Source organism: Triturus cristatus, chromosome 5_1 (assembly GCF_964204655.1).
Source record: "Triturus cristatus chromosome 5_1, aTriCri1.1, whole genome shotgun sequence".
In the NCBI taxonomy this organism is placed as follows: domain Eukaryota; kingdom Metazoa; phylum Chordata; class Amphibia; order Caudata; family Salamandridae; genus Triturus; species Triturus cristatus.
This window is the reverse complement of record NC_140587.1, coordinates 936,623,815-936,695,903: the sequence shown is the minus strand read 5'-3', so window position 1 is coordinate 936,695,903 and position 72,089 is coordinate 936,623,815. Positions and strand designations below refer to the sequence as shown.

Here is a 72,089-nt window from a genome sequence, read left to right as displayed (position 1 = left end):
GTGTCCTCTGCAGCTATACCTCTGTAATCCAGAAATGACATCCTGCTATCACAGCGTGTCCTTTGCAGCTATATTTCTGTAATCCAGGAATAACATCCTGATATCACAGCGTGATCTCTGCTGCTATACCTCTGTAATCCAGAAATTACATCTTGCTATCACAGCGTGTCCTCTGAAGCTCTACTTCTGTAATCCAAGACTGACATCCTGATATCACAGCGTGTCCTCTGCTGCTATACATCTGTAATCCAACAATGACATCCTGATATCACAGCGTGTCTTTGCAGCTATATTTCTGTAATCCAGGAATAACATCCTGATATCACAGCGTGTTCCCTGCTGCTATACCTCTGTAATCCAGAAATGACATCTTGCTATCACAGCGTGTCCTCTGAAGCTATACTTCTGTAATCCAACAATGACATCCTGATATCACAGCGTGTCCTCTGCAGCTATACTTCTGTAATCCAACAATGACATCCTGATATCACAGCGTGTCCTCTGCTGTTATACCTCTGTAATCTAGGAGTGACATCCTGATATCACAGCGTGTCCTCTGCAGCTATACCTCTGTAATCCAGGAATGACATCCTGATTTCACAGCTTGTCCTCTGAATCTATACTTCTGTAATCCAACAATGACATCCTGATATCACAGCGTGTCCTCAACAGCTATACTTCTGTAATCCAACAATGACATCCTGATATCACAGCGTGTCCTCTGCTGTTATACCTCTGTAATCCAGGAGTGAGATCCTAAAATCACAGCGTGTACTCTGCTATTATACCTCTGTAATCTAGGAGTGACATCCTGATATCACAGCGTGTCCTCTGCAGCTATACCTCTGTAATCCAGGAATGACATCCTGATTTCACAGCTTGTCGTCTGAATCTATACTTCTGTAATCCAAGAATGACATCCTGATATAACAGCGGGCCCTCTGCTGTTATACCTCTGTAATCCAGGAATTACATCCTGATATCACAGCGTGTCCCCTGATGCTATACCTCTCTGATACTCAAATCACGTCTAGAGATCAAAGCATGTCTTCTGCAGTTATACCTCTGTATTCCAGAAATGACATCCAGATATCTCGGCGTGTCCTCTGATGCTATACCTCTCTGATACACAAATCACATCTAGAAATTACAGTGTGTCCTCTGCAGCTATACCTCTGTAATCCAGGAATGACATCCTGATTTTACAGCGCATCCTCTGGAGCTATACCTCTGTAATCCAGAAATTACATCCTGCTATCACAGCGTGTCCTATGCAGCAATACTTCTGTAATCCAGGAAGAAGATCCTGATACCACAGCGTGTTCTCTGCTGCTATACCTCTGTAATCCAGAAATGACATCTTGATATCACAGCGTGTCCTCTGAAGCTATACTTTTGTAATCCAAGAATAACATCCTGATAGCAAAGCGTGTCCTCTGCTGCTATACCTCTGTAATCCAGAAATGACATCCTGATATCGCAGCGTGTCCTCTGCAGCTATACTTCTGTAATCCAGAAATGACATCCTGATGTCACAGTGTGTCCTCTGATGTTATACCTCTGTAATGCAGGACTGACATCCTGACATCACAGCTTGTCCTCTGCTGTTATACCTCTGTAATCCAGGAGTGACATCCAAAAATCACAGCGTGTCCTCTGCTGTTATACCTCTGTAATCCAGGAATGACCTCCTGATATCACAGCATGTCCTCCGATGCTATACCTCTCTGATACACGAATCACGTCTAGAAATTACAGCATGTCCTCTGCAGCTATACCTCTGTAATTCAGAAATGACATCCAGCTATCACAGCGTGTCCTCTGCTGCTATACCTCTGTAATCCAGGAATGACATCATGCTATCACAGCATGTCCTTTGCAGCTATACCTCTGTAATCCAGGAACAACATCTTGATTTCACAGTGTGTCCTCCTGTGCTATCCCTCTCTGATACACAAATCACGTCTAGATATCACAGCGTGTCCTCTGATGCTGTACCTCTGTATTCCAGAGTAGACATCCAGATATCTCATCTTGTCCTCCGATGCTATACCTCTCTGATACACAAATCACATCACGATATCACAGCGTGTCCTCTGCTGCTATTCCTCTATATTCCTGAAATGATATCTAGATATCTCAGCGTGTCTTCCGATTCTGTCCCTCTCTGATACACAAATCACGTCCAGATATCACAACATGTTCTCTGCTGCTATAACTCTGTAATCCAGGACGGACATCCAGATCTCAAAGTGTGTCCTCTACTACTATACCTCTGTAATCAAGGAATGACATCTAGATCTCACAGTGTGTCCTCCGATGCTGTCCCTCTCTGATACAAAAATCTTGTCTAGATATCTCAGCGTGTCCTCCGATGCTGTCCCTCTCTGATAGACACATCACGTCTGGATATCACAGAATGTCCTCTGATGCTGGACCTCTGTATTACAGAAATGACATCCAGATATCTCAGCGTGTCCTCTGATGCTATACCTCTCTGATACACAAATGAAGTCTTGATATCACAGCGTGTCCTCTGCTGCTATACCTCTATATTCCTGAAATGATATCCAGATATCTCAGCGTGTCCGCTGATTCTGTTCCTCTCTTATACACAAATCACGTCCAGATATCACAACATGTTCTCTGCTGCTATAACTCTCTAATCCAGGAATGACATCCAGATCTCACAGTGTGTCCTCCGATGCTGTCCCTCTCTGATACACAAATCTTGTCTAAATATTTCAGCGTGTCCCCCGATGCTGTCCCTCTCTGATAGACAAATCACGTCTGGATATCACAGAATGTCCTCTGATGCTGTACCTCTGTATTACAGAAATGACATCCAGATATCTCAGTGTGTCCTCTGATGCTATACCTCTCTGATACACAAATGAAGTCTAGATATCACAGCGTGTCCTCTGCAGCTATACCTCTGTAATCCAGGAATAACATCCTGATATTACAGCTTGTCCTCTGCAGCTATACCTCTGTAATCCAGAAATGACATCCTTCTATCACAGCGTGTCCTTTGCAGCTATACTTCTGTAATCCAAGAATGACATCCTGATATCACAGCGTGTCCTCTGCTGCTATACCTCTGTAATCCAGAAATGACATACTGATATAGCAGCGTGTCCTCTGCAGCTATACTTCTGTAATCCAACAATGCCATCCTGATATCACAGCGTGTCCTGTGCTGTTATACCTCTGTAATACAGGACTGATATCCTGATATCACAGTGTGTCCTCTACTGTTATACCTCTGTAATCCAGGAGTGACATCCTAAAATCACAGCGTGTCCTCTGCTGTTATACCTCTGTAATCTAGGAGTGACATCCTGATATCACAGCGTGTCCTCTGCAGCTATACTTCTGTAATCCAAGAATGACATCCTGATATCACAGCGTGCCCTCTGCTGGTATACCTCTGTAATCCAGGAGTGACATCCTAAAATCACAGCGTGTCCTCTGCTGTTATACCTCTGTAATCCAGGAATGACATCCTGATATCACAGCTTGTCCTCTACATCTACACTACTGTAATCCAAGAATGACATCCTTATATCACAGTGTGTCCTCCGATGCTATACATCTCTGGTACACAAATCACGTCTAGACATCACAGCATGTCCTCTGCAGTTATACCGCTGTAATTTAGGAATGACATCCTGATATTACAGCATGTCTTCTGCAGCTATACCTCTGTAATCCAGGAATGACATCCTGCTATCACAGCGTGTCCTGCTGCTATACCTCTGTAATCCGGGAATGACATGTTGCTATCACAGCATGTCCTTTGCAGCTATACATCTGTAATCCAGGAATGACATCTATAATTCACAGTGTGTCCTCCTATGCTATCCCTCTCTGATACACAAACCACGTCTAGATATCGCAGCGTGTCCTCTGATGCTATATCTCTGTATTCCAGAAATGACATCCAGATATCTCAGCTTGTCCTCCAATGCTATACCTCTATGATACACAAATCATGGTTAGATATCACAGCGTGTCCTCTGATGCTTTACCTCTGTAATCCAGAAATGACATCCGGATATCTCAGTGAGTCTTCTGATGCTATACCTCTCTGATACACAAATCACATCTAGATATCACAGCGTGTCCTCTGCTGCTATACCTCTGTATTCCTGAAATGATATCCAGATATTTCGGCATGTCCTCCGATGCTGTCCCTCTCTGATACACAAATCAGGTCCAGATATCACAACATGGGCTCTGCTGCTATACCTCTGTAATCCAGGAATGACATCCAGATATGACAGTGTGTCCTCTGCTGCTGTACCTTTCTTATACAGGATGATATCCAGATATCTCAGCGTGTCCGCTGATGTTAAACCTCTCTGATACACAAATCACATCTAGATATCACAGCGCGTCCTCTGCTGCTCTACCTCTGTAATCCAGAAATGACATCCTGATATCACAGTGTGTCCTCTGCTCCTATACCTCTGTAATCCAGGAATGACATCCAGATCTCACAGTGTGTCCTCCGTTGCTGTCCCTCTCTGATACACAAATCTTGTCTAAATATCACAGCGTGTCCTCTGATGCTATACCTCTGTATTCCAGAAATGACATCCAGATATCTCAGCGTGTCCTGCTATGTTGTCCCTCTCTGATACACAAATTATGTCTAGATATCACAGAGTGTCCTCCGATGCTATACCTCTGTATTCTAGAAATGACATACAGATATCTCAGCGTGTCCTCCGATGCTATACCTCTCTGATACACAAATCACATCTAGACATCACAGTATGTCCTCTGCAGCTATACCTCTGTGATTCAGGAATGACATCCTGATATTACAGCTTGTCCTCTGCAGCTATACCTCAGTAATCCAGGAATGACATCCTGCTATCACAGCATGTCCTCGGCAGCTATACCTCTGTAATCCAAGAATGACATCTAGATCTCACAGTGTCCTCCTATGCTATCCCTCTCTGAAACACAACTCATGTCTAGATATCACAGAATGTCCACTGATGCTATACCTCTGTATTCCAGAAATGACATCCAGATATCTCAGCTTCTGCTCCGATGCTATACCTCTCTGATACACAAATCGCGTCTAGATATCACATCGTGTCCTCTGATGCTATACCTTTGTAATTCAGAAATTACATTCTGATATTTCAGTGTTTCCTCCGATGCTATACATCTCTGATACACAAATAACGTCTAGACATTACGGCATGTCCTCTGCTGCAATACCTCTGTATTCCTGAAATGATATCCAGATATCTCAGCGTGTCCTCCGATGCTGTCCCTCTCTGATACACAAATCATGTCCAGATATCACAACATGTTCCCTGCTGCTATACCTCTGTAATCCTGGAATGACATCCAGATCTCTCAGTGTGTCCTCTGCTGCTCTACCTTTCTTATACAGGATGACATCCAGATATCTCAGCGTGTCCTCAGATGCTATACCTCCCTGATATTCAAATCACATCTAGATATCATAGCGCGTCCTCTGCTGCTCTACCTCTATAATCCAGAAATGACATCCTGATATCACAGCGTGTCCTCTGCTGCTATACCTCTGTAATCCAGGAATGACATCCAGATCTCACAGTGTGTCCTCCCATGCTATCCCTCTCTGATACACAAATCACGTCTAGATATCACAGTGTGTCCTCTGCAGCTCTACCTCTGTAATCCAGGAATGACATCCTGCTATCACAGCGTGTCCTTTGCAGGCATCCCTCTGTAATCCAGGAATTACATCCTGATATCACAGTATGTTCTCTGCTGTTATACCTCTGTAATCCAGAAATGACATCCTGATATTGCAGCGTGTCCTCTGTAGCTATACTTCTGTAATCCAACAATTACATCCTGATATCACTGCGTGTCTACTGCTGTTATACCTCTGTAATGCAGGAGTGACATCCTGATATCACAGCATGTCCTCTGATGTTATACCTCTGTAATCCAGGAGTGACATCCTAAAATCACAGCGTGTCCTCTGCTGTTATACCTCTGTAATCCAGGAGTGACATCCTGATATCACAGCTTGTCCTCTGCATCTATACTTCTGTAATCCAAGAATGACATCCTGATATCACAGCGTGCCCACTGCTGTTATACTTCTGTAATCCAGGAATGACATCCTGATATCACAGCGTGTCCTCTGATGCTATACATCTCTGATACACAAATCATGCCTAGTTATCACAGCGTGTCCTCTGATGCTATACCTCTGTAATTCAGAGATGACATTCTGATATCTCAGTGCTTCCTCCGATGCTATATATCTCTGATACGCAAATGACGTCTAGATATCACGGCCTAACATCCGAGTTGGCAGTGCCAAGTGAAGAAGTATCCCTGAGCTTGATATAGAGAACAATCTTGGCCCACAGGGAGAAAACACGCTCTGAAAGTCTGAAGACACAAAATGTTTGCCGCAAATTGCAAAACTCAGTGCGGCGGATTGGTAAAACATGTTCAGAGTTTACTGTCAGAATTACTGAGGCAGAATCGCGTATATCGCAGCTGGAGGATGAATTAGCCTTACAGAAGACAGTGAATGAATCTTTACGAGCTGGAAAAGATTATGTTTCATGGAAACCAAACTAGTCGATTTGGAGAATAGGACTCGCCGGAATAATCTGAGAGTTCTTCAAATCCTGGAGGGGAATGAAGGCCAGGATCCTCAGAAATTCATTATTGATTTGTTTACTGATGCATTTCCAGAATTAACTCAATGGGACTGGCAGAGAGAGGTGCAGAGAGCTCATTGATTTCCCTTTTCTGTCCGGGCTCGGCCAGGCCAGGTTGCAGAGGCGGTTAAACCTAGAGCTAACCTGATCTCGTTTAACAACTTTTTGGCACGGGAAGCCGTCTCGGATCTGGCCCGCCCCGACAGGAAAAAACGTGGGCAAAGGGGTTACATTTTTTGTTAGACCCGACTATTGCCATCAAATGGCAGAGAAACGCTGGCAATTGTGCCAGCTCTTTCCATCATTTCAGTCTAAGGGAGCTCAGGCATTTCTATTACAACCAGCTAAATTTAAAATCATCTACAAAGGGAACACTAGGTTTTTTACCTCCGAAATTCTGACGAATGATTATTTGCAAACCCTCAAGGGAGGTTAAAAAGATGTTATACATTGTTTTGTTAGACCTATCAATATTCTTGTCTGTAGCTGCAGTGCTCTGATCATTTAAGGTGATCATTTAATGTGAAGGACCCTCGGTTTACTTTGTTATAGGTATGGGAAGGGTGATTATTGGTATGTTTTTCTGTTTATTTTATAGGCAATAGATTCCCATTACAGACTTTGTTTTGGTAGGTGCATGTACTGGGGGGGTCTCACGGGTATGGGGGCGCTACGGGTGTAGGGAGCATGCCATCGCAAGGATCTTTTGTCCTAAAGCCTCAAGGTAGGGGGGGCACTGGGGGTTGTTGGTGGAGGAGTAAGGGGAGGGGGGAAGAGGCTTGGGGATGGGTGGGGGTGTTTGGGGTCAAAATATAAGAAAAAGGAAGTTTCTCAGCAGCAAAGAAATGGATAAAAAACAAAATTGTGTTTAGGTTTTTTGGCCAGTTAATGGTGATAATATGGCAAATGTAGGCCTTCGATTATGCACTCTGAATGTGTGCGGCTTAAATAATGATAATAAAAGGCAGAGGGTGGCTAGAGAGTTACAGCTGGTTCAACCCGATCTGGTGTGTTTGCAGGAGACACATATCTCATGGGCAAAACGGAAGGTTTTAGAAGAACTGGGGTATACGGTATTAGCAGCCTCACGGCAGTTAAGTATGATAGGAGGAGTGGCGATATTGGCAAGAAATTATATTCAACCTACTGGGCGCACTTTGGCTGACAATTTGGGACGTTGGGTTATCGTGGAATGCAGGTTAGGTGGGGTGATATTCACTCTTTGCACAGTTTATGGTTCTAATTTGGATGAAGCTCTAATATTGGAATATTTGAATGGGGAGCTTGCCACCTGGCCCACCCCTTTATTATTGTGTGGCGACCTTAATATAAATTTAACCAGGGAGGATTTTCAAAATGGAGGGCGGAATTATAAGGGTAGGAAACCCCGGGTTAACAAGGCTCTTTTTCAATTGTTAATTGATCATGGGTTATTGGATGTGTGGCACAGCCTGCATATACAAAACCCTGGCTTTACATTTTACTCATATCCTCATAGTCGGCATGTCAGGCTTGATTATTGTTTTGCGCCGTCAACACTGTTTACGGGATTGAACATTTCTATATTTCCAAGGATGACTTCGGATCATGCACCCTTGCTAGTTGAAATCCCGATGATTGTTAGATGTGCAGTCCCTCGAATTTTCACATTTGATAGGAAGCACCTGTTGGATGAAAAGTTCATCGAGCATATGAGGGTGTGGGGAAAGGAATTTTTTCAAATTAATAGACATTCAGCCCCTTGGGGGGTTGTATGGGATACATTTAAGGCTGGATTTAGAGGGGAAACACAGAGTTTTGGGGTTTTTAAAATAGAAAATGTCAAAACAGGTACTACTGGTACTACTGGCTCTTTATGAAGATCTTAAAAAGGCTGAGGAAGAATTAGTTACTGCCCTAGCTGCAGGAGGTAACACTACTGTGCTTTTGAATAATTTAGCGAGATGTAAGGCTAAAATTAATTTTGAATGGAGCAAGGAGATTGCCATAAAATATCAAACATTCAAAAATGAATGTTACCTCTGTAATCCGGGAATTACATCCTGATATTACAGCGTGTCCTCTGCAGCTATACCTATGTAATCCAGAAATTACATCCTGCTATCACAGTGTGTCCTTTGTAGCTATACTTCAGTAATCCAGGAATAACATCCTGATATCACAGTATGTTCTCTGTTGTTATACCTCTGTAATCCAGAAATGACATCTTGATATCACAGCCTGTCCTCTGCAGCTATACTTCTGTAATCCAAGAATGACATCCTGATAACACAGCGTGCCCTCTGTTGCTATACCTCTGTAATCCAGAAATGACATCCTGATATCACAGCAGGTCCTCTGCAGCTATACCTCTGTATTCCAAGAATGACATCCTGATATCACAGGTTGTCCTTTGCATCTATACTTCTGTAATTCAAGAATGACATCCTGATATCACAGCGTGCCCTCTGCTGTTATACCTCTGCAATCCAGGAATGACATCCTGCTATCACAGCGTGTCCTCCGGTGCTATACCTCTCTGATACACAAATCACGTCCAGACATCACAGCGTGTAATCTGCAGCTATACCTCTGTAATTTAGGAATGACATCCTGGTATCACAGTGAGTCCTCTGCAGCTATACCTCTGTAATACAGGAATGACATACTGCTATCACAGCGTCTCCTCTGCTGTTATACCTCTGTAATCCAGGAATGACATCCTGATATCACAGCGTGTCCTCCGATGCTATACCTCTCTGATACACAAATCACGTCTAGACATCACAGCATGTCCTCTGCAGCTATACCTCTGTAATTCAGGAATTACATCCTGATATTACAGGGTGTCCTCTGCAGCTATACCTCTGTAATCTAGGAATGATATCCTGATATCACAGCGTGTCCTCTGCTGCTTTACCTCTGTAATCCAGGAATGGCATCCTGCTATCACAGTGTGTCCTCTGCTGCCATCCCTCTGTAATCAAGGCATTACGTCCTGCTATCACAGCGTGTCCTCTGCTGCTATACTCCTCTCATCCAGGAACCAGCTCGAAGAAATTGACTTTCTTCTGTAAGTTTTAATTCCACCATAGTACTGAGTGCTCATATCTGCTATTGATCTAAGAAAGGTAAATGTTTGAGTGAGTGAACTTCATACCCTTATTCAAAAAATACATAGTGACCACTGTCCCGCATTAATAACTATAATATCTTGCTCTTTATTATTTTTCCCACTAGCAGGAAAGATAGCAAACTAAAAAAGTGGTTTCTACTGAGCGGAGTTTTGAAAGGCATAATCTTTAGAAAGCAGAAATACATTCAAGAAAATAGTGCAACATTTTAGGATTCCTTTAGAAATAAATGAAAAACAACCAAAAACATGATCCTCAATCCAAAATACACATTGTGAATTGTCGAACTGAAACAGAAGAAAACAGTTCAAAGAAACTCTTGGAGCAAGCAACCAAACCCCCTCACCTCGGAACCATTAGCACCAAATTTGTTTACAAACTGACAGCTGCCAGAAGATGAGCTTTTAAGAAACAAACTGTTATGTGAACCTGATGTCTCTGGTTTATGTACTTTAAGTTGTTAATGGGTACATTACATTAATACAGTATTTTCTCTATAGAGTCTTTAATGTAAAGACCTCGTTTCTTTGAAGTGATTTATTTTTTTCTATCTTTTTGAATGACTATTTTTGATGGCTTTATCGTAATTTACTTTCAATATCAAATCAATAATCTTTTGATCCATTGTCGAGGGCCCCTAAAACGAGTGGGGTTTATAGGCCGGTGACTACTTTGCCTATTTGGTAACTTGGAACTGGCTGCTTTTTTCACTAAAACCTCACCCTGTTCTGCAAACCCACTGCCTCCAACCTTTGCTAAGGATCTGCGCCAAGCCCTTTTACTTCATTTTTGAAGATGACAAACTTGCCTCTAAAACATTGCAGTGTTTGGTTTGGGAATATCTAAAAGACGGTTATGTAAAGTTCCATCTAAAAAAATACAGATTTATACCCCAGAGCCCTTAAAAGGTATCCTAGGCTCTAGAAAATTCAACCACATCACCCCATGTTAAAATACTTATACTGCTTCCTGTTCTGGCCTGCATACTCTTAAAGACGAGTTGCATCACTTATAAAGCTTTCAACCACATAACCCCAGCTTACCGGGCAAACAAACTCATCATGATGGGGGCAACGCCAGACAGTAGCCAGGTATCACCAGCCTGGTGACAGAATATTGAAATATCATATTACCAGAATCTGGAACAGCATTCCTATCAATACAAGATCAGCACCAACTCTTATACAATCCAGAAAATAGCTGAAGACACACTTCTTAAAGGAGCACTTCTCCTCACACAACAGTCTACCCTTGACCATCCCACACTACTTCCATCATTTTGGGGGGCATGCCCCCTGTTCAAGTATCTGTTGTCCTCGAGCTAGGTTTGAATTCGACATACACCAACTCATACGCATATACATTCATATATAAACTCAACCACAGCTGAAAAATACTGTACAGTCACTAGCCTGATGTTTTTGGGGTATTAATAGTGAGGGTTACACAGAAAACCAGTCAAAAGGTCAGATACTGAACAATGAAGGTCACCTTGGCAAGGAGATTATGTCACCCTATTAGTGATTGGGGAGATTCTACTCAGCTTAGGCAAAGATCACCCTTCTCCCAGCCTCCTAGGTTTGATTACAGCTTTCAGCACCGTGGGTTATGAAATCCTACTTTACACCTACAACACCAGCACCAGAATAGATGCTACGGCCTCGAACTGATTTAGACCGTCCCTCCTTGAACGCAGATAACAAGTAAAGATTGGCGAAGGACTTTCAAACCCTATGTAAATGCACTTTTGTGTCCCGCAAAGTTCCTTTCTGGTCCCATTTTTTGTTGTTGTGTCGAATCACTTGGGGATCTACTCACAGATTTTAGAGTGTCATCCCACAAATATGTGGACGATACCCAAGTGTATGTGAAAAAGGATCCCCACGAATCTGGTAATGCTCTAACAAAAATTATAAAAAGCATCCAAGAGCTCATGGCTCAAAGATGCCAGAAATCAAAATGCATTAAGAAGGCGAGTATTATCAGCCATATCGCTAAAATTACCAATACACATGGTATCAGTAACATTAGTTGGAGGTTGGGGTGGGGTACAAGTCCGAATTTATGTCAACTTGTATTGCCCCATTTAGTAGGCTATTTGCAGTACTTTTCATTAGCACTGTGCACTGTGTCGTGAGGCACTGCTGGTAATCCTCGGCCCGGCTGCAGACTGAAAGATGGCTGCTCGCTTAAAGCCGCACGAGTTCAGGATTTAGGTTGACAAACGACGCCATCTCGCATTCCAACATGATTCAAGTGAGGCCCTCGCACGGTAGGCTGGCGCTCTCGGCCGCACCCTTTTCTTCACGCGCCCTTTTCAGCTTCTAGAGGCGGGGATCAAAAGAAACAGGCTTTCAGGAATGGCGCTGAGCCGCAATTACTGTCGTCAAAGCTTGACGAGCATTACCTAGAAGCACTACCGAGCGGTGCCTCGGGGGCCCAACTCTTCTTACGTCCATAAATGTTACTCCCTGTCGTTAATGTGTGTTTTTTTACGGGGTTTCCCTCATTTTGGCAAAGCCAGTTTGTCTCTAAAGGCCGTTGGTATGCAGCTGGTTCTTTTTCATTCTGTGCGTAGACCATTGCTTGAAATGGACATATAGAAGTGCAGGTACTCACTATTTAGAGTACCTTTTTGCTCCTGAAATGTGCTGGCTCTCTCCCATTAAATGTATTGCAGCAGTGCAGGTCAAATTGAAGAAGTGCAGGCAGTCAGTACTGGACAGTACCTGCCCATTTAAAGCACTGTAGACTAGGGTGACCAACTGGCATTGGTGCAAATTCAGGACGGTGAGTGTAAAAATTCAGGACAACGGGTCAAAATTCAGGACACAAATTCAGGACAGGAGGTCAAAATTCAGGACAAACCTTCAGGACAATAGGTACGTTTTACAGACACATCAGAGGAGGTCGCGCAATAGTATATAAGTAAGCCGAGCCATATCCAAACATATTCAACCATTTGCAATCCTATTCATCATGTATTCTTCCATCTATCATTTCACTCATCCATCCCTTCATCCATCCTTTCACTCATCCATCCATTATCCATCCATCCATCCACCCTTTCACCATATCCATCTGTACACTCATCCATCCACTCTTCTACCCATCCATCCATTCACTCATCCATCCAGCCATTTACCCTTTCACCCATCCTTTCACTTACTCATCCATCCACCCAGTCACTCATCCTTCCACCCATCCACCCTTTCAGTCATCCATCCATCCTCCCTTTCTCTCTCCATCGACCCTTTCACTTAGCCATCCTTCCTTCCTTCCATCCACCCACCCATCCATCTACTCATCCACTCATGAATCCATCCATTGACCCTATCACTCATCCATCCTTTCTCTCATCCATTTATCCTTTCACTCCTTCACTCATCTATTCATCCATCCACCCTTTTACCCATCCAGCTACCCTTCGACCCATACATCCAGCTATTTACCTTTTCTCTCATCCAGCCTTCCACTCACTCATCAATCCATCCATCCTCTCTCATTATCCATCTTTTCAATCTTTCAGTCATCCATTCACCCTTTCACTAATTCATCCAACCATCCACCCATCTCTTCACTTACTCACTCGCTCACCTTTTCATATTAATTTTGAGCTGAGCCTTTTTGAGAAGAGGCCCATCAAAAACGTCACCCTCGCAGCAGAAGCCATTCCAGGACTGGGATGGAAGCCACCCAGGGCGGAGACAGGATCCACCACAGGGGGGACAGGAGCCATCACAAGCAGGGGGACAGGAGCCATCACAGGGAGGGGACAGGAGCCACCACAGGGGGGGGAAGGAGCCACCACATGGGGGGACAGGAGTCATCATGGGGGGGGGGGCAGGAGCCATCACAGGAGGGGGTACAGGATCCACCAGGGTGGGCACAGGGGTTGGCATGCAGTATTCTAGTATCATCTTGGTCTCTTCCAGGGTGGGGTAGGTCTCCTCACCCCCTCCTGGACAAGACAACGAGATGACAGGCTCTCCTTCTAAAATGTTAGGGCCCGATTCACAGAACAAACTTAAGACAAAATCCTAAACTTACTACCATTTTCGTATTCACAGAAGGCACTTACTCATTTCGTTATTCACAGAAGTTAGGAGTCCTAACTTTAGGACTCCTAAATGCGTTCTGTGAATACCGAAAGTCTTAAAATTAGGATTTTCCTCAGTTTAGTAGTAGTATAGTTAGGACTCCTAACTTTAGGACTCCTAAATGCCTTCTGTGAATACCGAAAGCCTTAAAATTAGGATTTTTCTCAGTTTAGTAGTAGTAAAGTTGGGAGTCCCGACTTTAGGACTCCTAAACTGAGAAAAATCCTAACTTTAAGACTTTCGGTATTCACAGAAGGCATTTAGGAGTCCTAAAGTTAGGACTCCTAACTTCTGTGAATACCGAAGTGAGTAAGTGTCTTCTGTGAATACCAAAATGAGTAAGTGCCTTCTGTGAATACGAAAATGGTAGTAAGTTTAGGATTTTGTCTTAAGTTTGTTCTGTGAATCAGGCCCTTTGTTTTGCCATCCCCCACTGTGATGTACAGTACTTAAAGGAGATACTCCAAGGGAACCGATTTAACTGATTGTCCTCCATACTTTGTTAATCAGTGTGGGTGTGATTGTGCCATTTCTTTATTTTATTACATTATAGACTGCATGTTTGAAGAACCATGGTTTGCTTACAATTTAGTGACAGTAGAGAACCATGTCCTGCCTCAGTGTAATCAGGGTTGGTTCTAGGATGTTTGGGGCCCTGGGCAGAAAGGGAATGTGTGAGGCCCCTCTAAATTGCAGATACATGACTCATTCAGGGCTGTTTGCATCTGAATAGATGCCCCTGCTCCTGAAGCTGCAGCCCCTCCCTCTCAGTCACCTTCAATCACCTCTTAACAGCTCATCAAGGGCGGAAGGTGTGAGGGTTGCCATCCCGCTGTGCCTCTCCAATGCTGCTGGGGATCTGAGCTTTGGTACTGCATCAGAGTCTGTTACACCTGACCTCAACAGCATCATCGGAGTCAAGAAGGGAGGTGTGTGGAAGCTGTGCCGGCTTTAGGGTGGTGCGACCGGTGCCCGGTTAAAATTACGGACAAATGGCGTCCGTTAAAGAATCCTTCACGGACAACGGACAGACGTCCGAAAATACGGACTGTCCGTGAAATTTACGGACGGTTGGTCACCCTACTGTAGACATATTTTTGTATTTGCAGCACATGAAGTGCATCATTTTTTCAATAAGTGCAGTGACCCAAAGTTTGTGGGATGATCGAGATACTGGATACCTTGATTCCATTTCATGCCTCTTTTTTCCTACACCCTGCACTTGATGTCTCTTTGTAAGCAACTCTCAGCACCTTTTTTTATCCCTACTTTCTTCCTTTGTCGCTGATTTCCTATGTTCCTTCTTCTGTCTTCTTATTCTGCCTTTCTCTTTCTTGTTCTGCTTCAAAGTAGGATGATGAAAAGTAAGTCTTGGTCTCCAAAAAGAACTGTGGGAACTGACAGGCTGCAACCACCAGTACAAATTAATCACAAAGGGCCCGATTCACAGAACTAACTTAAGACAAAATCCTAAACTTACTACCATTTTGGTATTCACAGAAGGCACTTACTCATTTTGGTATTCACAGAAGGCACTTACTCATTTCGGTATTCACAGAAGTTAGGAGTCCTAACTTTAGGACTCCTAAATGCCTTCTGTGAATATCGAAAGTCTTAAAATTAGGATTTTTCTCAGTTTAGTAGTAGTATAGTTAGGACTCCTAACTTTAGGACTCCTAAATGCCTTCTGTGAATACCGAAAGTCTTAAAATTAGGATTTTTCTCAATTTAGTAGTACTAAGTTTAGGACTCCTAACTTTAGGACTCCTAAATGCCTTCTGTGAATACCGAAAGTCTTAAAATTAGGATTTTTCTCAGTTTAGTAGTAGTATAGTTAGGACTCCTAACTTTAGGACTCCTAAATGCCTTCTGTGAATACTGAAAGTCTTAAAATTAGGATTTTTCTCAATTTAGTAGTCCTAAATTTAGGACTCCTAAATGCCTTCTGTGAATACCGAACGCCTTAAAATTAGGATTTTTCTCAGTTTAGTAGTTGTAAAGTTAGGAGTCCTAACCTTAGGACTCCTAAACTGAGAAAAATCCTAATTTTAAGGCTTTCGGTATTCACAGAAGGCATTTAGGAGTCCTAAAGTTAGGAGTCCTAAACTTAGGACTACTAAATTGAGAAAAATCCTAATTTTAAGACTTTCGGTATTCACAGAAGGCATTTAGGAGTCCTAAAGTTAGGAGTCCTAACTATACTACTACTAAACTGAGAAAAATCCTAATTTTAAGACTTTCGGTATTCACAGAAGGCATTTAGGAGTCCTAAAGTTAGGAGTCCTAACTATACTACTACTAAACTGAGAAAAATCCTAATTTTAAGACTTTCGGTATTCACAGAAGGCATTTAGGAGTCCTAAAGTTAGGACTCCTAACTTCTGTGAATACCGAAATGAGTAAGTGCCTTCTGTGAATACCAAAATGAGTAAGTGCCTTCTGTGAATACCAAAATGGTAGTAAGTTTAGGATTTTGTCTTAAGTTAGTTCTGTGAATCGGGCCCTGAGTATTCGTATGAGGATTGAAGGGACCTAGCGACGATCCATAGCAACAGACCAAATTAGGGTGCTGTCTAAAATATATATTTTTTAAAAACTCACCAGCATAAGTGGTAATAAAATAAAACGATAATAAATAACTAAAAGAATAACTCTTTAGCCTCATCACTTTCAAAAGTTAGTTTCTACCTTCCAAAATGATAGAGCTATACATTTATTTTTCAAAGCTACTGTTGACATGTTATTTTACTCTAATATGGCTGTGTGACCAATCTTGCATGTGTGATTATTACATTGTACTCAGTTATCAACCCCAGTGGCTGTGTGTTGGAGATTTGTGTTGGTTTGGTAGCTGTCGCCAGGATGCAAGAATGCACCTTGCCTTTGGGTGGAGGTGAGCAGTGGCAGGCTTGAGGCAGGTTGACAGAGATGAATACAGCTGGTTGGAGTGGTAGTTTCTTCTACGGATATGTGTGTTGTGAGTGCAGGAAGATCTTGGATGAGGGTGGAGAACCAGCTGTTTAGCAGTTTGGTGGTTTTGTTACAGGTCTTGCACCAGTTGGTTATCATGGGGCTATGGGCCCTAAAGCAAGCATGAACAATGAGCCACCGCCTCCTAGTTAGACAGTAAAAACAGTCATGACTGGGGTGTCGTGGGACCTCCAGGTCGGCTGCTATAAAGTGGGGCCCATTTTAGATCTATGCATATAGCTGAGACACTTTACAATGGCAGACATGAACTATGGAATTACCAATAAAAATATAAAAACATTCAAACAAATTGCACACTGTGAGCACCTGAATTGTGGAACAAAGAATAATGTGAATACTGTTGGCGAGACTTTAGGAGAAGCTGCAGGCTCCAAGTTCTCTACATCAGTCAGACGGGGCCCTTTTTGACTGAAAGGGATGAAAGCCATGGCACTGCTTCTGTACCACTGCAGCCACCACACTAGGGATTGTCAGCTCTATCTCTGTTTACTGAATGCAAAGTAGCACTTTGACTAGTCTCTGAAAGCAACTGTGGTGTAATATTATATTGCTTATTCTAATATTTTGTCAGTGCCTTATCTTAATGCAGAAATAATTTGGCAGCGCTGATTTATGACACTTGGTAAGCCTCTCCTGAGACAGCACATGCGGTGTTGCTTGCAAGACATTTTGTATACCTACAAGCGGCTTAGAGTTTGCCCAGTGTTTACTATTGGTTGGCTTCATTGTCAGTCTTATTTACCAGCTCCTGTTTGGTCAATGCGTGCTGGCTTCACTTTCTGTTTGTGTGTTTTTCCCATCAGCACTCGTCAGCAGCTGACTCGACTTCTCTAATGCAGTCTACACCAGCGTCACCCAGAAACTCCTCAGGAAACAACAGAATGTTCAAAATGCCACAGCCAGACTGGTCCTCGACATTCCTCGCCGCAGCCATATCACCAAAACACATGCAAGAACTCCACTGGCTTCCAGTCAATAAAAGAATCACTTTGAAGCACCTCACCTATGCCTACAAAGCCCTCCACGACACAGGACCAGCATATCTGAACCATCGCCTCTCATTCCACGTACCTACCAGACACCTCCGCTCCGCCCAGCTGGTCCTGGCCATCGTCCCTCGGATCCACAAGACTAGAACCGGAGGAAGATCCTTCTCCTACCTCACCACCAAGACCTGGAAAACCCTACCTCTTCAGCTCAGACATATCCCATCGCTGACCCAATACAGGAGGAATCTCAAGACCTGGCTCTTCGATTGAACCAAATGCTCAGATGAATCAGCAGTCCCCGCCCCCCCCCCCTCCCTCAGCGCTTTGAGACCCTACGGGTGAGTATTCACACTTTACAAACACTGATTGATTGGTGATCCCTGGAGCATGGACCAACTTCTGCTTCTTGTTTTTGAGGCGTTTCGATTTCTGTCTAGGCCCATTATTCATATCAACTTGCAGTGCTTCATAAGAGTGTATGGCTTTGTACTATCGTTATTAAGTGAAGATTTGTTTAGTTTGAAACAAACATACATTTTTGGCATGTTTCATGATTTCTAGGATTTTTAGGATATGACTAAAATGTTTTAGGCAAAAAATGTGGTGTGTTTTAAATTGGTTTATGTTTGCACAAATATGGGTTCGAAAGATCATTCTAGCTAAAAATGCCATTATATTGTAAAACTCGTTTTTGCTTGATTGGCAGCTCCTATTGTGCTTCCTCCAGTATCCTAATGTGTACATTGTAACAAAGATTTAAAACTTTGTTGCATCTCCATAATTTGAAAAAATGTGCACATTATGCTAACATGCAGATTTATTATGGACGAGAAATGTAGATTAGCACAATAACAAGATTTTCACAATCTGTTATTAGATCGTCTTCCTCCTGGTTTTGCTCATTGTTGCTTTCACTCACTCTTTCCCGTGTTCATGTTTGTTGCCTTGACATTCCATCCTCTCCCCTTACACCCCTTGGTGCAGCATAATAACACTAGCTGCCCACAGATTGTTATTGTCGCTTCTAATAATGATTTAAAAATACATTAACGGCTTTGTGCTATCGCTATTAAGTAATCATGAGCTTTGTTTGTAACAAAGTCCGTTTTGGGTAAATCTTTCATGATATATAGGATGTCATGAGCATCATTAAAAGGTTTTATGCAAAAACTGGGTGCGTTTTAAATTGGTTTATGTTTTCAGGATTACAGGTTTTATATTGTTTGGCCGCTATTACTACACTTCCTCCCATAGCTTAATGCGTACATTGTATAGAAAGATTACCATACCATTCTATACAATAACAGGCCATGCCATACTATACAGTGACACACCATTCTATAAAATGACAGGCCTTGCCTTACCATACTATACAATGGCAGGCTATACCGTACTATACAATGACAGGCCACACCATACTAACCGTACCATACCATAGTTTACCATACCATACAATAGAATGACAGCCCATGCTGTACCATACCATGGCATACCATACTATACAATGATATGCCACATCATTCCCCACAATGACAGGCCACACCATACTAACCATACAATACCGTACAACGACAGGCCATACCATGCCATCAATGACATACCATACCATGCCATACACAATGACAGGCCACACCATACCATACTAAACAGTGACAGGCCATGTCACACCATACTATACAATGACTGGCCATACCTATAATCATAACAAACCATATTAATAGAATGACGGGCCATGCTATACCATCCCATGCGATATCATACTATAAAATGACAGACCATACTACACGACAGGCCATACCATACCATACCATGACAGGCCACACCATGCCATACTATACCATAAAATACCACACCATATTATACCATACCATATATACCATACTCTACCATGACATGCCATATCACAGCATACCATGCCATCCTATGGAATTACTGGCCATATCATACTAAAGAATGGCAGCCCATGCTAGAACATACCATGCCATACCATATTATACAATGGCATATCATACCATATACAATGACAGGCCATAACATACTATACAATGACAGACCACCCCATACTGATCATACCATGACAGGCCATACCATGCCATCAATGACATACCATACCATGCCATACACAATGACAGGCCTCACCATACCGTACTATACAGTGACAGGCTATGCCACACCGTACTATACAATGACTGGCCATACCTATAATCATGCCAAACCATATTATAGAATGACAGGCCATGCTATACCATCCCATGCGACACCATTCTATACAATCACAGACCATACTATACAATGACAGGCCATACCATACCATACCATACAACGACAGGCCATACCACGCCATGCCATACAATGACAGGTCATGCCGTACACACAATGACTAGCCATACCTTACTATGACATATCACACCATACAGTAGCATACTATACGATAAAATACCACACCATTTTATACCATACCATGCTATGCATACCATACTATACCATGACATACCATATCATACCCTACAATGGCAGACCATACCTTACCTTACCATACTATGCAATGGCAGGCCATACCATACATTACATTGTCTGGTCACACAATACTAACCGTACCATACAATACCGTACTATACAATGACAGGCCATTGCATACCATACCATATAATAGAATGACAGCCCATGCTATACGATACCATGGTATACCATACTATACAATGGCGGCCATACCATGCCATACTATACAATGACTGGCCATAATGTATTATGCAATGACAGGCCATGTCATACAAACCATACCATACTATACAATGACAGGTCATACTATAAAATGACACGACATAACATATTATCCGATGACAGGCTATGTCATACAAACCATACCATACCATATAATGACAGGCCATACCATGCCGTCAATGACATATCATACCATAACCTTGGCCACTGGAAATATGTGGCAGGAGAGGGCCAAATTATGCAGCAGGGTTGAGTAAATTATGCATCAAGAAAAGTAAAATGATGCGGCACAACGCAGCACATTTTTAAATTGTATTTATTCATTGTTCTGTACTTTTCACACTTGTTATCACTATCTGGGCATTGGGAGCACCTTATTAGTACCAGTTTAGTACCCAAATATAGCGATAAGCAACAGAAAGGTGACCGGTCAACCTTTGCAAAAGGGCTTCCACTGAGCGCTAACATGTGCCGCTGCGTTTTTACTAACTTTTGAACCGTTTGAGCTAGATACAATTTTTTTGTAAAAATCTGCAGATTATGCAGCAGATGATGGATTATGTACCAACTGTGGCAAACTCATGATTTTGCAAAAATCGCTGAGACCACACAATCGCACGTTCCAGAGACCCCGGCCATACCATACCATACACAATGACAAGCCACACTATATCATACTATACAGTGACTGGCCATACCACACCATACTGTACAATGACTGGCCATACCTATAATCATACCAAACCATACAATACCATACAATGACAAGCCATACCATACAATACCATGGTAGGTCACACCATACCATACAACAGAGGTCTTCATACGTTTTTGCTATGAGCCCCCCTAAGTAAAATGTTTTGAAGTCCGGCTCCCCTCAAAAACTTTATGGCAAGGACTGGGGGAGTGGGAGGTACTTGACTCAGTGCAGGATGCGGGTTTATGAGATCATTTCAGGAGTACTTTTTCTATAGCGCAAAAACCACACTACACACGAGACTTATAAAACAGCAAATGCATCAAACAAAAACAAGTATTGACCCAAAACTACTGCTTTCCATAATTGGGGGATTGTGAGTCCCTCACACTTCTGGACCACAATGCAACTACACCTGCTGCACTAATGATAACTGTAGTCGTGAGCAGCAGGCTATCTACTCTGCCACTTTCAACTCTTCCCCACCATCCCTGACCATCACTCCAATCTTGAAACAGGCCTTCTGTACCTTTCAGAAAAAAAGAGCTCCCACGTGTTGTCTCCCTCTTTTCTTCAAAGGTGCCCTCCGTCCTAATGCTAGAAAGGAAAATAAGCTCACATGCCCCTTTTTAAAAGTGAGACAGTCATAATAGTGAAGCAGTGGGCCCCTCAGACCCCTGGGCCCCAGTGATACTTCATTTACATGCACTTGCAGAGGCATTTGCTCCACCCTGGGAACCCATCCACAGCCCCCAAGGGGGGCGCACCCCATAGTTTGAAGACCTCTGCCATACAATGGCAAGTCATGACAGGTCACACCATAGCATATCATACTATACCACAAAATACCACACCATATTATACCATACCGTGCCATACATACCATATTATACCATGACATGCTATATCATACCATAAAATTACAGGCTATACCATGCTATCATGTACAATGACTGGCAAACCATCCTATACAATGACAGGCCACACTATACTAACTATGCCATATCATTCCATACAATTATAGGCCACACCATACTATAGAATGGCAGCCCATGCTATACCATAACATGCCATCCTATAATATACAATGGCATGACATACCATAACATACAATGACATAACCATACCATAGCATGTACAATGACAGGCCAAACCATACCATACTATAAACTGACAGGCCATACTACACCGTACTGTACAATGACTGACGAAACCTATACCATCCCAAACCATACTATAGAATGACAGGCCGTGCAATACCATCCCATGCCGTACCATACTATACAATGACAGACCACACCATACCATACTATACCATAGAATGGCAGGCCGTACCACACCATACTATACCACACCATACCATATCATATCATATCATATACCAAGCCATACCATGCCATACATACCATGCAATACCATATCATACAGTGACAGGCCCGAACATTTCATACTACAACATAGAAGCCTTTCTTCTGTTTTTTACTCTTAAATAGACTACACAGCAGCTGCATAGCTGTACGTGGCTAAATGAATATTGACATAACCAATGGATCTTGCATGGTCAAGATTTATTGACATTGTTAATTCCTGTTTAATGTTTGCTGCTACTGTTATAGGCAAAAATGACTTTGTCAGTGGGTCTAGTGAGCAAAGTATTCAGCTAGTTAATTGTTTATTATATGTGTGAACACTGTGCATCTTTTCTCAGGTGAGGCTTGTTTACTGTGATGACTTTTCATCACTTTCACAGGTCGTTTGTTAGAACAAGCATTTTGAAGGAACCAGATTTTGGTACTTTTCGGAAAACTAGGATTTTTGGATGATGTGGTTATGACAGGTTGGAGAATTCCACAGTTTGAACACTTGTACTGGGAAGAATGATCACCTATTTGGAATGTGTTATAATGTGGACAATCCGGGTTGGAAATAAACAGTACACAGATTTAAACTACGAACAAGCAAGTTTGAAAGCTTATTTCCAGATAATTATGATAGCAAATAACATCTATGTTATATAAAGTAGGAATGACATTATTAAATCTTGCAACCATGTGTTTTCTGTGTAAATAATCAATCAATTAATCAATCACGACATTTGTAAAGCGCGCTACTGACCCGGAAGGGTCTCAAGGCGCTGGGGGAGGGGTACGTTACTGCTCGAACAGCCAGGTCTTGAGCTGCTTCCTGAAGGAGAGATGGTCTTGGGTTAGCCGAAGGTGGATGGGGAGGGAGTTCCAAGTCTTGGCTGCCAGGTAGGAGTAGGATCTTCCTCCGGCGGTGGCTCTGCGGATACGTGGTACGGTGGCGAGGGCGTGGCTGGTCGATCGTAGTTGGCGGGTGGGCGTGTAGAAGGTCATGCGGTCGTTGAGGTACTTGGGGCCCAGGTCGTGGAGAGCCTTGTGTGCGTGGATGAGGAGTCTGAACGTGATTCTCTTGCCGACGGGGAGCCAGTGCAGGTCTCTCAGGTGTCCGGTGATGTGGTTTTGTCGGGGGATGTCCAGGATGAGTCGTGCGGAGGCGTTCTGGATGCGTTGGAGTCTTTTTTGAAGTTTGGCTGTTGTACCGGCGTAGAGGGTGTTCCCGTAGTCCAGTCGGCTGGTGACGAATGCCTGGGTAACGGTCTTCCTGGTTTCTGTGGGGATCCATCTGAAGATCTTGCGGAGCATGCGCAGGGTGTTGAAGCATGATGAGGAGACGGCGTTGACTTGTTTGGTCATCGAGAGGGAGGAGTCCAGGATGAAACCCAGGATGCGCGCGTGGTCCGTTGTTTTGGGAGTGGTGCCCAGGGCAGGGGACCACCAGGAATCGTCCCAGGCGGAAGGGGATGATCCCAGGATGAGGATCCCAGGATAAGGATTTGCCACTTAATTCACGGCATAAGTTGTATGGGTGTGCACATTTTGCATAATTTGCTCTTGTGTAATTACGCAAAATTCCAGAAACCGTATCGCGAAATTATGTGAAATGCAAAACAGTTGTTTAATTATATATTATAGTGCAAAGTGCGTCCTCACGTCCATTCTGGAAGCGAGAATGCCTAAATTAATAGTGCAAAAAATACATGGGGCACGAATAACAGCTGCTCATGTTCTGACTGTTCGTGTTGTACCTGTGCACCCATGCTAAACTTTTGCTGGGAACAATGCATATTTATGACACGTGGCTTAATTTAGGTTAATGAGCGTAAAGCAAGATTATGGACGCGTACGTCAGCGTAATTCAAATTTCGCGTGAGGCCTAACTGCTGGTTTGTACAAAAAAGTTGCTTTTAGCTGAAAGGATTAAGAGCAATGGTAGACTCTCCAAGTTCCTGGTCAACTTTGAACTGCTCATTGCTGTATTCAGGCATTTAAAGAGGTGATGTCTTTCCCCCCCCAAAGAATGTTAACATCCTCAGTGGATGATCTGGCAGAAGGGACATTGTCTGCATCAGAAAACAAAAATATTGCATACATAAATGTACTACTCACTAGGCCTGGGCGCAAATTTCGTTCTGTTCACGGAAATTGCAATAATGTGACATTTTTGCGTTCCGCGGAGAGCGCGTAAATGTCAAAATTTCCGCTTTCCGCAGCTTGGCGATAATTTGTTTCTTGCTCGCGCTGTAAAATAATACATTCTCGCGTGCGCCACCGCCTTACCTGAATCCCTGCGTTCGCCGACAAGTTTTCTTGATCCGGTCGCGTTCTCCATGAGATGTTGGATTGTTTTTAGCCATTTGCGCTGTCTCGCGACAGTTCGCGCCCGCAGTGACGTCAGGCGTCGCGTGATCACGTCTTTCTTCTCGCGATCATGCACCGCGAGACAACTCAAAACAGGATGGCCGCTCCCGTGAGCAACCACATGGGTAAGTTGGCGACCCGCAACCATGCAGAAAATCTCGCGAACATGCGGGAAAACAATTTCCGCATCTTCGCGATATTTCCGCTTGTTTGCGATAATTTTAAACATTCGCGATAATTTGCAAAAGTGGATTTCGCAAATTCCGCCCACCCCTACTACTCACTGGAAAAAAATATTCCTTTTTTGTCAAACAATAGCTTGTTTCAACTATTTGCATACATTTGTTATGCATTAAAGACACTCTTCTCATAGCGGCAGCTATTTTATGGAGTTTAAAATAGTCATCAACCTCTTGCATTAATTCTTTAATACTTAAGTGCCTCTTAGTTATATACAATGATAATGGATGCGAAATGCACAATACTGTTCTCGAGGAATGTGTTAGTAATTGTGCCACAGTCCCTAAGGCACGGAAGGAAAATGGTATCGCCCACCTCCTGGTTGGATAAAAAGAGACAGACCTAATTGGTCTGGCTTGGGCACCTCAAACGTTTGGGCCCTGCATCACTCATGCACTCTTGGTAGCTGCACCCAGGTCCTATGGGGCTGCTCTTTTTGGAGAGGTGCATTTAGATGCAGCTGAATGCCATCCTGAGTTAAACTCAAAACTGAAAACACATTTTAGAAACCATCTGGAATGCACAGAATGAAAGAGGCACATTTTAGCACCCAGAGTGGGCCAGGGGTAGCAGAGGTTACATCACTTATCCTTTGACCTTTATGAAATCACAAGAAGTGACATCATATGACCCTTGGCCTTGATTTTTTTTCTAGGAAATCATGCCATATGACCTTAACCTTGATGACATCACAATAATTGACATTACTGAATGTTCATAATAATTTCATGATTAATGTAGCAATACAGCACAGACAAATTCCTTTTTAAGATAACACCTATATTATGCTGCTGACTTGATCTTTAAAAGTTCAGGGGTATAGTACTTGCCCTGCATTGCAGCAAGTGAGTGAAGCAAGTAAGCCAGACTACTTGTGAGTGGTTCCGCTCCCCTAAACAATTGTGAAAATAAAAAAGGAACCAGAGGCGGCTCCTCTGTAATGGCGGAGGAGCGTCGCCCCACTTGTCAGAGTCAGTCACAGACAAATTAAATGATAATGAAACAATATCACTTTATTTTTCTTTGACTGACTCTGAAATGCATGCAGGGCGGGCCTGGCCATGACAGGCAGGTGGTGGCACTTAGAAGTGCGCATGAATGTTTGTCTGGCTGTCCTAGGTCAGCCAAACATACCATGCGCAATTCTATTCCTCCAACCCAGCTATGTTTCCAGTTAAGTTGGGGAAATGCTGCTGGCTCCCAGAGAGCAGTGCCAGGATTGGCTGAGCAGCCACATCCTTCCCAGAGACTGCTGGGAGAGCTTTGAGTCTGCAGCCGCCGACGGCGTTAGAGGCTGCGGGAAAAAGGTATGTTTAAAAAAAAATATTATTCCCAGCCCACCCGTCCGTCCGTCCATCCATCCCTGCCTCCCCTGCCCCCAACCCCCCACCCCCATGTTAGGAACTTCTTTCAGTGCATTTTAATCACAAAGTTGTTCATGAATTTGTTAAAGTGCCATAGTCATTGACAAAACATTCATTAAATATTCATCTCCTTTCATGGTGTGCCAAGCCATTAAAACCAGATGTTCCCCAGTTCATCCCATTTAAAAATAAATGTGCTCTAGCTGCCCTCATACGTCAAAAATTACCTCTATTGTGCCAGCACTAGCGTTTTTCCTTGGTTGCCCCATAAGCTATGGGTGCCCCCAACATGCCAATGGCAATATTGTTTAATTTATTCTGTCCTTTTGCCATAAGTGACCATTATTTTAAAAATTCCCTCTGTATGCCAGGGCCGGAATTGTGTCATGGTTGCCACCCTCCCATATGCTAGGTTGACCTTCTTTATACCAGTAATTTACTCCAATTTGCTAGTACCAGCCTTTTGCCATGGGTGCTCCTATGCCAAGAATGTCCTCAAGTACAGCAGCATGGTTCCACGGGTGCCCTGTATGCAATAACAACTGCTAGTATGTGAGTACCAGTATTTTATCATGGGTGCCCATTATGCCAAGAATTATTACCAGTGCCAGTATTTTATGACAGGTGTCTGTCATGTTATGAATCGATCAAGTATGGCAGAGCCAGTTTTTTTGCCAAGGGTGCTTCTGTAAGACAAGAATTACCCGCAGTATGCTGGGTCAATGACAGACTTACAAGCACAACACCACATTCCCGCTCACTCACACTCTCTACCACCTACTTATCCTAATTTATTCTTACTTGCAGTCAACCTTCATCTCACTCACTCACTCATTGTCACTCCCTCTGACACACTTATTATTACTGACACTCAATCTCACTATCTTTCAGGGACTCTCACTCACTTTCCCTCGTACACACATGCTTACACATAGACATTCTCACATACACACATGCTCTCTCTCACATAAATACATTCTCACCTGCAAGCACGCACACAATTTTCATTTAAAAGCATATTTGTATTTACCTAAGCTGGCACTAGAAGTCCCTTTCCAGCTAATTGTGCTCCATTTTTTATTACATTAATAGTGATTAATACTAATTGGATATTATTCACTAATAGCACAATGAAAAATTATCAGAAAATAACGAGTGTTTTTGCCAACAGTAAGACAAGGGTCGCAAAAACACTGCCAGGGGTTTGCTAATGGCAACCCAGGGGTCGCTGCAGCGACCCCTGGTGACCCCTAAATGACGTAAATGTTAGCACCAAGTCCGATCGAGACCCCTGAACTAGAGACAAGCTGACTGCATTCAGATCTGTGCATCAGCCACAGTAACCCACAGAGCTTATTAACAGTTCATGGAAACCTTATGTAGAAAAAAATAAACTTATATTCTTGTCTCTTGAAAAATGAAAACTCAGAAGCACGACACACAGATCAGCTTTAAGGTGACGGTAATTGCATTGTTCGAGTGTGGTACTGGTGTGGGTTCCATGGACCATGGCGGGGACCAGGAACGTCACTGAGGTATATTCATCTTTAACTCTTACTTGCCCTGGCACTGTCCTTGCTAACCCTGGTCCCATGGTTTCTGAATCCAGGGACAACACGCCCTGTGTATATGTTCTGCAGCTATCTCCCTTCCCTCAGATAAGAAGCTGTTGAGAGTATGAAGGCCCTGATGGTGGCAAAGGCTAAAGGGCATGTGATGTCACTTCCGCTAACCTGGCATTTGGATCACTTGATGTCTATGAGTGAGGCACAATAATGTGTGGCCCCTTTGAATCTCACCCATAGTGTCTGGGGTACTCTTGGCGGTTTGTGAGTGTAAGTAGAAAGTTGTGGGTGTTGGCAGCTTGCTCTGTCGCCCTTTCTGGAGATCTGCTGCTTGCAGAACTGCCCTCTCCCCTGATCCATAAATTATTAATTTTACATCTGCATTAAAAATTAAAGGCAGGTGTGGGATGTGTGCCTCCACGATGGAAAGCACACCTCTCCTAACACAGATGCTCCTTCAATGTTAATGTGCTGGAACAGTGTTCGCTTTCGGCCTCCATGCAGGGTCTGCACACAGCTCTGATGACTCCTAGCCAGTGCAGTTGTGCTGCTACAAGATAATCTGCAGCGTGTACATATAAGGCTTCAGTCTCGGTGACAAGGGGCTGACAGGTGGCTCTTAACATGTCTCCAAAAGATAAAAAGCATTTTCTTGAAAGGTGAGTTTGGCGCCCCACCCTAGTCGCCTTTGGAAAGATGAGAAACAGCCCGAGGGCAACATATTTCCCAGACAAATGGCCAGTTCAGGCGAGTTCTCTTTTGATGAGCAGATGCTGAGCCTGCTGGAGGGGTTTGTGCTTTGAGGGGGTGGAGAATGGATGAGGGGGGTTTGAAATCTAATACCACCTTCTGGTGCTATAAAAGGGTCAGTCGGAGCTGGCTGTGGTGTACTCTTGTGCTTTTGCCACACCAGGTACATCTGAAGCCCAGGGCCTTCTCACCAGCCGCCATCATGCAGCGCTTTAGCAGCCAGTCTGCGTATGGGTCATCAAGCAGGGGCCCTGCATTTGGGGGCGAGTCATTCAGTATCTCCAAAGGGGTGTATAGCTCTGGTGGGGCTGGCTTTGGGGGGGGCTCCTTCGCTAGTGGTGCTGGGGCTGGCTTTGGAGGGGCTTCCTTCGGTGGTGGTTCTGGCTTTGGGGGTAGCTTTGGCGGCGGTGCTGGGGGTGGCTCTGGTTTCAGCTTCAGCGCAGGGGGTGGCGATGGCGGCCTCATTGGCAGCGGCGGAGAGAAGCAAGTCATGCAGAACCTCAATGACCGCCTGGCCTCCTACCTGGACAAGGTGAGGGCCCTGGAGGCCGCCAACACCGAGCTGGAGCTCAAGATCAAGGAGTGGTACAGCAAGCACGCAGGCAGTGTTGACGGTGGGCGCACCAGCGACTACAGCAAGTACTACGCCACCATCGACGACCTGAGGAACAAGGTAAGTGGTTGATTCAGGAATCATCAGTGGCTTCAATGCATGTCCTGCCAAAGATGTGGAAGGTGGTTTCTGTTAATGCTAGTATACCATACTGTTGGATGCATATCATTCACAATTGTGTCCTTTGTCCACCCCACCCTCCAAAACAAATTCACTGTCTCCTACTAGAAGGAAGCAGAATGACTTGTAAGAAAGGCACAGTTACTACAGAGATGTCGGTGATCCATTTCATGTGTGAGTACTCAATGCAATCCCCACTATTATCTTTGCATTCTGTTACAGGAAGGTTGTACAAGGAATATGGAGATATCACAGTATCGTTGCCAAAATATCAAGTAAGTAAATATAGGTAAGCATACATTTACTATTCTCAACTCCACATCCATGTACCATAACAATATATGTATACTGTCAAGATAGATGTATGTGGATTTAAGGATAGTAAAGCTATACTTATCTATATACTGTTTAGACTTTGGTCCTCAATATTTTGCCTACGCTATTCTTGCATCTTGATATTCCCTACTCGATATTCAGTGCCTCCGCTGAGCAGGACTGGATCAACGACTCCAGAGCTCTCAGGGTTTCTAGATCCATGCATCAGTGGCTCATGCAGCCCAGACTCATGCATTGCATTCTGTGACTTGCAGTCTTGCTTATCCCATTATAAAATCAAGACTACAAGTCCCAGAATGCAAAGAACGAGCTGCTCACACATGGACCTGGTAAACTTCAGAGGTCTGCTACTCATGCGTGGCATGGTGCATCTTTACGTCTTAGAGCATGCTAAGATGTGTAGAATGCAAATGAAAAAAATCACAGAAATAGGAAAACTCCTCTGCTCCCCATTCCAATGTACGAGACGAGAGCGAATGAAAGCACAGTGGGGCGGTAACACGGGAGCGGTAGGTTGGTTAGTTACTTCACACCCCAAGCTGGTACCACTTCAGCTCAGTGAAGGACAGAAAACGAAGGGTGTTCAATCTCTTCCTGATATCTGTACATCTGACTTCTGTCCTTTGACGTCCTTCCTGTAAAGGGTCATAAAGTTGGCGACAAGAACAGAAAGCTTCAGTGGCCTTAAAATTGAGAGGTCACCTGAATCCATGCCATTACGAACAATGGGGCAGATTTACAAGAAACTGACGCATCTCCCTAGATGCCTCACGTTGTAAATAGGGAGCATTGTTTGCGCCACCGTTGCGTCAAAAAAGTGACGCAATACGGCGCAAAGAGCCGCAAGAGGCTTGTAAATCTGCCCCAATGTTTCTATTCCTGTTTTTTTATGTGGCACTGGCACTCTCTCGTGCTATGTCGGTGTAGTAGTCTTTGTTTACTTCAATTGAACTAATTCGGGAAACACGCCCCATACCAATGACTGGTAGGTTAAAAGTCCAGGACTGGAAACTGTATCCACTGTGACATGGAGTGAGCTGGCCATCCCACGTTCCGCAGGGTCATCTCCTTGACTTTCATCGCGCCCCTCAAATGTAAGAGCTAATGGAACGGCCAAATATTCAACTATGTGGTGATATCAGTCAACAAAGGTTGTGCGAATCTTTAGTCAATCTGTTTTGGGGTTTTTTTTTGCCAAGAAAACGTTTCATTCTGGCGCGTGTACATTTACCTTTGCGACTGGAAGCGTCTGTTTAAAAATCCCAACATGCAAAGCGCTGCCCGCTACTGAGCCAGGACTGGCTAAAAGCGCCCTGCACCACACGGGGCCTTTCTATACATTTTCTGCAGGGTTGGCACGTGCCGTACTGCTTCAATGCGACCCATTTTTTCGACCTAGACAATGCCCGACTGACCGCCACGCCCTTCAGTGTGTGTCTGAGGGAGGTCGACCACAGAGCGTCTTCCTTTTCCCATCCGTCGACTTTCACAGGATGGAGATGGAATACGAACATAACCGAAAGATTAGGACAGAAGGAGGAACGATTCCTACGAATCCCCAACACTGGAGAGGTGCTTCCAAATTAGTAACGTTCCTAAGGCCTACGAACACTTCAAAGGGTAACTGAGCTAGGGTGACCAACCGTCCGTAAATTTCACGGACAGTCCGTAATTTCGGCCGTCTGTCCGTTGTCCGTGAATGATTCTTTAACGGACGCCATTTGTTCCTAATTTTAACCGGGCACCGGTCGCACCACCCTAAAGCCGGCACAGCTTTCACCCACCTCCCTGCTTGACTCCGATGCTGTTGAGGTCGACTCCAATGCAGTACCAAAGCTTAGATCCCCAGCAGCATTGGAGAGGCCCAGTGGGATGGCAACCCTCACACCTTCCGCCCTTGATGAGCTGTTAAGAGGTGCTTGAATGTGACTGAGAGGGAGGGGCTGCAGCTTCAGGCACAGGGGCATCTATTCAGATGCAAACAGCCCTGAATGTGTCATGTCTCTTCAATTTAGAGGGGCCTCACACATTCTCTTTCTGCCCAGGGCCCCAAAAATCGTAGAACCGGCCCTGATTACACCAAGGCAGCACGTGGTTCTCTTCACAGAGCTTAATTACTGTCACTAAATTGTAAGCAATCGTGGTTCTTCAAACATGAGGTCTATAATGTAATAAAATAAAGAAATGGCACAATCACACCCGCACTGATTAACCAGCCGCGGCCTGTGGAGGGAGTTCCGTGGGGCGGTAAGGCGGGGCGGGGGAGGGGCAGGGTGGGGGGTTCTAAAAACCGGAATATGGATAATTGCAGGTAAGTAAACAATTAAATAAATAAAACGAATTTCGTAGCGTGCGCTGCATCGCAAAATGCGATGCAGCGCGCGCTACGAAATTTGTTACTTGTTACTTGTTTACTTACCTGCAATTATCCATATTCCAGTTTTTAGAAACCCCCACCCTGCCCCTCCCTCGCCCCACCTTACCGCCCCACGGACCTCCCTCCACGGGCCGTGGCTGTGATTAACAAAGTATGGAGGACAATCAGTTAAATCAGTTCTCTTGGAGTATCTCCTTTAAGTACTTTACATCACAGTGGGGGATGGCAAAACTAACATTTTGGAAAGAGAGCCTGTCTTCTCGTTGTCTTGTCCAGGAGGAGGTGAGGAGCCCTACCCCATCCTGGAAGAGACCAAAATGATACCAAAATACTGCATGCCCACCCCTGTGCCCACCCTGGTGGATCCTGTTCCCCCTCCTGTGATAGCTCCTGCCCCCCATGATGGCTCCTGTCCCCCCATCTGGTGGCTCCTATCCCCCCCCCCGCCTGTGATGGCTCCTACCCCCCCTGTGGTGGATCCTGTCTCCGCCCTGGGTGGCATCTGTCCCAGTCTTGGAATGGCTCCTGCAGTGAGGGTGAAGTTCTTGATGAGCTCTTCTCAAAAAAATTAATATGAAAAGATGGCCGAGTGAGTAAGTAAAGGGATGGGTGGATGGCTGGATGAATTAGTGAAAGGGTGAATGGGTGAATGAAAGATTGAATAGATGGATAATGAGAGAGGATGGATGATTGATGAGTGAGTGGAAGGATGGATGAGAGAAAAGGTAAATTGCTGGATGTATGGGTGGAAGGGTAGCTGGATGGGTAAAAGGGTGGATGGATGAGTGAAAGGATGGATTGATGAATTGATAAGTGCAAGGGTGAATGGACGGACAGATGAGTGAAAGGGTGGATGTAAGGATGGATGAGTGAGTGAAAGGGAGGGTAGATGGACAAAAGGATGAATAGATGACTGAAGGAGTGAAAGGATAAATGGATGAGAGAAATGATGGATGAGTGATAGGGTCAATGGATGGATTCATGAGTGGATGAGTAAATGGATGGGTGGGTGGATGGAAGGAAGGATGGCTAAGTGAAAGGGTTGGTGGAGAGAGAAAGGGAGGATGGATGGATGACTGAAAGGGTGGATGGGTGGAAGGATGAGTGACTGGGTGGATGGATGGATGAGTAAGTGAAAGGATGGCTGGATGGGTGAAAGGGTAAATGGCTGGATGGATGAGTGAATGGATGGATGGGTAGAAGAGTGGATGGATGAATGTACAGATGGATAGGGTGAAAGGGTGGATGGATGGATAATGCATAGATGAGTGAAAGGATGGATGAGTGTAATGATAGATGGAAGGATACATGATGGATAAGTTTGCAAATGGTTGAATATGTTTGGATATGGCTGGGCTTATTTATATACTATTGCGCGACCTCCTCTGATGTGTCTGTAAAACTTACCTATTGTCCTGAAGTTTTGTCCTGAATTTTGACCTCCTGTCTTGAATTTGTGTCCTGAATTTTAACCCTTTGTCCTGAATTTTTGTACTCACCGTCCTGAATTTGCACCAATGCCAGTTGGTCACCCTAAACTGAGCCCATAGCTGGACTAAGCCGCCTACCCTAGAAGTCCATTGAGGTTTATAGATGCGAACCCTGGGTGAAAAGAGCAACAAATAATAAAACTACCACGAGGTACCCTAAGGTGTGAGTGTGTGGCAGGCGGGGTGCTCAAGCGGATGTGGTGAGAGGGTGGTGTCAGATTTTAGGGTGAACCATCATACCTCACTGCTAAGTGGCAGCAAAGACACCTGCAATCTTTCCTTTTAGTCAATAGAGCTTTGCATCCTGGAACTTGGCGGTTCCATTTTGCCCTTATATGTACAGGTCTGTTTGCCCCAACATGCCAGGGCTACACAGCCCGGACAGGATCATGCAGTGAACACGGGAAACCGAGTTAGCAATGATCCAGTTCTATAATCCAGGGCTCTCACGTCTCTTGGATTTATACCGGAGTAGCAAATCCAGGCCTGATATTTTAATCTGCATTTTCGACCTTGTAATTGATCATTTATTGTTAAACTACAAGAGCAAGAATGCAAACAACAAAAACCTAGGGTGGGTGAGTTCATCAGGCATTCGGGGATCCCTGAAGAGGAGAGACACACATTGAGTTGTTAAAGAGCCTTTTTATCCAACATACAAGATGTATTATGCAAATTGCCATATTTTCCTGATAAAAATCAAAATTTCAATATATTGTATTCCGTCTTTTGAATGCAGAAAAATATTTTGGGACTGCAGGGTTTTGAAGTGATCCAACCCCAAACGTGCCAACGGAATCCATTTCTTGTTTTCCAGGATGTATCACAGTGCATGCTGGAAGACATACTGGCACATGCATCAACAAAGACTTTTGCGATTCCTAAATTGTGATTTTTAAGCAATCGCAATTAAGGAATAGCAAAAGCCTATGCATGTAGGAATCGCTATAAAACTAGCGAATCCTACAAATTCCTTAATTGCGACTCGCAAATCGCAAATTTTTTAACTTTAATGCATTGCATTTAAGGAATCTCCATTTGGGATTCCTTAAATGCAATCGCAATTTAAGGAATCGCTATTTAGAGATTCCTTAAATTGCGATTTTTGCATTTGGGATTATGCATCCCAAATGCAAAAATACCGGTCGCAAAGGGGCAGATTCTGCTAATCTGCCCGTTTGCGACCAGTTTTCTCGTTGGTGCATGTGGCCCATAGTCGGGTATTTCTCAGTAAGAAACAGGCCTGTAGATTACACGTGAAACTCAGAAATGAAGTCCCTCTCTCAAACAAATGCTGAATAGCTGTAGAATAGAGGGGCATATTAGCAAGCAGGCGTTAAAAAATTATCGCCGCTTTTGCGTCCGTTTTCGGACGAAAAGCGGCAATAATTTTATCGCCTTATCTGCAAGGTCAAGCTATCGCGTGAAACCTTGCCTTATCTCCATTACCCTTAATGCCTATCTTTGCATCTCTAATGAGATGCAAAGTGGGCGTTCCTCCCCAGGATAACGGGAGAAATGTCGCTACGTGACATTTCTCCTATTATCAAGCCTCACGCAAAGCAGCATAGCAACAGGACAAGTAGCGATACCTCTGTTATCGCTACTTTCCTTACGCCTGCTTTGAAACTGACTTAGCCATGATATCCTATGGAAGCTGGATCTCATGGCTAAGTATGTGAGGCACTATTAGCAAGCTATCGCCAAACTTCGTGGGATTATCACTGGGTTTCCAGCGATAATCACACGTTTGGCAGTTAGCGCTAGGATTTTTATCGCTTTTGAGATAAGCGTTGCTAATAGCACGCTATCTCAGAGATAAAAATCCACGCAAGCCGGCGATAATTATCCTAGCGCTCAGTGCGCTTAGCGATAATTATCGCCCGTTGTTGCTGATATGCCCCAGAGTTATTTGATGGAGTGCACATTATGAACAGAATCACCCCAGTCATTTGCCTGAATTTAAAGAGCTGTATACAGAACTCCCAATAAATTATGGATTTAGAGTCCTTGGGACTGTAGTACTTTATAGTTGTTAGGTACAGAAAATATGATTGCAGGAAAGTGAAATTGAAATTCATGCTCCATTGGTCTCTGCAGTCTGTTAGCAACTTTTTTCATTGTGGCCTACAGGGTCCCAGCTACCTGGGCTCTATTCGAACCAATGGGCAATCAGTGACAGCTACCTGGGCTCCATTCGAACCAGTGGACATTCAGTGACAGCTACCTGGGCTCTATTCGAACCAGTGGGCATTCAGTGACAATTACCTGGCCTCTATTCGAACCAGTGGGCATTCAGGGACAGCTACCTGGGCTCTTTTCGAACCAGTGGGCATTCAGTGACCGCTACCTGGCCTCTATTCGAACCAGTGGGCATTCAGTGACAGCTACCTGGCCATTATTAGAACCAGTGGGCATTCAGTGACAGCAACCTGGGCTCTTTTCGAACCAGTGGGCATTCAGTGACAGCTACCTGGGCTCTATTTGAACCTGTGAATATTCAGTGACAGCTACCTGGGCTCTATTCGAACCTGTGAATTTTCAGTGACAGCTACCTGGGCGCTATTCGTACCAGTGGGCAATCAGTGAAAGCTACCTGGGCTCTATTCGAACCAGTGAGCATTCAGTGACAGATCCTATATTCGTGCACCACAGTTGTCAGATTACAACCCCAAAGGACTGCGGCAAACTCACCACATACAAGGGCAGCGACCTAAGATCATCACTAAGGACTAGCACTGTGGTTACTCATGCATGACACCAAAACGCTTCCCAACACGGTCCACGCTGCAACTCAACCGAGCGCTTCCCCACAGTATAGCAGGCTACCTATCAGTTAACGTGCCGTGGCACCTTGTCAGGGGTATGAAGCGCTACAAGCAGAGCTCTCAAGTTCTCCAGGACCATCTGTGAGTAGTCCATCTAGTTCAAGTTTTTTCATTTTTATTCTTGGATTTGCAAACCTGTTTATTCCATTTTAAAACCAGGACTACAAATCCCAGAATGCACCAAATGAACCTAGACTGAAGGCGCTATTCACACATAGACCTAGAAAACACGGAAGCTCCACATATAAATTAAACGACAAGGCACTTCAATACATGTATGTAATGCATTGTAAATGTAGCACTTGTCCATTGAACGTTTCTCACAAGTGCTAATCTATCAAGAATAACACTCTCAAAATGTCCTCTTTCTTTTTCCTGTCCTCCAGATAGGCGCTGCCACCATTGACAATGCCCGCATACTGCTGCAGGTTGACAACGCCAGGCTGGCTGCTGATGATTTCAAGCTGAAGTGAGTAATAGTTGGGGTCTTGAATTCAAGGCTCTTTTACTGCTCCCTCCTTCCCTGACTGATGTCTAGTCTCCAAAAAAAGTTGCTAAAAGTGCCCAGGCGGCAGATTATCACAGCTAGCCTCAGTCTGAGAAGCTCAGTCCAGTTTTCTTCTTTCAAAAAAACAGTCTGTTGGAGTACCAGGGCTCTCCAAAGATTCTTTTAACCAGACTATATGAATTTTAGCAAAATACTGCCACTTAATTTAAAGTGTCATTTAGCACCTGTGGTGGCTTACCTGAATACCTTTAAATTTGCAATGTCTATTTCCGATCAAAGAGTATTGTTTCCATGGCAGATTTTTATGATATCCTTTTTAAGATAAATTCACATGAGTGAACTGACATGAAAATTGATTGCATATTTGGTGGCAGATATCCTGAAATTCTGAGCTGGGTCTGGCCCTTCTAGGCCATATTGGACAGCCCTGCTTTGAAGGTTCTTTGCAGCATGACACACCCACATTTCAAAACGTTGTAGCATTTAAAATCCTGCACAACCAGTCTTTTGTTTAAAGAATTCTTTTGTCAAGGGCTGTTCAGTAGATCTTGGCTTCAACCAAAGCTAAACTCTTCATTGACGCCTCACAGGATGTTATTATCTACTGGTGAACCCACCTTGTACAAATACTGCCTGCTTCTGAAAGGTTGGCTCTCTGAGAGTCAAACTGCACCGGCCTCCATTCAGACTGGTCGTGCAGGATGTAGTCCTGTCTCATAGACTGAGTGAACCAATTCAGATCTTTCTAGTCTACATTTCTATAACTTATTTGTTTTGCAGATGGGCAGATCATGCATAGACTAGTTTAGGAACTGTGGGATAACACATGGTGCATATTCCATTGTCATTTATTTATCAATATACCTCCTGTTACTAAGGATTTTAGTCCTTCAAGCATAGCACTAAGCCCTCTTCAATCGCCTGCTTGTTAATCATCCAATGCACACCAAAGCCATTGGATGATTTGTGTGGAATCAGTGACTATTAAAAGTTGTGCCGCAAGTTACAATATAGACATGATGTAATCAGTAAATCTTGCTCTGGTTCGTGGCAAATACCTCTTCTTTGTCCTTCTTCAGGTACGAGAATGAGCTGGCCATGCGCCAGAGCGTTGAGGCTGACATCAATGGGCTGCGCCGCGTCCTGGATGAGCTGACCATGGCCAGATCTGAACTGGAGATGCAGATCGAGAGCCTGACCGAGGAGCTGGCCTACCTCAAGAAGAACCACCAAGAGGTAGGGGGCAGACCCAGTGCTTTATTCACTGGGTGAACCCGAAGCCAAGTTAGACAGGGCCATAAAATTAGAGTTAGAAATGCATGGGGATGGTGTTCCCTGCGTGCTGTGCTCACCATACACTCTTTATTTGGAAATGTGAGTGAAATCAGATGATACGTCAAGGATTCTCAAGTTAGAGCCCTTGTGTATTATACAGCACACTTGCAAGAAAGGCATGATGAATTGAAAACTTGAAGTGGGCAGAACTTCTTGGGGAAAAATGTTCTACCGAAAAGGGTATAATGTTTGCTACTGAAGTGGTTTTTAGATGTTGTTAATAACGGTTGTGTGGTGCATTGGGTAGTGTATACTCCTGTTAAAGGCTGCTGAATTTTGGGTTGTGTGCTTTGCCATCCAAGAGTGGGAGATACAAGTTACCAAGTTTCCTATGCATGTTCTATAGGCAGGTGTGATGCCTGCAGTAGTGTGTTGTTCTAGCCACAGGTTTTGTCTACTGTAGATGAGTATGTGGTCACACATAGCTTGTGATCTATTGGGTACCGTCTTCCTCTGACAAATGCTGCCTGATGGTTAGTTCTTATAAAAGATGGAGAAATAGTCTATGGCTTACTAGCTAAGCAGTCTATTATTCAGGCCGAGGAGGGGTCCAGCAGCTAATGGATTGTATTTGGGTTGTCTGTGATCAATTTGGATGCATGACCCTTTGGGTAATAAGAGGTTCAATTGGAGGAGGATGTTGTCTGTTTAATGGGCATTCTTCCGGGTCAGGATGTTTTTAATAAGTTTTACTTGGGATGCTTTTTCGACTCTTAGTTAATTGTAATGGATGAGGTTATACTACTGTAAGAATGTTGACTACTGTGTTAGGGTTTGACCTACAATGTTTGTAGTGTAGGGAAAGGGCCATGGAGTGACTGTGAGAAGTTGGCCTGGTATATGATGCTCACTAGTTAAAGTGATCACCTTGTACCATGCCAAGCAACCCTTATGGTGTGGTTGTAAGTCAACCTTTTCGGACTAGCTGCCCTAGTGGTAGCGTAGGCTAAGCAGTCTTTGAGGCTAAACTCGTGAAGCGTGTTAAGCCAGCTGTTTTACCAAATGCAACCCCCTTTTATACCAATGAAAGGACACCACACAGATATATATTCAAAATATATATGTATTTATTTCTCAAAGTAACCCCTAGTCTCTTTATGAGCACAGGAGCACAAATCGTCAAACAAGATTATCCCAGAATACACAGAAGTTGCACTTTATATGGATAGGCCCTGGTGGCCACTCGAACCATATACTAAAATAGTGGTATAAGTACCACGAACAGAAAAGGGAAAAGGCCTAGGGCCTCTAGAATCGCTGGGCCTACAAGGAGCTAACGTCAGTTAGTGACCAGGAGGTCCACGGGTGGCGTGTGCAGAGCAAATAGTCACACGCGTGCTCCCATAGGTTTCAATGGGTGCGTAAAAAGTACAAAGTTACTGCAAAAGGAATCTTCCGGATGACCTAGGAACTTAAGATTTGGAACACAGGCACTAGAGATGTAATACTACACTTGGGCACAGGAGTGCCAGCTTTACCTCACCCACAGGAAGCGGGTGCATAGGCCTCGAAGTGCGTCGGGTTTCTTCTATCGGTTCCGTGGGGCCTGTAGACAAAAGTGCTGCAGGCGGTCGGTCGGGAAGAGATGCAGTGGATCCACGAGTGGATCGGAGATGTTGAAGACCTGTAAGCAGAGGGGACAGTGTTCACAGTCACTAGCCAGTGACCAGCGTGGCACCAGGTGGGTACCAGGCGATGTCGGGTGCAAACAGGAAGGAAGGTGTAGCCTGACTCTGCAGCCACGTGGTCCCTGAAGGTCGACGACGTCCAGGAGTCGAGTCACGAGCTGTGCCACGCAGGCTCTCGCTGTCGGCGGTGTCGGCGACTTGATCGAAGCAAACAAGCCTTGGCAAAAGCAATTGTAGGAGGATTCGGAAATCAGCTGTTGGTTCTGACCAGCAAGGTCAGAGGGATTGTTCCTTTGGAGGGGAGCAAGGGCCAGTCTGGAGCAACCAGACCAGCGGTGTTTGTCGTAGATTTCGTCGCCAAGATGGCCACTAGCCAGCGGGCCAGCAACCGGTTAGGCGCGTCGAGTGGCAAAATGCAGAAGGGCCCCACGCAGATCGTGGAGATGCTGGAGGGCTCACCTTTGGTGCAGATGCTGCTCGAGGGTTGGGCTTCTCAGGACCCAAAGCACAACTTGGAGGGAGCCTCGGTTGTTGCACTTGTCAGCTTGTCGTAGTCGTTCCAAGATGGCTGGCTCCACGTGTCTCGGTGCCTCCACGGGTCTCCTCTTTTCAGGGACTGTGGATCGGGCGGTGAGAGGTCTGGAGGTCCAGGTCTTGTCGGTCTCTGGGCTCGGGCTCCGGCGGGAGGCGGCGGCAAAGCAGACGTTGATTCGCTGGATGGTGCTTGCGTTAGCAAGGTGGTCACTCCCTGACCACAGGGGAGATTGGCTTCAGTCCTCTGTGCGGCAGAGCGTCGAAGTTCCCGTCTTCTTCTTAGTTTCAAGTTGATTCCAGGATGTCTGAAGTCTTAGGACACAGCTCCTACCTTTAAGCGGATTCTAGGGGCCGGACTACCTGCTAGGTCCCTCCCTATGGGTGGGACCAGGAAGGGGGGTGGTTACACCCCCAATCCTTTGTCCAGCTCGCCCCAGGCCCGGGACTGGTGTGCCCCAGGACCGGTTTGAACTGGCATATGCACCGAGGCTCCTTGTGAGCCACAGGCATGTCTGGTTTCTTTCAAGCCCTACCTGACCAATACACAAAATCCTGTCTGGGGTGGTGCACGCACCTCCCCTGGCAGAAAACCCTTTGTCCACACCTCCCAAGCTGGAAGGACTCCCAGCAGCAGGAGGGCAGACTTGTGTCTGTGGTGGCAGCATCCATTTTGTGGAGCTGAGGCTATGTCTGATTTTACCCGGGTTTCAGGTACTGTACATGTCGTGTCCCTCTAGAAGGGTGGAATGCTAACCCCGTCGCCAGAATTGGCGAGGGGTTAGTATTCCAATTCGTATGACACCTTACTCGACATGTTTTGATAAAGCCAAACCAAAGATAGCATTTAACCGCGAGGTTCATAATGCACTTAAGAGTATATGGTATGACGATATCTGGAAACAGTAGAAGGAAGTTGTTCCGACCACTGCAGACAGGCTCAGCTCATGCCAGAGCACCATCTCACATGGAACCAAGCACTCTGCCTTCAGGATTGTTAAGGCCTGCCATAGGAGTGACTTATAGGTTACCAGGTGTCCCATTTAAGGTTAGGTATAGGTATACTACACCTAAGTAAGAGGTGATTACACCAACTTACCCCAGCTGAGTGATCAGCCAGTTGTGTCAGATTGTTAGGCCAAGCCTGGGGTGGCATAATACATGCTGCAGCCCCTGGCAGGCCTTGGGTACACCAATGCCCTGGGTACCTAGTGTACACTGGTACAGGGGCTGACAGGGTGATCCACTTCCAATTGGTTATGCACCTAGGGTGCATAGTTTTAATTTAGTAGAGAGAACAGCAGGCTGGGGGTCTGATTGGCAGGCCCACAGCCTCAATATGTCAAAAACCAGTGAAGCAAAAAGCAAAAATTTGGGGTGACCATAGGATAGCAGACCCTACTCTCCTACACAACCCCCCCCCAAACGCTGGGACATTAAACTAGCCTTGACCAGTCTCGTCTTCATGTCCTAAGTGGAAGTACCTGGAGAGACCATCTGCATTCCCATGGTCAGTACCTGGCCGGTGCTCCACTGTAAAGTCCATCCCCTGTAGGGAAATGGACCACCTAAGCAGTTTGGGGTTTTCACCCTTCATCTGATTTAGCCACAAGAGGGGCTTATGGTCGGTCTGAATCTTGAAGTGAGTGCCAAACAAGTATGGCCTCAGCTTCTTCAGGGCCCACACCACAGCAAAGGCCTCCCTCTCAATAGCTGACCAATTCTTCTCTCTGGGGGTCAACCTTCTGCTAATAGTAGTACTGGGAGCAGGTGCCTTAGGGGCAACAGTGTTGGGGGCTCCACCCTTTTTGCAATCACTAGTCCAGTGAGTTGTATTTTTACAATGATTGCACCAGGGTTTCTTTTGACCTTCTTTCTTCTTTTTGGACTGTTGGGACCCACCCTCCTTAGTAGTAGTTTGGGGCCCTGTTGAAGACTTCTGGTCTTTAGGTTTCTGATCTCCACCCTTTTGGTCTGTTTTCTTCTGATCACCCCCTTGGCCCTGGTTCTGGTTCTTTTGCTTAACCCTGGTTCTGACCCATTTGTCTGCCTTCTTTCCCAATTCTTGGGGAGAGGTCAGATCAGAGTCAACCAAATGTTGATGCAGTTGCTGGTTTTGACAGTTATTTAAAATCTGTTCTCTCATCATCAAATTATACAATCCTGTAAAATCAGATACCTTACTTCCCAGCAACCAACCCTCCAAAGCCTTAGTGGCACATTCAATGTATTCAGACCAGTCCTGAGTCTGTGTCTTTTGGGTGTCTCTGAACATTAACCTGTACTGCTCAGTGGTTAAGCCTAACCCATCAACTAGAACACTCTTCAGGACTCTGTAGTTTCTGACATCCTCTTCTCTAACAGTGAGGAGTCTGTCTCTGCCTCTTCCTTCAAAGGAGAGCCAGAGGATTGCTGCCCACTGGTCTTCAGGAACCTGCTGTACTTTGCAGGCTCTCTCAAGAGCAGTTATCCACTTGTGGATGTCATCCCCACTTTTGTAGGGGGGCACAACCTTAGACAGGTTTCTATTATCGAAAACCCTATCTTTGTCCTTAGGGACAATGCTGCCACCAGTGGGTATAGACCCACTCTCTCTAGGTTGCCTAGCCTTGTTCAGTTTTTCTTCCATCAGGGCTACTTCTAGCTCCTGCTTCCTGATCCTCAGCTGGGCTTCCTGCATTCTGGCCTCATGTTCCCTCCTCTGAGGGGTAGTCATCCTTTTCCTGGAGTGACCTTGAGAGCCCCTAGAGCCATGAGAAGCATTGGAGTCACCTGAGCGATTCCTTTGCCTCCCAAGCCCTGTGTTAAGTCCACTGGGGAGATCCAATGGGGGGAACCCATTGTCAGTCCCCAATAGCCTTAGTTTAGCTGGGCCAAGTATAATACTTGGCACTGGGCTAGTTCTCCCTTCATCATCACTACTTTCTGTATCCTCACCACTTTCCTCCCCTGTAGTATGGTTCTCATCTAAGGGATGGCTATTGGAACTGGGTACCTCTGTAGTATCTTCAGAAGGGGGGCCTCCTGTTCCTGACCCTAAGGGGGCTAACTGGGAAGCTTTCTTGAGTGCTCTCTGATTCTCATCATTCTGTAAGAGCTCTCTGAGCTCAGCAGAGTTTGGGTTCTTGGGCTGTTTAAGGCCTCTAAGAGTTGCCAAATGCCTGAGCTCATTCTGATTAAGGGTAGCAAAGCTGGATGGTGCCCTCTGGGGGTCACTCTCAACAGAGATGGGTACAGTGGACCCCTCTGCCCCGGCCATTGCTCTTAAGTGTGGGTGGATGTGTTGCAATCTACCTACACTTGGGTTTACCTACTAAACCTATCTAGTAGTTGTAGTCAGGGTGTGCTACTCCCTTTGCTCTACAACAACTAAGTTCAGTAGAACTTATGTATATCTAATCTTGTTTTATATGTACCTACAGGTACCTATGTGATCTTTCAATTGGTAACCAAGAGATTACAATGGTAAAACACAGCAAGCTCAAATCCAACCGCTGCTCACCAATGTGAGAAGTTGGCCTGGTATATGATGCTCACTAGTTAAAGTGATCACCTTGTACCATGCCAAGCAACCCTTATGGTGTGGTTGTAAGTCAACCTTTTCGGACTAGCTGCCCTAGTGGTAGCGTAGGCTAAGCAGTCTTTGAGGCTAAACTCGTGAAGCGTGTTAAGCCAGCTGTTTTACCAAATGCAACCCCCTTTTATACCAATGAAAGGACACCACACAGATATATATTCAAAATATATATGTATTTATTTCTCAAAGTAACCCCTAGTCTCTTTATGAGCACAGGAGCACAAATCGTCAAACAAGATTATCCCAGAATACACAGAAGTTGCACTTTATATGGATAGGCCCTGGTGGCCACTCGAACCATATACTAAAATAGTGGTATAAGTACCACGAACAGAAAAGGGAAAAGGCCTAGGGCCTCTAGAATCGCTGGGCCTACAAGGAGCTAACGTCAGTTAGTGACCAGGAGGTCCACGGGTGGCGTGTGCAGAGCAAATAGTCACACGCGTGCTCCCATAGGTTTCAATGGGTGCGTAAAAAGTACAAAGTTACTGCAAAAGGAATCTTCCGGATGACCTAGGAACTTAAGATTTGGAACACAGGCACTAGAGATGTAATACTACACTTGGGCACAGGAGTGCCAGCTTTACCTCACCCACAGGAAGCGGGTGCATAGGCCTCGAAGTGCGTCGGGTTTCTTCTATCGGTTCCGTGGGGCCTGTAGACAAAAGTGCTGCAGGCGGTCGGTCGGGAAGAGATGCAGTGGATCCACGAGTGGATCGGAGATGTTGAAGACCTGTAAGCAGAGGGGACAGTGTTCACAGTCACTAGCCAGTGACCAGCGTGGCACCAGGTGGGTACCAGGCGATGTCGGGTGCAAACAGGAAGGAAGGTGTAGCCTGACTCTGCAGCCACGTGGTCCCTGAAGGTCGACGACGTCCAGGAGTCAAGTCACGAGCTGTCCCACGCAGGCTCTCGCTGTCGGCGGTGTCGGCGACTTGATCGAAGCAAACAAGCCTTGGCAAAAGCAATTGTAGGAGGATTCGGAAATCAGCTGTTGGTTCTGACCAGCAAGGTCAGAGGGATTGTTCCTTTGGAGGGGAGCAAGGGCCAGTCTGGAGCAACCAGACCAGCGGTGTTTGTCGTAGATTTCGTCGCCAAGATGGCCACTAGCCAGCGGGCCAGCAACCGGTTAGGCGCGTCGAGTGGCAAAATGCAGAAGGGCCCCACGCAGATCGTGGAGATGCTGGAGGGCTCACCTTTGGTGCAGATGCTGCTCGAGGGTTGGGCTTCTCAGGACCCAAAGCACAACTTGGAGGGAGCCTCGGTTGTTGCACTTGTCAGCTTGTCGTAGTCGTTCCAAGATGGCTGGCTCCACGTGTCTCGGTGCCTCCACGGGTCTCCTCTTTTCAGGGACTGTGGATCGGGCGGTGAGAGGTCTGGAGGTCCAGGTCTTGTCGGTCTCTGGGCTCGGGCTCCGGCGGGAGGCGGCGGCAAAGCAGACGTTGATTCGCTGGATGGTGCTTGCGTTAGCAAGGTGGTCACTCCCTGACCACAGGGGAGATTGGCTTCAGTCCTCTGTGCGGCAGAGCGTCGAAGTTCCCGTCTTCTTCTTAGTTTCAAGTTGATTCCAGGATGTCTGAAGTCTTAGGACACAGCTCCTACCTTTAAGCGGATTCTAGGGGCCGGACTACCTGCTAGGTCCCTCCCTATGGGTGGGACCAGGAAGGGGGGTGGTTACACCCCCAATCCTTTGTCCAGCTCGCCCCAGGCCCGGGACTGGTGTGCCCCAGGACCGGTTTGAACTGGCATATGCACCGAGGCTCCTTGTGAGCCACAGGCATGTCTGGTTTCTTTCAAGCCCTACCTGACCAATACACAAAATCCTGTCTGGGGTGGTGCACGCACCTCCCCTGGCAGAAAACCCTTTGTCCACACCTCCCAAGCTGGAAGGACTCCCAGCAGCAGGAGGGCAGACTTGTGTCTGTGGTGGCAGCATCCATTTTGTGGAGCTGAGGCTATGTCTGATTTTACCCGGGTTTCAGGTACTGTACATGTCGTGTCCCTCTAGAAGGGTGGAATGCTAACCCCGTCGCCAGAATTGGCGAGGGGTTAGTATTCCAATTCGTATGACACCTTACTCGACATGTTTTGATAAAGCCAAACCAAAGATAGCATTTAACCGCGAGGTTCATAATGCACTTAAGAGTATATGGTATGACGATATCTGGAAACAGTAGAAGGAAGTTGTTCCGACCACTGCAGACAGGCTCAGCTCATGCCAGAGCACCATCTCACATGGAACCAAGCACTCTGCCTTCAGGATTGTTAAGGCCTGCCATAGGAGTGACTTATAGGTTACCAGGTGTCCCATTTAAGGTTAGGTATAGGTATACTACACCTAAGTAAGAGGTGATTACACCAACTTACCCCAGCTGAGTGATCAGCCAGTTGTGTCAGATTGTTAGGCCAAGCCTGGGGTGGCATAATACATGCTGCAGCCCCTGGCAGGCCTTGGGTACACCAATGCCCTGGGTACCTAGTGTACACTGGTACAGGGGCTGACAGGGTGATCCACTTCCAATTGGTTATGCACCTAGGGTGCATAGTTTTAATTTAGTAGAGAGAACAGCAGGCTGGGGGTCTGATTGGCAGGCCCACAGCCTCAATATGTCAAAAACCAGTGAAGCAAAAAGCAAAAATTTGGGGTGACCATAGGATAGCAGACCCTACTCTCCTACAGTGACATTAAGGTATACTGTGCGCAAGTGTGGTTTACTGTCATTCGGTGGGGATGAGAAGATGGTCCTATTAGGATAAGACATTGTCTGAGCTAGTAAGTCATGTTGAAAAGACAAATACAGGTTACTGTCTTGGTAAAGAGTGTGATCTAGTTGGGAGGAGACCTGGTCTAAGGGCACAGGGCGTGAACTTACTTGATGTGCTAGTTCAGAAAGGGCATCGTCTAGTAGAAGTGTATGAATGAGTGGAAAGGGTGTGGTCTACTAGAAAGAGATGTACTATTCAGGGAAGGGCGGCGATTTAGTAAAATTCAACATTAACTAGCAAGAGGTACAGAAGTCTACTGAGAACAGGTGTGATTTAATGGGAGGAGGTGCAATCGACTGGAGATTATGTGAGTAGGATATGAATATTAGTGGGAGGATGTATGGCATAGTGATGAGTGGTCTAGTAAAGCGGCATGGTCTACCTGGTGGAGCTATGGAACCTAAGATTTCATTTTGTAGCCATAAATTTGGTTTCCATAAGGTGACATTGGATGTACTATAAATAAATTAGCAAAATCCCCTCCCATCTGTTCCTTCAGCATCTTCCTTAATTGAGAATCTTGATTCTTTGTTTTCCCTAGGAAATGCAGGCTGTGTCGGGCACAGCTGCCGGCTCTGTGAATGTCGAGATGGACGCTGTACCTGGACAAGACCTGACTGCTATCCTGAATAACATGAGAGCTGATTATGAGGCACTGGCGGAGAAGAACCGCAGAGAAGCCCAGGCCCAGTTCTTAAAAGCGGTAAGGAGCACCATGTTATCCCCTGCACCAGTCAGATGGACATGGCCGCCATCCGGCCCTTTTAAAGCGATATCCTACCGGTGAACCCTAACAATGCTCCCTTCATTTCTTTAGTCTGAAGATCTGAAAGCACAGATCTCCCAGGGGGTGGAGGCAGTGCAGACGACCAAGAGCGAGGTGTCAGATCTGCGAAGAACTCTCCAAGGCTTAGAGATCGAGCTTCAGTCCCAGCTGGCCATGGTATGTATCCCTTAGACTTTGCCACATGCTCGGTTATTGACTGAAGTCAAAGTTATGGCGAGGTTTAGGCTATAAAGCTAAGGATTTTTTTCACATTCTAAATCTTTTTCAAAATACATATTTTCATCCTGAATACACAATATATAGATAGCAATTTTCAAACAATGTTTCTGATTAAATGTTTTGAGCTATATGCATTTCAAACTAAACGTTTTGATGTTTCAAGATAGATTTGGATATGATAATACTAGAAGATGTATAAATATTGGTGATGAATCTGTGTGTGTGATCTTTTAGAATGTAGAATATTAAAAAGTCAGCAAATCCACCTTCAGAAATGCAACCCTAGTTCAACACCAACTTTTCCAAAGAGGTGAAAATCTGCATTCCCAGAATGCAGAATAACCTGCTAAGGTTTCTTGGAATGTCAATCAAACTCTGTCTGGCCTAGGAAATGAACGTGTGCTATAAGCCATAATTGATTGTGTGCGTATTTCTTCTGTGCAGCCATGGCATATGGACTAAGGACAAAACATTGACAGCTGCGACTCCTCTGTTAAGATGAAGGAGCGTCGACCCACAGCTCTTTCAGCAATGAAAACATGAAAAATAAAATGATAATAACAAAGGTTTTTATCATTTTATTTTTCCACAAGGAGGCCAAGTCGAAGGGCAGGGTGGGGCCGAGCTATACTGGTAGCTCTGCAACGGGGGGAGAGGTGGTGGCCACTGCTGTAAGTGCAATTGACCGTTTGTCCGGCCTTCTAGGTGCTGCCAAACGATCATGCGCACTTAGATGTCTCTAACCCGAGCTGTGCTGCACATTAGGGTGAAAAACAAGGAGGGGCTCCTGGCCCTAACTGAGCATTAAATCAGCCCGCTCAGGCCAATCATGGTGCTGCTCTCATGCATTACCAGCATGAGAGCAGCACTGAGATTCGCATAGGGGACTGGGAGCCTTGCATGGACTGCTGGGAAGCAAGAGGAGAGGTGCAGAAAAGCACTGATGTGGTGGCCAGCAGGCAAATGCCTTTTTATTTTATTTTTTAATTTCTCCCCCTCCCGCTCCTATGCTGTCCCCTGCTTCCCCATGCCCAGCTCACCATTTTTATGTCACAGCAGCCACCAATGCAAAACAAGCACTGGCAGACCCCATATGTCTCAGCTCTAAAAACAAACAAGCTTTTGGGTTTGCCAATGATTTTTTTTCCTAGCTCCAATTGGTTCGGATATCATTAGGGAGCCAGAGAGTGGAACGAGGAGTGTGCAGGGTTAGCAGGTACAAGAACAAGTGGAGGAGAGAAGGAAACATAAGCAGTCCCATGGAGGGCTAAATGCACATTTAAATAAAGTCCAATCAAGTTAGCAGCTGAAGAATACAACTCATCCAATCACAAGACCATGAGGCTGAAATGCTCCTGGGTGGGACAAATATGGAGGAAAGTTATTGATTCAGAAGCACACACCTGTGATAAACAACAAAGTTATTCAATTATAAGAGGCAGGAACAAAGCGCATGCTAAGTAGATGTTATATACAGTGGTGGCTTATATACAGTGGTGGCTGGAGAGATTTCTAAGTGGTGAGGCATAAAAGTTGGCTATGGCTTTGACATAGCAAGCAAGCAAAGCAAACGAGCCTGACTATCATAAGTGTGTTTGGGCAGAAGTGGGGAGTTCAACTGGAAAAACAAAAGAGTAGGAAATGCCACATTTTTAAAATTAATTTTAACAAAGAACTTTGTGAGAACGCGAGAAAGTTTAGAAAGCAATTATAAACATGTGATCTCAAAATAATAAAAAACATTAAATATCATCCCGTAGCCTAGCGCATTAAATATGGCCAACATTTATAGAAGTAAATACATATTTTTTTTTAAAGTTTTAAAATCCTTTATTGAAAAAAACAGAAATCATGGACACAGCTTGACGCCTACATCCCCATGTGGGCCGGCGGAGCGATGTGAAGTATAGAAGTTATGCAATATTGAAAGGGTTACACAGCAAGCCTCCTACAACCACATTGGGCCAGCCGCGTCTATAGATGCAAGGAGCCTCGAAGGATCATGCGTTTGTCTGCTAGTTCGTGACTTAAACCAACAACTGATTGATAAGAAACGAAACATACCCACTTTTGCATAATGTGTGGCTTGAACGTGCTTGAATGTGTTAACGCGTTTCTGTCCTTCAGACCCGGCTCGATGTTTCATGCTGACCCATCTTCCCCTATGTCCAGTGTGTTCCATGTAGGATGGGGGCGTTACCCGTGACCAGCTCTGTCAGTCTCTAGAGGTGGGGTGAGGAGAAGTCGGTACTGCTGTGGCAGCGGTGTGTTTTAATAAGTAGTTTTGTAGGGGCGTCCATATATCCCGTGGCCGGGAAGAGGGGGGTAGGAGTTCCGCATAAGTGTGCAGTTGTTCTTGGCAATAGACAAGGTCCTGAAGCCAGTCCTTGAATTTTGGCGCCCTTCCTCTTCCCCACCTGCAAGCGATTCTTCTTTTCGCAAGGAGAAGTGCAAGGGATGTGTATCTGCAAATTGAGGTCTTGAGAGGTTCGGTATATCCTAAGAGTGCAGTCAGAGGGTCGTCAGGGATGTGCAGTCCCATCATATGATCCAGAACCATGAATACTTCCATCCAGAACCGTCGAACAGGAGGACAGTCCCATGCGAGGTGCCGAAAATCAGCTCCCTCATTACTGCAGCGGTCGCATCTACCGTTGTCACGAATGCGTAGGTGGTATAGGCGCGCCGGCGTGTAATAGAGTAGATGGGCATATTTAAAATGAATGATTCAAAATTTGCTATTTGTGGATATGTCTCCCATTTGTCTGCAGCAAAAGGACCATTGATCATCGGTTAAGGGATGTCCCAAGTCTTCCGCCCCCCTGCCTCTGGCCAGCGGCTGTTCGTAGTCCCCCTCTGCCTGTACTGTGCGATATAATAGCGATATCACGTGGGCGGAAGTGGTTTGTTGTAGAAGGGCATGTAGGGGGACCATGATGGGGGGGGTTCCAGTGGGAAGCAGGGAGTTAGGGATTTCACGTCTTGGCGCAGTCTAACATAATAGAAGCGCTCTAGGGGGAGGGTAATCAGAGCCAAAGGATTCCTCGCTCGTGCGAAATTTGCCTCCGTTGTATAGCTGTCCCCAGGTCTGTAGTGATAGATTCCGGAGGAGTCTGCGACATCTGCCTTCTTGTGTAACTGGAATGTTCTGTCTACCAGGTAGGGGCAGAAGGGGAGAGTATAACAATGTGCATCGTGTGATGCGCTAGATCTTGCCATGCACTAACAGTGCATTGCACCGTGGTAGAGGCAAGGCGCCGTGGGGCTGCAGGGGTGCTTAGATAGGCAGTGCAGGGGGTCTGCCATATATCCATCCTCGATCGCTAAATGTGGCATGTAGGGAGGGGGGATTGTCCAATAGGAGGCAAAATGGGCTTGTGCGCAGCTAAGGTATAGTTCCAGGTCTGGGATTTCGAAGCCGCCCTCGCCGAAGGGGCGCGTGAGGGTGGTCCAACGAAGTCGGGCTGTTTTACCTCCCCAGGTGAGTTTTATGAGTTGAATTTTAATGGACGGGAAGAAGTATCGGCTAGGGGCATAAGGGATGTTAACAAACAAATATAAAAGTTTGGGCAGTCTTACCATTTTTATAAGAGCGGCTCTTGCGGCCATGGATAGGGGGAGCGCGATCCACCACGCTATTTTTTCCGTGATTGAGTCTAACGCGCTTCCATAGTTGGCCCGCATGAGTTCTTCCCTATTACGTGAGATGACAATCCCCAGTTATGTGAGCTCATCCTCACACCATTTTAGGGGATAATCCGGCTCAAATCTGGGAGTAGAATCAGTGAGGGGAAAAATTTGAGATTTGCCCCAATTGATATGGACCCCAGAGAGTCGTCCAAATAGGATTAAGAGCCTGAGGATGGGGTTTAAGTTCTCATTCATGTTATATCATCCGCATTGGGGAAATTAATATTTGCCATTGTGGGTAGATTATGGCATGATTCCGAAAATGCTGATGGATCTTGGCGGCAAGGGGCTCGATAGCCAAGGCAAAAAGGAGGTGAGATAGGGGACAGCCCTGCCTAGTGCCTCGGCCTATGTTGAAGGAGGGTGAGCGTTTACTGTTAATCAGCACCATGGCATGCAGGCCTGTGTATAGTAGGTGTATCCAGGCCAGGAAGGAAAAGGGGAACCCCATGCGGTTCAGTACGAAGACTAGATAGTCCCACTCCAGGGAGTCAAATGCCTTAGTGGCATCTAAAAAGATGGCAGCGGCGTTGGTGGCTGGATCGATGTCATGCAGAAGCGTAAAAAGGGTACGCAGGTTGTGGGAGGTGCCCCTGGTTGGAACAAAACCCGATTGGTCAGGAAGGACAAAGCGGAGCATTAGGGGACTAATGCGATTCGCTAATAATTTCGCTAGAATCTTGGCATCAACATTTATAAGAGATAGTTGCCTATATGAGTCCACTTGTTTTGGTGATTTGCCCGGCTTGGGTAGGGAGATGATCAGAGCCTTGCGCATCGAAGGGGGTAAAATGCCTGATTCCCGCGCTTCTTCAAACACATGACGTAGGGTAGGAATAAGCAAGTGTCGGTACGTTTTATAAAATTCGCCCGGGAGGCCCTGGGGACTTGCCAGATTGCAGTTGCATAATGGCAGAGGTAATCTCTTTGTCTTCGTTTTGTGCCAGAAGAGACTCTCTCTGTCCATCCCCTAGCCATGCAATGGCGGTGTCCTCAAAGAACGAGGTAAAGTCTACCGGCTGTTGTCTATGTGTTGTGTATAAGCGTTTTAAAAAAGTTTCTGAAAATGTTTACTATGTCAGAGGTGTCTCTATAAGACTGTCCATCGTTGTCCTCTATTTCCAGTACAGTGTTGGCGAAGCGGGGGGAACGAATCATAGAGGCGAGTGTTTTGCCCGGTCTGTCTCCCTCCCCATATCGTCGTGCTTGATGGTATTTTCCCCTATATTTGCATTCTCTGTCGGCCGTGTCTTGGTAGTCAGTGATTAAGTCCCGTAAGCGTTTTTGTAGTTCTGGGGTGGGCGAGTTGTGAATATTTTCTTCCATTTGTTTGATATCGAGTTCAAGCTTTCGCAGCGTATTACGGATATCACTTAGGATCCCTCCGCTTTTAGCTATACATATGCCACGTATAGTGGCCTTAAATGCTTCCCATATCGTAGAGTAGTGCGGTACCGAGGTTTCATTCCGTGGAAAGAAATCTGCTATTTATTGTTCAAGCTCGTCTTTAAATACGGGGTCTAATAAAGTTTGCGGGTTGAGACGCCACGATGTGTATGGTGGATCTTCATGTGGTGGTGTAAGAGCAAGAAGTACGGGAGAGTGGTCCGAGTATGTGCGGGAGAGGTGGGTTACGTGGGTCATCCAGGGTGCTAAGCCTTTGTCTATTAGCCAATTTTCTATTTGGGACCAAGAGGAATGGGAGGTGGAGTAGCAGGTTCCCTCCCGGGTATGCGGATGGAAACTTCTCCATGCGTCCAGTAAGTCGTGATCCTCTATGATGTGGTTGAGGGTGTTCTGTGCATTAGTGTAATGATGAGTTTGTGGATGCGACCTATCCAGAGTCGGGTTTAGTGTAACATTAAAATCACGCCCCCATATCAGGTGTGTAGAGCCTATGTCCATTATTTTGCCCCACAGGACTCGGAAGAATTCCAGGTCATCGGTATTGGGGCCATAGCAGGATACAAGTGTGATGGACTGTGCGGACAATCTACCCCATAGAATACTGTATCGTCCCTGTAGATCACCATAAGATCCAATGGGGGTATAAGGGAGTGTAAGTTTCACCAAGATTAGGGCGCCATGGGCATATGAGGAGTAGGAGGAGAAGCATCGACTGGTCCCCCATCTACCTGTGAGTGTGGGAGGTGCTGTAGGAGCTAGGTGTGTTTCCTGTAGCATGGCGCAATGGATATTGTGCCAGTCTAAATAGGGCAGGATATGGCGACGTTTACAAGGGTCTCCCAGTCCTCGCACATTCCATGATAAAAAATGATATTGCAGGGAGATGGCTCGGGATTCCATTGGACTACTCAGAGTTTTGTGGACAAGAAGCGTTCATTGCGTGTGTCAAACGTTCAATAGCAGCATGTGTAGGCAAGGCAGTATGAGTGAAAGTGGCATAAAAACATTTCCCAGTCCCTCCCCCTTCTCACATCAGCAACCCAAACTCGCTGTGACCTTACCCGCCCCCTCCCCATAAGCCCCAAATTCAGCTGGACCAACGGGGAACAGCTGGTTAAATATTTGAACCACTGAGAGGGTACAAGTCTTAGGGGTCACCTGTAGGGTGGAGCCCAGAGGGCGACCAGACTCTCCTCGGAAGACGAGGGTGCTTGGGTGATGATTTATAGTTTCATCTCGTCCTACTGGCTGTTGCAATGCTGTAGTAAGGAGTTTCCTGCTGATGAAGCACCGCAGGGTATGCATCGCGTTACAGGCGGTAGTGTCTAGCTGGTGAATAACCTGAGGTGGGTCATTTGGAGAAGTCAGCCCTCAATCCTTTGCCATTCATGGCGACAGTCGAAGTGCAGCACCGGGAACACACTGGAGGTTAGTACGAGAGAAAGACTGATATCCAGAGTCTCGTCATCCCCAATGCTTCGATTTGGCGTTTCTCACTAGGTTATGATCATGGAGGGGATTTCTGAAGTCCTCATATTACCCAGGCTATTTTGTGCAAGCGGGGAATCTCAAGCCTCCACCGTTTCTGCAGTATTGTCTCGATACTACTTTTGTCGGTAGGGATTTGGTTCGAAGTCGTGCAGATCCAGGATCCATGTTTGCTGTATCATTCAACATCAGATGAACTGCCATCGTCCCCAGGTCGGTGGGCAGGGGGCGGCACTCCTGCGGAGTGCTTGGGCAAAGTTCTGAGGAAGTCCTGGGCATGCTGTGGATTGGTGAAGAAATGCTGTTTCCCCTGGTGCGTCACTTTGAGGCGAGGTGGGAACAGCATGGAATAGGGCAACTTGAGTTGCTGTAGCTTTTTCTTTACCTGAAGAAACATTCGTCGTTGGTCCTGAACGGCGATGGTAAAATCGGGATATATCGATATCTTCATTACCTCGTGGCTTAGGTGACCTTTTTCTCTAGAGAGGTGAAGGGCCACGTCCCTATCCCGGTAGTTCAATAGTCTAGCTATAATGGGACTGGGGGGAGCCCCAGGAGCTGTGAGGTTAGCCAATGAGCGGTGCGTCCTCTCCACAACCAGGACGTGTGAAAAGGCCTCCCTGCCAAATAAGGTTGTGAGGAGCCGCTCCACATATTCCTCCATCTTGCCAGTGGCGGTCGATTCCGAAATCCCAAGGATACAGAGGTTGTTTCTTCTCGATCGAGATTCTAAATCTTCATTTTTTGCAGCTATCACTTTCAGGACCCTCTCCATCTCATGTGTCTGGTTCACGGTGGCATTAGAGGTGTCCTCCAGATCTGATATCCGTGGCTCTGTTTCGGTTAAGCGATCGTCGTGCTTGTCCACTCTATGTGTAAGGCCATCCAGCCTGGCGTTCATAGAGTCCATCTTTGATTCGATAGACGTCAGGCTCGACTGCACCGCTAATAATAGCTATTTCAGCTCCGCCGTGGACTGGGCCGGCGCGCCAGGCTGTTCCTCTTCCGGTTCTGTTTGTGAGCAGGCGGTCTTTCGAGTGTCAAAGTTTAGCTTTGGTTGCCGACCATCTGGCTTCCCCATGATTGTAGAGCGGTGGGAGCGGGGGAACGACTGTGCCCGGGGCTGGTCTGTCGTGTTTTGAGGACCAGTGACCCCAGAAGTAGGGGTGGCACAGTGGTGATATGCAGTGAGGAAGGTTGGAGGCAATATGGACAGGCGTTGTTCAAGAGATTCACTGCCCGTTAGATTTGGCAGCATGTGAAATATTGCACTGATCCCAGTGAGGTATAGGGTCCCTCTTCTAGGGTCGGCCCGAGGCTAAGGTCCTCCAAGTCAAGAGTGGCAGTGGAGGATGGCAGTAGTGGCCAGTCGGTTCTGAGGCCTCTTCATGCAGCGCTGCTAAGGATAAGTGCAGGTATGTATTTTTTCCCCCAGCAAAGTAAAGCCGCGTTGGTGTATCACCGTCTCTTTCTGGTATCCATCCAATGTGACTGTCAATGAGCCGCCGGATATGTCCACCTCCGGGCACGGTCTGTAAGATGCAGAAGGCTGGCGGCAGTCAGGGTGGTATCTCAACTGCCACGCGATAGGGGGGCAATTTCTTGCTCTCCCTCCGTTATCCTCCGCATGCAATGGGGCCTCGGTCTAGTGAGTAGGTGTATGGGCACTCACTCTCAGCAGGAAATAGTAGAGAGGCAGGGGAAGGGGCCTAGAGCGAGTGGTGGAGGGGGCCGGCCTCAGCAATGCGGTTTTCCGGTCTGTCAGCCTTCCGGTGGTCCGACCTAGTGGGGGCCCCAGCTGCAGAGCGCGCCACTAGACCAGCGATCCCCGCAATCTGGAAAGCGGAGGGACCTCTCCGGTAATTTGAAGCGTTTCAGTGTACTCTCCGGGATACCGCCTCCGCCATTTTGTGCACTCTGCCGTTCAGCGTAGCAGTTCGGATTTCACCGGTTTCACAATGGACTAGAGTCAGCAAAGCGTCATATCAGGTGCTTCAAAGTGGCAGCAGTTGGGCAGGATCATCAGCGAGTTTGTAGAAGGAGTGATGACAAGGATATTCTACGGATAGGCACCCAAGCTGCAAGAGCCTCACGCAAGTGCGGCCATCTTGCTTGGCGCCCTCTAGTGCCCCCATAGAAGTAAATAAATTGACTTCAAATTTCACTGAAATGTATTTATCTACACTTAGGAGCATTTCACTTAAGCACATCAGGTTATTTTAAACCTGAGAAACAATCCTGCACCTCCCCTTATGACAATGTTAAATAAGAGGCAAGTCAGCTGTCAAGTATGAGGCATACGTGCCTTAGATTTGTATTGTAGGAGGAGCAACTTTATAGGCTATTAAATTCAACGCAATACAGCTTTTGGGCACACTGCACATCCTTAACTCAAGTCTTTGGAACTGCACTTCTGATAATAAACAAAAAAGATGTCAGTGAAATAATGTATTTGCTTAGGATCACACGATTTGGTCAAGCAGGGAACCAGGATTGGGATTGATGGCACTGTGCAATTCAGCAAGTAGATTGGTATATTTTACTGTGTCTGGCCTTCCGTCTCTCTTCAGCAAAGCATTACATTTCGGCACACCCTCTAACTGTAACACCATCCTATTTCCCTCACTTAAAAAATCACTAGTTTCTTCCTTCAACACAACTCAGTTTCCTCCTGCAACACAACTATGCTATTCATCTGCAGCACACATCTCCTCTGCACTTTAGCTAACCATTTCCAGGTCTGCCACTTTATCACTGCCTCTCTGTCAATGCATCTCAGCACGGCTGGATTCTTCATGCCTTTTAACTACAGATACATTAATTTAATGCCCCTGCATTGGTGACCTGCATTAGTGAGCTGCATTGGGACTTTAAGGCTGGCAAACATGGAATCCGACCTTTTCTGCCACAACTACCCATGGTCTCTTGATTTTTCCATATATTTGTATAAGGTGCAATGCCTGAAAATTAAACTCTGCCTCACCGTGATATTTGTACACAGTTTTCAAGACGTCAATATATGATCATTGACGTAGCCCCATTCTCCTGTGTTCAAGGGAAAAATATTGGAGATGTGTTGTCTTTCTATTCATGTTAGCAGAGCTGAGTGATGCTGGCTGCGATTACAAACAGTACAGCTGCTTATATTTTTATTCAGTGTTATATAGCGCAAACTCGCCCCAAGGGCAGTAATGCGCTTTACATGATCGCCAGTTACTTTACCAAAAGGCCAGAATATTTTTTTCCCTTTTTAAGGCACGAGGAGATTACTTGATTTGCCGAGAATCACAGGATGTTGTAAATCTACCCTAGGGAAGAGGTGTGGCGCTGCGGCCAGGGCGACTGACTCCGGAATCTGGGGATCACGGTTCAATCCCCGGTGCCGGCGGCAGATTAGCCCAGCACCATGTGACTCTGGGCAATAGCTTGCTTAATCTTCCCAACGGCCCCCAGCGCCTAGAGACCCTTACGGGTGATTGTTCGCGCTTTACAAATGTGGATTATTATATTAGCTGATTATGTACTGTAAAATATTGCTACTCACTACAGGCAGCCACAAACCCTTGTCCTAGAGCTGGTGACTCGGGGCACTACAACAAATATGTTTACTGAGCCATCAGAACCGACCTACATCATCAAGTATGACAAACCAAAACCATTTAAGCAGACTAGCAGGGAGGGGATTATTCTAAATAAAAACAACAGATTTATCAATACATTTTATTTTTAACTCACTGTGAGCATGAGTTGTGACGGAGGCCGGTTTCAATACAATGCAGCAGTGCACCGCACGGTGCCGAGTCCTGAGCACAGGCCTGGATCGGCGCAAACACGCTTCAGGCCTGTTAGCAAGTACTTAGAGGGGCCTGCAATGGCGATGCGCACTAGAGGACGGCGATAGCTCTTCTCCACTCTCCTCATGCACAGTGCTGTAACTGGCGCTGTGCATTAGGGGAAAGGGTGAAAAGCATTGTGACTGCACATCACATTTGAAAAACATAACCAGTGGGAGGCCAACTACCATAATTGCACAGGAGGAGCGGCCCTTTTGTGACACTGTAGTGCTATGTACAGTATATCCTGTGATTCTGGGCAAATCACTTACACTGCTGGTGGCTTAATAAAATCTGACCTTGACTGATGTAGCCCGGCCCCCAGGTGCTTATGGAATGCGCGCCACTGTCTCTGGGTCCAGTTTGCTAACTGCAGACTCTCGAACACCACATGGCTGATAACTGCACGTAAATACAAAAAAATCTATCAAAAGTTATGTAAATTAATTACAGCTTAGCTTAAAGGGAAAATAGGCACCTACCAACCTGTATTCTTTTGGGCCTAGGCTGTAACAATCCCAATGAGACATTGCTCACGTTCGGCTGCATAACGCTTTCAAAAGTGAAAGCACACCACGCATGAGGAAGGGAAGAGTGCAGACAGCTGCACCCCTTCTACAGCCCGCCCCCTATTGTGATGACTGTTAATTGTTGCCAACCACTACTCGTTCTGCCTCTCAGCCTGCCCCGCCCTCTGCCATTGAAAGAAATGGAGTTCTGCAAACTCCTCCCAGGGCTATTTTGTAAAGCGCCCGAAAAGCAGAATTATCCTCTGCATTCTAACATGGCACACCCCTACCATGATGTCACTACTGTAGCTTGTGCCTGCAGGTCGAAAGATGACCTCGCCCTGGCAGGCACCTGCGCAGCAGGGTGTCTGCAGTTTATTACAGTTGCAGCATTGAAATATAATAGAGCAGCCAGCAAGTAATAATTTCTTTTAAGTTGCTTGGCTTTTTAAATTATTTTCTTGCCTCTCCCCTCAGAATGGCAGGGCAGCGCCACTTTTGCCCATTAACACCAGCCGCCCCTGGTTATATACTGAAAAGAATAGGCCTGCAAATGAATAGCTAAAGATGTGTGCCACCCAGGAGAGGAAACATTTTCATGCAACATTAATTGCCCAGTGCTTAGTTCTTGGAATGGATTTAAATCCTAGAAACAAATTTGCAAATTTTGATTAAGAAAATTCATACGTAACGTTAAATCATTTACAGAGCTACATAGGTGCTTTATTGGTGTAGGTTATGAAGATGAGATGCCGGTTGACTGTTGTTTTAACTAGAATAGATTGTACTTTGGTTGCATGAAAAAAAAAAATTCTACCACTTTCTGCTTCATCACCCCCCCAACTACCTAAATCAAAGAGGAATGCAGCACAGCATCCAGCACAACATATTTCTGCTGGCTTGGCTGCCCCATTTACATTGCTTATGTCCCACCACTGACACACCTCCATCTCTGCCATCGTGTCTGCCAAATAACAGTGGCAACCAGAAATGTTGGAGAACCTGCCCAATCTAGAGTGACTGGTTCGCCACTATGTCTGGCAGAGTGAAGGTTCTGTATTGATTTAGTCGTGAACTTTCAGCATTTAGGGGCTGCATCCCTCCTGTTATCCATGGACTTGGTGCCCAGCCCTATTCTGTAACACGCCCTCTCAATTTCCCAACAGAAAAACTCCCTGGAACAAACCTTAGCAGAGACAGAAGGACGCTATGGGGCACAGCTCACGCAGATGCAGCAGAGGATCAGCGGTCTGGAGGCGCAGCTCATGCAGCTCCGCAGCGACATGGAACGGCAGAGCTTCGAGTACCAGCAGCTCCTGGACATCAAGACCAGGCTGGAGATGGAGATCGAGACCTACCGGCGCCTGCTGGAGGGAGAGTTCGGGTAAGAAACTCACTGAGAGATTTTTCATGGCACCTTTAGCCATTATTACAAGTTCATTGTAACCAATGGGCTCAACGGCTTCCACTACTAGACCAATTGGAATGAAGAGCAATGCAGTAATCCTGTACTTCCAGCAATTTTCCCCGTAGTCTCCGGCTGTTCTAAGCAGATAAAATCCCAGGGCAAAAATCTGGCTAGGAATGAGGAATAACAAGGTGCAATGGTGCGTTACATCTGGTTCTCCAGTTATTTCCGATTCTTAATTGGACCCTCAGGCTAAATCTCAGAATAGGACAGATAGATAGATAGATAGATAGATAGATAGATAGATAGATAGATAGATAGATAGATAGATAGATAGATAGATAGATAGATAGATAGATAGATAGACAGTAATAGAGTTACTGTTCCGGCCAGTAGTGATAATCCACTAGAAATTCCAGCCTCATTACTGAGCTACTGATAAAGAGGGATAAGGAGATATATATAGTCTTTAATAGTGTCACATTCAAATTGTTTCCCACTGGCCTAGGCAGAGGTGGCTGCTCCAATAAGGCAGAGGAGTGCCGCCCGCAGGAGAAAGGAAAATAAAATGACAATTTTATTTTTCACTACAGGGCTAGGTTAGGGCGGGCTGGAGTCACAGGGGTAGGAGTGGTGGCACACTCTAAGAGCGCATGACTGTTCAGCTGTCCATCTTCAGTCGGTCATACAGTCACGCGCACTTTGCATGTTCCCCACCAGGCTGCATCACACAACCTAGGTGTACACCAACATTGGTGACCACGGAAGGCCTCATTATTAGAGTGCCCTTAACCCCTTCCATGCCAATGACGGAACGGTTCCGTCATGAGCATCGGTTGAGCTGTGCTCATGACGGAACCGTTCCGTCATGGCCCCGCCCGCGCTCGAACCCTTCAGCACCGCGGGGGAATCCGCGCAGCGCTGAAGGGGTTAAAGAAAGGGTGAATACTGGGACCATACATAAACATTGGGACTTTTATCTTATTTTTTATTTATTCATTTTAAAGTGAGCGCAATTATCCAAGGGTGTCCAGACGCTATCATACTAATACACTCTATAAAGCAACTCACATACTCAGTGGCTCGAGGCAAAGCCTATGTAAACAAATGGGTCTCTAGAGCCCTGTAAAATTTTAGGAAATTTGGCTCTAGGCATAACCTCGGGCTCCAGTCTGTTCCATGCCTGAGCAGTAACCACAAAAAAAGTCCACCCTCCCAATCCTGCTCGCCAGTATTTAGGTACTGTGATCAGACAAGCAGAGGTCGAGCGAAGCACTCTGGGAGGAATGTATTTTTTAAACATATCAGATGGATACTAAGATTGTGCTATGGGTAATGCCCAATTACAGGGCTTCATAAATTTCTAAGCCGGAATCAGGGAGAACTCATGCTGGAACAGGGATGAAGATATCAATTTTGCATGTGTTCAAATCTATTTCCAAGCACCTTTGGTTTTACTAGCTTCTTCTGTAAAACCTTTAATGGGGTGGGTAGTATCCCTCCAAGAATACTGCTCCGCCCAACTTGTAACAGAGCACTTAACATTTTATGGAATCTTACCCACAAACCTTCTTTAGATTTTTATTGACGTCTCAATCACAGCAAACAATAAAGTCTTGAAAGAATGTTTTGAAGCTTGACTTGGTGCTCTTACCATTTTGACGAAAAGAAAAGTTTGGGTACAAAAGTTTTCTCACAAGGAGATTTGTAAAGCTATCAAGTTCACAAATTTGCAAACTTCGTCAACTTCACCAAACTTTGCAAGACTCTTTTTTACTCAATATTAAAAATAAATAAATCATCATGTCGTGAAAGTTGACAAAGTTTGCAAAGTTGAAGATCATTTCATCTGTTGACCAATAACAAAAGGAGTTCAATGTGACTAATGCGAATGTACTTCTTCAGCGGAAGCAGCAGCAAATCCTCCTCCTCCCAGGTGTCGTCCACTAAGACTTCAACAGTGTCCTCAAGCCAAAAGGTGTCCACTGAGGTGAAGTCACAGACATCATCGGTGGACTCCAAGAAAGGTACCCCCGCTTTTCGCTGTTATGCTTCTGTGGTCAGGTGATGAAGGCAGCATTGCTCCTCAGTTGTGGGCTGTGGATGGCACTGCATGTCTTCTTCATATCTTCTTCATGTGTGGAAGGGTCCTGGGAATGACGCTCTGCAGATTCCTAACCCCAAATGCTTTGAAAATATAATTAGGGCTCCTGGATTCATGGTTTTTTACTGTTACCTTTATGTCTGAATCTATAGATTAGCTTAGCCATATTTATTTTTTGTTTGGTGAAAAGAAAAGTGTCAAGTCGTATGTTTCCATACAAATTGTACTGTTGAATGAACACCCAACAAACAGAGTCGCCCCTCGTGGGTGCACGCCAGCAGGTCAGTACAAGCTTCCTTAATGAGCGCTGCTCGCAGACATGCTTTCCTCCTCACACACTGGTGTTTTCCCCTTTATTTATTCCATAGGTCACATGCCAATAATGAACCAAGGCACTCTGGGACCAGTAGTGCTTACGTATTACCCAAGTAGGCTGCTGACTGTGTGAGGAGGAAAGCATGTCTGCGAGCAGCGCTCATTAAGGCAGCTTGTACTGACCTGCTGGCGTGCTCCCACGAGGGGCAACTCTGTTTGTTGGATTTTAGTGGCTGGTCTGGCCACGGGAGTATGCCACTGCACATTTGAGCGGGTCAGCTGTGGCGCACTGAAGCTGCGAGAGCGGAGCAGGGAGAGCTCCATTCATCAAGAGCGCTACGTTAACGGACTGCCATTAGCCACAAAAAACTTTTGTAATGGAAGTACCAGCTGCACCCCACTTGGGTAATACGTAAGCACTACTAGTCCCAGAATGCCTTGGTCCATTATTGGCATGTGACATATGGAATAAATAAAGGGGAAAAAGACCAGTGTGCTTTTGCTTGCGGTTCATTCCTGAAAGTCAGTCCATGATTAAGGGCGTTGGCCCGAAACGCGTTGGGCTGCTGACTGTGTGAGGAGGAAAGCATGTCTGCGAGCAGCGCTCATTAAGGAAGCTTGTACTGACCTGCTAGCGTGCTCCCATGAGGGGTGACTCTGTTTGTTGGTAAATGAGCACATACACTTTGATGTTTTAACAGGCAGAGCACGCATTTACAAGAAAATAATACACAGAACTGCATAAATTAGCATTGTAGCAAAAGTGAGTATCAGCAGCTCTTAAATCCCATTAGGAAACTGTATCACTTCTTCTTTGTAAACTTCCAGTGCAATTAATATGCACAACTTTGGCCAGGCAGAAATAAATGAGAGAGTGGAGAAAAACTAAAAGAAGCTAATGCCTGTATTTTTACTTGTTTAGAAAATAATAATGAGTAAAACAGGTTATTTTCCATCTGAATGTATGTGTAAAAATCATGAAAAACTGAAAAATGAGACCCTGAATTTTAATTAAGGTCATCTGGAAAGAAGACACCTGGCACTATTTCTTCCAATACATTTCAGAAGTAATATTTGAGCAAAGGTGGGAAATGGGTACTCCAAATACAGTGCCTTTGAACCAGGGGTGAAATTAGATGATTAACAGTGACCTTATGAAGGGGAAGGGACAGTGCTTAATTTGAGCTGGTGGTTTATGGTGCTCAGCACTGGCACTTAATTGCCAACACCAGCATGTGTGACAGCCTGCCACATGGTGGCACTGTTTGTCTAATTTGTAATTAGAGCACAACAACAGTTTTTTATTAATTAATATACATTAAAATGACTAATGCCTTCCGCCAAAGCCATTCTTATAGCTTTGGGGCCTTGAATAGCCTGAATTGTCGAAATGGTAAGAATCTGATGGTTAGTAATTGTGCTGGTACTGTCATTGGCAGCACTGCCAGGGACAATGGGTGGTGCAAGCTGCATTGGCCTCCTGACAAAGACTCTGGCATTTACATTTTTACAAATTAAGAACTGGGGTAGCATTTTTAGTACAATTGCACATGCTTGGTTGGAGGGTTATACCATTAATGTCAACTGAAATTTTTTTGTTATTGAAGTGATGAAAATTAATTAAGTCAGAGAAAAAGACCAAACATCATGGTGATGTAATACTAAGTGGTGGAGTGTTGGCCATAAGGAGGCGTTTCAAGATTAGTAGCCCTGTGCATATAGTAAGCAGAGTGTATATCCGCCTCAACCTTGATTGGTGCTTGAGTTGCACCGATCTTTGATATTTTGTCAGACTAGAAAAGAAAAGCAATGAAAGGAATGAGGAGAAAGGTATAGCACCGGTGGCCTGCTACCAAATTTGGCACTCTTAAGCGGCAACTCTACTGGCACCCTAAGCTCCTCCCACTTATAGGATTCTTTCCAAAACTCCGCCATCCATTCGCCTTTGAACAGATGCTAATTAGATGATGTACACAAATTCACTATGACACAGTTACCTTAGTGGTTAGGTCATAAGATGGCAACTGGAAACAAAACTCTACTACTTTCCACTTCCTCAAAAAACAAAAACATGCTAATGTGTACTTCAAGTTAATTATGTTTCTTCTGAAACCAGTTGTAACTTGTTTGTCGTTTCTTGTTAAATCTTTAGACCCCACCAAAACCAGAAAGGTGATGACTATCATTGAAGAAGTGGTTGACGGCAAAGTGGTGTCTCAGCGTGTCGAGGAAGTTGAGGAGAAGGTGTAATAGAAAATCAAGAAGGAAGTTACAGAGGAGCACAAATTCCAGTGGAAACGGACCGAGACAGCATTAACTGAGTAACCCTTGTAGATTAAGCTTAATATGTGCAGGCATGTAGAATTCAAGAGAGACACAAGATTCCGTCAAATTGACCAATGAGGAAACAAGAACTTATTAAATAATTGCATTATTATTTGCATTGTGACGCCTAATGTAGTTAAAGGGTGACAACAAAGAAGCCAAGGGAAAACAATGGTAAAAAACGTAATATCAATATAAAACACAAGTGTTAGACTAGATAATTTCAAAAAGTTGTTGTTCATTGCTCTTCTTGCTACTCAAGCCTTGTTTAGAACAAGGAGTTTGATCGAAGTGAGGATGAAGTTCAAACTTTAACTTCTTCAGTGCCCATGACGAGATAGTCTCGTCATGGAGCACGGTTGCGCTGTGCCCATGACGAGACTATCTCGTCATGAACCCCACCCACTAATAAAACGCCCGGCACAGGAGGGGGAAAGGGCATGGCACAGAAGGGGTTAAGAAAGCACTTGGGAAGGAAGCAAAATAATAGACGCAAATACTCAATGATATATCAAGGATTTTACAAATGTCTCTAATGCAAATAAATATTAAGGTTAAACTTTAAAAGCCAGTGTAAACTGAAGGCTAGCAATAAAGAGGAATCAGCGAACCGTGTCAAAGGGGAAATTTCAACATTTCAAAAATGTCATAAGCTTTTCTACACTCTTGCTCCCTTTGCAGAACAAGAGTGATGAACAAGAGTGCTGTTGAAGTTTGTTTCTTCCAGAGGGCAGAGTTCAATTTGTTCATTCTCTTTGAGTCTCCACAATTTACTTGGTCCCAATACGACACTCATAACCCCTACGAAGAATATAATTTGAACCGGCTCGAAGGAAAAGGACACCACTCAGCCCTCATGATTCAATATAAAAAGCTCCTCTGAATGTTTCTTGGACTCAATAAAGTTTCTTAAGCAAGCAATACTTGTCACTGTGTTTTTGTTTGATGGCCAAAGCAGATGCAGCTGTTAATCCTGACAACCATCATGTCTTGTAAATAGATCGGTGTATTTTTTTCTTCAACATTTTTGCTCAGGAGCAGCATGGATCGTGGCACTGAATGGCCAGTGGCATTCCACATCTTTTCGCTGGTACCTGTTGTGCCAGGCCGGGGCAGCGGGAACCAAATGTACACCATTAGCTGGCTCTACAGTGGCCTTTCTGTAATGAGTTTGTGTCCCAGTGCTGATACAAACAGATCGACAGCTCAGGAGATGGACCAAGGACTCAATGGTCACGGAGTTGCTACCCCTTCCCTAGTGTAGGGAATCTTCCATAATAGGTTCTGCAATTCCAATTGGCCCAAGAAAGGTATAAACTTGGTCTTAGAAGGTTTCTGGTGGCATTCATTTTTCAAGGAATAATATAATGGATGAGCATGACAGAGCACCGTTTTTTGGTCTCAAGAAATGGCAATGTTTTACCTGAATAGCTAAATGCTGGGCATACATAAGGAGTCAGATGGCCCAAAGCAAGCAGGAATCTAAATATTAATTGAATGTTCTAGAAGTTTTTTTTATTTCATTGCAAAGCGATACCATCATTTTCTTCACATTCACAAATGTGAAGAAAATGGCGGTATTTTTTTAGGTTGTATATATGACCATTGAATACAGCCTCAGGAATAGATCCACTCTGGGTTTTTCCATTGTAAGTTCCTTCAGGGTGTTTGTAGCAAACATCTTGTACTCAGAGGCTGATGCTAATCCTTGCCTGTAGAAAGATAGAGACCGAGTCACCTTCCTTTAACTCCATGCTCTGATCCTCGTCGCCATGTAACGTACCCACTTAGCCCTTCTTGTTTGCAGGTCGAAAGCTAAAGAGTATATCAGCGTCTTCTTTCGCACCCTGTCCTATTCCCTCTCCCAAACTAGCAAGATACGGTCCCCTTCATACTCCATTCTTTTTTATCCCTTCATCCTACCAGGCTCAAATGTAAACAATTGGGCATTAAAGCAATTTCACATTCCAGTTTCAAAGCAAGTATCTGCTATTGGCTTGCCTGTCTGTCCTGCCTAGACACCTTTCCCTTTTTAAAGTGCACCTCATTCTGATATTCTCCCAGTGATTCCAAGTTATCTTGTGGGCTTTCTTTTGGTCCTCTGTATTCCCACCTTCTTTTTTAAGAGCAGCTGCAGCTGAGAGATGAATGCCGGGATCTCAGCATCTCCAGATAACCGCCATGAAACAACTCCATGCAGGTCTGGCTACTGCTTGTGCTACTACATGCCACCATGCTTTTCTGCCTGACATGTGTTTCTCTATAATATGGGACTTCCACAAACTACCTTTTGTCAGTTGCTGCACCTCTCCTCTCTATTGTTTGACCAGGTGAACATGTCCCAATGAGCCCTCACAGTGTATCCTAAACTATAAAGTAACTGTCAACATTGCATTGTAACTGGCGACCTTCTGTGCCTCACAGAACGGACGCTCCCCGCCACTGCTCTGCCACTTACCTGCCTCCGCTGCCTGACGCCTGATCTCCGCATCTTCTTCCCGCCGCATCTTTTTCCCGCCACTTACCTGACGCCGCTGCCTGCCTCCGGATACCGCCTCCCGCCTCCCAGGTAACGCCTGCTGCCTCCTGGCCGCTCCTCACGCCGCTGCCTTCACTCCTCCTACCTGCTGACCTCTGCTGGGCACCGGGTGACTTCCTGCCTGCTCCGCCGCTTCCCGCCGTTTTCCCGCCGCCGCTGCCCCAGGTGCCTCCTCCCACTCCCGCTTCCACCTCCGGCCCGCCCCCCCTCCCTGCCCATTGGCCACCCCGCTCCCACCTCCCGCTGACCCTCCCTCCCGGCTCCTTATTTATGTCACCCCCTCCGCGACCGCGCAGCGGACGCGCGCAGCGGGCGCGCCTTATGTGCGCCGAAGGTGCGCCAAAGGTAAGCCCGTCTGCGCCCGTCCGCGCCTGGACCGCGCCCAGCGCCAGACCCCCTGGCCCCCGCCAGCCCCCCCGCAGGACCTACGACTTCGCTACGCTCATCGCACTCAAAACCGCCCGAGCCCCCGGATGCTACCAAGCGTCCCCGCGACGCACCCATGGACCCTTCGTCTGCCGATCCTGCAACTTCTCCTGCCTCCGAACAAGCACCACGCCCACCAAGACGGACAACAGCAACCACCTCAAGTGCATCCTGATCAACACCCGCTCCATCCACAGACACGCCGTGGAACTCTGGAACCTCCTCGACACCGCATCTCCAGACGTCGCCTTCCCCACGGAAACCTGGATGAACGACTCCTCAGCCCCCGACATCGCCATAGTCATCCCGGACGGCTACAAGATCATCAGGAGGGATCGCAACAACCAGACCGGAGGGGGCATCGCCAACGCTCACAAAAGCACCATTCGCATCTCGACTGACTCCACCGACGCATTCAACACCGCCGAATACCTGCACTTCCAGATCCACACCGAACCCAAGACTACCCTCAGAGGCACCCTCATCTACAGACCCCCGGGACCACGCGCACAGTTCTGCGAAGACGTCACGGACTTCATCAGCCCTCACGCCCTCCCCTCCACCGACTACATCCTCCTCGGAGACCTCAACTTCCACCTGGAGAACAACAACGACCGCAACACGACCACCCTGCTGGACAACCGCGCCAACCTCGGACTCCAGCAACTGGTCAACACCCCCACCCACTACGCCGGCCACACGCTCGACCCCCTCTTCTCATCCAGCAAGCACATCACCTTCAGCCACTGCACCGGACTCCACTGGACTGACCACAGCTGCGTCCACTTCAGCTTCAAGAAGAACACGGTCCAGCACCACCCGAAGCAGTTTCCCCACAGAAACTGGAGCAAGATCACCGTCGACCAGCTCACCACCTCCCTCAGCCAGAACCCACCGGTCAGGACAACGGACCCTAACACAGCAGCCCTCGACCTCACGCAATGGCTGACCTCCTGTGCCAACGACCTCGCCCCACTGAAGAACCCACTAACCAGGCCCAGAAGCAAGAAGGCCCCCTGGTTCACCGACGAACTCAAGGACTCCAAGAAGGCCTGCCGCACCCTCGAGAAGGCCTGGCTCCTCGACAAGACCACCGACAACATGACCGCCCTCAAACTCGCCACCCGCAGACATCACCAGCTCATCTGCACCACCAAGAAGAAATCTTTGAAGGAACGACTGGACAAGAACGCCCATGACAGCAAGGAGCTCTTCAACATCGTCAAGGAGTTCTCCAACCCCAGCACCGGCAACAACGACATCACTCCCTCGCAGGACCTCTGCGACTCCCTCGCCTCGTACTTCCACCGCAAGATCGCCGACATCCACAACAGTTTCGGCGCTCCACCCCCGCACCCATCGACCGAACCTACGCACCGCGCCGCTATCCTCCAGACATGGACCAAAGTGACCCTCGAAGACACGACACGCATGATGAACACCATCCACTCCGGATCTCCGACCGACCCATGCCCCCACCATGTCTTCAACAAGGCCGCCTCTACCATCGCACCCCACTTCCGAGACATCATCAACGCCTCCTTCGACACAGCCACCTTCCTGGAGAGCTGGAAGCACGCCGAGCTCAGCGCACTACTGAAGAAACCAACTGCGGACCCGACCGACCTCAAGAACTTCCGCCCTATCTCGCTCCTTCCATTCCCTGCCAAAGTCATCGAGAAGGTCGTCAACAAGCAGCTGGCCGCCTTCCTCGAGACGAACGGATCCCTCGACCCATCGCAATCCGGATTCAGAGCCAACCACAGCACCGAGACCGCCCTCATCGCAGCCACCGACGACATCCGAGCCCTGATCGACAAAGGTGAAACAGCGGCACTCATCCTCCTTGACCTCTCCGCAGCATTTGACACTGTCTGCCACCGCACCCTAGTCCAACGCCTCAACGATACCGGCATACAGGGGATTGCTCTGGAATGGATCATCTCATACCTCTACGGCAGAACACAGAGACTACGCCTCCCTCCGTTCCGCTCTGAGGCCACCGAAGTCATCTGCGGCGTCCCGCAAGGATCATCGCTCAGCCCCACTCTCTTCAACATCTACATGAAACCCCTTGCTGCCATCGCACGCCAACACAACCTCAACATCATTTCCTACGCCGATGACACCCAGCTGATTCTCTCCCTCACCAGAGACCCCGACACCGCCAAAGCCGACCTACACGAAGGGATGAAAGATGTCGCCGAATGGATGACCATCAGCCGCCTGAAGTTGAACACGGACAAGACAGAAGTCCTCATCCTGGGACCGTCGCCCTCCGCATGGGACGACTCCTGGTGGCCCCCGGCCCTGGGCACCGCACCCAAGCCAACGGACCACGCACGCAACTTGGGCGTTATCCTGGACTCCTCCCTATCGATGACCAGACAAGTCAACGCCGTCTCCTCATCTTGCTTCCACAACCTCGGCATGCTCCGCAAGATCTTCAGATGGATCCCGACCGAGACCAGGAAGACTGTCACCCAGGCCCTCGTCACCAGCAGACTAGACTACGGAAACACCCTCTACACCGGTACAACAGCCAAGCTTCAGAAAAGACTTCAGCGTATCCAGAACGCCTCCGCCCGTCTCATCCTGGACGCCACCCGATGCAGCCACATCTCGAGCCACCTGGGAGACCTGCACTGGCTCCCTGTCAACAAGAGGATCATGTTCAGACTCCTCACCCACGCACACAAATCCCTCCACGACCTGGGCCCAAGGTACCTCAACGACCGCCTGACCTTCTACACGCCCACCCGACAGCTACGATCCGCGAACCTCGCCCTCGCCGTCGTCCCTCGCATCCAGAGAGCCACCGCCGGAGGAAGATCCTTCTCCTACCTGGCGGCTAAGACATGGAACTCCCTGCCCGCCCACCTGCGGCTGACCCAGGACCACCTCGCCTTCAGGAAACAGCTCAAGACCTGGCTGTTCGAGCAGTAGCAGACCCCCTCCCCCAAGCGCCTTGAGACCCTTCCGGGTGAGTAGTGCGCGATACAAATTCCTTGATTGATTGATTGAACATTCTGTGAAAACATGTTGCTGGGCGTGGTCCTCTGTCAGAAAAGGCCAGGGCATTGTTAAAATAAGTTAATCCAGGACTTTTATTATATTCTAGGAATTACACATGACATAACAAATTGAGTCATCAAAGCCTTATTTGGCATTTTGTGGAGCGATAAATATAATTGTCTGTTGAGGCCAAACCCATCTGCCTCCTCACAGGATAAGAAGTCAATTCACTCTCCTCTTCCTCCTCACCATCTCTCACCAGCAGCACGGTGACCTCAGACCTCTCAAAGTGGGGTTTGAGGTGATTGACATGCACCACCTGTGGGGCTGAGATCCACAAGGTAGGTGGTCTCTACTTTTTTCTCATTCGCATCGTATGGGCCAGTCCAGCAGTCCTGGGGAACTCTGGGCTTCACCAGCTCCATGCCAGCACTTTCTGACCAGTCTGACAATCCACAGAGGTGGAATCTTTGTCATATCACTACCTCTTGACATCCTGGCTGGCATCTAGGTTACTGGATGCTTGCTTCAATAACTTAGACATTTGGCTCCTGAAGGTCAGCTTGGAGCTCACTACATCTGTATCACACAGAGCCGCCACACCTTGCCTATTGATGGAGACCCATTGCCTATACATTAACTTTAGGAACCATCTCACTGTCACCCAGGGACATAAGGGTAATCCCACTAAACTCCCCCCTCATTAACTGGGACAAATTCCTCAACAAGCCTTACACTAGCCAACCTAGGAACATTTCCCCCAGTGGGAGGTAATGCTCTATTTGGACACTTGGAATCCCCCTTGTCGTGTCCATACTCGAAGCACTCTTAGCATTTAGCGGACTTGGACTGCTGAATTTTGTCGTGGTAGTCTTTCTTCTGGTGGCCAGATTGGGAATGAGATCCAGACCCTTTCCCCAGTGAGTTGTTCTGGGGGCCTTTAGAGAACTCAGACTTTTTATCTCACCTCT

General features: G+C 46.1%; 1 protein-coding gene across 1 annotated transcript; it reads left to right on the top strand.

Annotated features, from left to right (window-relative positions):
- The first annotated feature begins 29,081 nt into the window (after window positions 1–29,081).
- LOC146832695 (keratin, type I cytoskeletal 47 kDa-like) lies at window positions 29,082–66,059 on the top strand. The gene is made up of 8 exons (XM_085605976.1): window positions 29,082–29,617; window positions 37,095–37,177; window positions 38,296–38,452; window positions 47,595–47,756; window positions 47,871–47,996; window positions 60,153–60,370; window positions 62,300–62,421; window positions 64,966–66,059. Exons 1-8 carry the CDS (start codon window positions 29,147–29,149, stop codon window positions 65,061–65,063), a joined length of 1,437 nt encoding a protein of 478 aa, XP_085462102.1. The 5' UTR covers window positions 29,082–29,146; the 3' UTR covers window positions 65,064–66,059.
- The last annotated feature ends 6,030 nt before the right edge of the window (window positions 66,060–72,089 follow it).

Coding starts and splice junctions, on each gene's coding strand:
- LOC146832695 (XM_085605976.1), top strand. CDS start 29,147: ATGCAGCGCTTTAGCAGCCAGTCTGCGTATGGGTCATCAAGCAGGGGC. Junction 38,453..47,594: donor TCAAGAAGAACCACCAAGAG/GTAGGGGGCAGA, acceptor TGTTTTCCCTAG/GAAATGCAGGCTGTGTCGGG. Junction 47,757..47,870: donor AGGCCCAGTTCTTAAAAGCG/GTAAGGAGCACC, acceptor TCATTTCTTTAG/TCTGAAGATCTGAAAGCACA.